This window comes from Paramisgurnus dabryanus, chromosome 3 (genome assembly GCF_030506205.2).
Source record: "Paramisgurnus dabryanus chromosome 3, PD_genome_1.1, whole genome shotgun sequence".
In the NCBI taxonomy this organism is placed as follows: domain Eukaryota; kingdom Metazoa; phylum Chordata; class Actinopteri; order Cypriniformes; family Cobitidae; genus Paramisgurnus; species Paramisgurnus dabryanus.
The window spans coordinates 8,019,802-8,085,113 of record NC_133339.1 but is presented as its reverse complement, the minus strand read 5'-3'; the positions used below and the strand labels follow the sequence as shown (position 1 = coordinate 8,085,113).

At 37.7% G+C, this 65,312-nt stretch overlaps 4 protein-coding genes and 1 long non-coding RNA gene across 5 annotated transcripts; 1 reads left to right on the top strand and 4 right to left on the bottom strand.

Moving 5' to 3' along the window:
- Positions 1-7,412: 7,412 nt before the first annotated feature.
- LOC135734231 (cytochrome P450 2K1-like) lies at positions 7,413-15,015 on the bottom strand. The gene is made up of 9 exons (XM_065253151.2): positions 14,799-15,015; positions 12,828-12,990; positions 11,377-11,526; positions 11,127-11,287; positions 9,611-9,790; positions 9,360-9,501; positions 9,076-9,260; positions 8,755-8,896; positions 7,413-7,935 (listed from the first exon to the last, which is right to left on the bottom strand). Exons 1-9 carry the CDS (start codon positions 14,994-14,996, stop codon positions 7,727-7,729), a joined length of 1,530 nt encoding a protein of 509 aa, XP_065109223.1. The 5' UTR covers positions 14,997-15,015; the 3' UTR covers positions 7,413-7,726.
- Positions 15,016-20,214: 5,199 nt separating this feature from the next.
- LOC135733844 (uncharacterized) lies at positions 20,215-24,152 on the top strand. Its single transcript, XR_010527038.2, has 5 exons — positions 20,215-20,850; positions 21,052-21,136; positions 21,547-21,621; positions 23,070-23,126; positions 23,248-24,152. It is a non-coding gene; the product is annotated as an uncharacterized lncRNA (long non-coding RNA).
- A 2,867-nt stretch (positions 24,153-27,019) lies between these two features.
- Positions 27,020-38,472, bottom strand: LOC135734232 (cytochrome P450 2K1-like). The gene is made up of 9 exons (XM_065253152.2): positions 38,229-38,472; positions 33,750-33,912; positions 31,520-31,669; positions 31,270-31,430; positions 30,384-30,563; positions 28,638-28,779; positions 28,376-28,560; positions 28,057-28,198; positions 27,020-27,959 (listed from the first exon to the last, which is right to left on the bottom strand). The coding sequence occupies exons 1-9, from the start codon at positions 38,424-38,426 to the stop codon at positions 27,754-27,756; spliced, it is 1,527 nt and encodes a 508-aa protein (XP_065109224.1). The 5' UTR covers positions 38,427-38,472; the 3' UTR covers positions 27,020-27,753.
- A 4,358-nt stretch (positions 38,473-42,830) lies between these two features.
- On the bottom strand, positions 42,831-49,132 carry LOC135734234 (cytochrome P450 2K1-like). Its single transcript, XM_065253153.2, has 9 exons — positions 48,283-49,132; positions 47,055-47,217; positions 45,732-45,881; positions 45,482-45,642; positions 44,665-44,844; positions 44,420-44,561; positions 44,149-44,333; positions 43,830-43,971; positions 42,831-43,736 (listed from the first exon to the last, which is right to left on the bottom strand). Exons 1-9 carry the CDS (start codon positions 48,478-48,480, stop codon positions 43,531-43,533), a joined length of 1,527 nt encoding a protein of 508 aa, XP_065109225.1. The 5' UTR covers positions 48,481-49,132; the 3' UTR covers positions 42,831-43,530.
- Positions 49,133-50,141: 1,009 nt separating this feature from the next.
- On the bottom strand, positions 50,142-64,117 carry LOC135734224 (cytochrome P450 2K1-like). Its single transcript, XM_065253144.2, has 9 exons — positions 63,860-64,117; positions 61,637-61,799; positions 56,686-56,835; positions 56,436-56,596; positions 52,378-52,557; positions 52,127-52,268; positions 51,856-52,040; positions 51,502-51,643; positions 50,142-51,411 (listed from the first exon to the last, which is right to left on the bottom strand). The coding sequence occupies exons 1-9, from the start codon at positions 64,055-64,057 to the stop codon at positions 51,203-51,205; spliced, it is 1,530 nt and encodes a 509-aa protein (XP_065109216.1). The 5' UTR covers positions 64,058-64,117; the 3' UTR covers positions 50,142-51,202.
- Positions 64,118-65,312: the final 1,195 nt, after the last annotated feature.

The window sequence follows — 65,312 nt, the reverse complement described above, 5'->3', positions numbered from 1 at the left end:
CTAACAATTTTTGGTTCCCAAAACGTTCCCCTAACGTTAGTTTTTGGTTCTCAAAACGTTCCCCTAACGTTAGTTTTTGGTTCCCATAACGATATTTTCCAAGGTTTTTGGTTAGCCAGGAAAGTTTTCTTTACAGAAATAGAACGTTATTTTCAGGTTATTTTAACGTTTTCCTAACGTTAGGAAAACGCTACAATAACGTTAGGAAAACGTTACAATAACGTTAGGAAAACGTTACAATAACGTTAGGAAAACGTTAAAATAACCTAAAAATAACGTTCTATTTCTGTAAAGAAAAATTTCCTGGCTAACCAAAAACAAACCTTGGAAAATTACGTTATGGGAACCAAAAACTAACGTTAGGAAAACGTTAAAATAACCTAAAAATAACGTTCTATTTCTGTAAAGAAAACTTTCCTGGCTAACCAAAAACAAACCTTGGAAAATGCACAGTTGACATGGAGTGAAAAATTATCTCACCAGGGCGCGAGTGCGCGTTGCCGCGCCTCCATGCACGCACTGGCAGAGCGCGCAGAGCTCAAGACTCCAGCCTCAGTGAAGAAGTGAAGGCTTACAAAAGTACGGCACGTCTATTAGTACATCCCATGCTGTGTTTTTATCTATCATATCTATCTAAAATAAGTAAAACACATTTCCATATAAGGAGGAATAAAATAATTTATTTAATACAAAATCTATAGTAATTAAATTATGCTATTACTGGAAAAAATGTCTATTAATATATTATACCATTATATAACACAGGTTAGTTTATATAAAAATACATCAACACATCACATATTATGTATAACATTCTATTTTATCAAATATATAAATAACCAGGGACTTCAACACAATAAAGAAGACTTAAAACAGATATTTATTGAAAATATATAAACATTTAATTCACTTTAGTTTAACAGACCTTACAGCAGCCGCCTCTCCATTATTAAGTAACAACAATCAGCATCTCTCTCTCACTTTTTACAATAATCAAAAGCTTCTAACTTCATATTCTCTTCATGGAAATAATTAAAATATATTTTCGTTTTCACATATTTAAGCTACTAATGAAGAAACAAAAAATAAAACGCTAGAATGTTATACTCTGAAGTTAAAACGCAATGACAAATAAATCAGTCACTTTAGGTTAAAAGATCTTACCACAGTTAGTCGGCTATCCGTTTTTACAACAATAAAAAGTTTCTAACATTATATTCTCCTCAAATTCTCCTCAAATCGATTGGAAATCACTCGCATGTATATTTCTTCTCACATATTTAAGTTATTAAATCAAGAAAGAGACAAAAGAACCGCTAAAATAATGTTAGTCTCTGAGGTAAAAACGAAAGGACCGTTATTTTTTAAATTAACGACTTTTCCTGAGCACAAGATAAAGCGGGTACTCCTGAAGAAGGCGGTAAGCTCGTGCAGACAAGCATGCGCATATTAGACGTGCACACTAAAGGAATAATGGGTTTAATTATGAATTCACTTCATTTCCTAAAAAAAAAACATAACCAAAAAATAACCATTAGAGAACGTTATGTATAAGTTATTTTTAGGTTATTTTATGGTTCCAGAAAATAACCAAAAAATAACAAAAAAATAACGTTCTGTATAAGTTATTTTTAGGTTATTTTAAAAATAACCACCCTGCAACGTTATGGGAACGTTATTTTATGGTTCCAAAAAAATAACCAAAATATAACCAAAAAATAACGTTCTGTATAAGTTATTTTTAGGTTATTTTCAAAATAACCACCCTGCAACGTTATGGGAACGTTATTTTATGGTTCCAAAAAAATAACCAAAAAATAACGTTCTGTATAAGTTATTTTTAGGTTATTTTAAAAATAACCACCCTGCAACGTTATGGGAACGTTATTTTATGGTTCCAAAAAAATTACCAAAAAATAACGTTCTGTATAAGTTATTTTTAGGTTATGTAAAAATAACCACCCTACAACGTTATGGGAACGTTATTTTATTGTTGCAAAAATTAAAACCTAAAAATAACGTTCCCAGAACGTTATTTTTTGGTTCCCAAAAAAAAAAAAAAAACCAAAATATAACCAAAAACTAACGTTAGGGGAACGTTCTGTGTTTGCTGGGACTCTCATTTCCCAGCTCTCCTACAGTTTAACATTTGATTCTTACCGTTTTGGAATCCATTCAGCTAATCTCCGGGTCTGGCGCTAGCACTTTTAACATACAGTTTCATACAGAATAGCCTATTTAATATTTATATAGACCACCGATCTATAAAAAGTATGCTATGGTAAGACACGTATATTACAGTTTTTCTCAATTGCTAAAACACAATTTCTGAAACCTTGCTCCTTTTTCTGAAAACATTAAACACAAAACCTCATCTTCAAACACTATTTGCAAAACCTCTGACTTCTCTTGCTAAATGAAACTTTTGCCCCAAAACAGTTTTACCTGTGTGTAAAATCAAACACTGCTCTCAAAACAGTTTTACCTTTGTTCAAAATCAAACACTGCTCTCAATTCATAAACAAAGTGATCAAAATGATATACACTATCAAACAGTGAGTAAACACTACAAAAAATTGTAATTTTTTACATATTTACAGTGTAACTCTCATTGTTTTGGACAAATTTGATACAATCAAGCAGATGATTATGTACAAATGTTTTCAGTTTGCATTTTCAATTAAATTTTCATGAAAATACATTATTCTGGTTTCTGTTGAATAGTCTTACACCTCAAAACATTTAGGAATTAGTTCATCGTGCATAGCATGAAATTGTTGACCATATGTGTCATAATCTGTTACTGTAAGCATGAAGCATGTTTTCTGGGGGGGGGGGGGGGGCTGGGGTTGTAAATGTGAACTGAATCGATAAATTCCTGTCAAGGGAATCCTGGAAATTTGGAGTAATTTTTTGAAATTTTTTATTTTTACTGTATTTTTTTTCAAAATCACAATTTGTGTTATTTGTTTACAGAAAAAAAGGTGAACATGTAAATTCCACAGTTTGAATAAAAAAATACTGACACATATAATTGTGTACACTTGGTATATTGACAACATGGCAACATTTTGACTGTCTTGCAACTATCTTTACAGCACTTGTCTTTATTTTAATGTAGTAAGGCTATGAACTCAAGTATGTATTTAACTTTATTTGGGAGTTTTAATGCACTTGATAATTTTATAACAGAGAATCAACGTTAAACAGAGAGTGAGGAATGCGGATATGCCATTTCACTTAACACTTTGTCTCCTCCATAGTGATTATCATTTACACAATACCATATAACAGTTATTTATTTATTTAAATTTCAAATATACAGTATTGTGCAAAAGTCTTAGACCACCATGCCACAATTAGATTTGTTGTTTTTGCAATGTTATAGTGATCATATTTAATTGTTTCTCAGTCTCTTTAATAGAATACATCCAGAAAATAAAGGAAATGTGTATAGTAACTGTATAAAAAAACTTAAGTATCAAGTTTTTAGGGTAAACTCCTCTTCCACTTAAGCAATAGCAGGAAACTGCAGGATCTCTTAAAGCTAAATAAAATTAAATTTAAAGAAATTAGTCTTTTTACTTCATTTTGCTCAAAAATGCTCAAGAGAGGTCACACAAAACACAGAAGATGCTTAAAGAAGACATTTAGTCCTGCAAATTTTAAATGTCTGTACATATTTCCTTCATTTTCTGTTTGTATCTTAATAAAATATTAAAAAATAAATATGGAAGGACATTAAAACTTCTAAAAGTCTAGTGGTGGTGGCCTAAGACTTTTGCACAGTACTGTAGCTTATAGGCAATGGGGGGGCTGGGGGGGTCCCGGACCTCCTATAATTCTTGAGGGAGCCCCCATAATGCACAAAAATATAAATAATGGGGTCCCCTGTTTTATATTGAAATTAAAATACTACATCAATTTAAAATTCTCAGGTTGCGCTGTCACAAAGCTATACTGTCCATTATTCGCAATAAACTAATTCAAATGATTTCTGTATGAAATAAATATAAACTCGCAAGTGCACATTTTTTTTTATTATTATTATTTTCACCTCAGTGGCGGTAGTACGTGTATATTGTAGGACCTAATATTATAGAGTGGATTTCAAAATCATTAAACTGAGTGGGACTTTGACATTTTTTACAAAACATGAATTGAGTGAGATCAGAAATGCCATAGGACAGACTATGACCTTAAGTCTTTTCTCAGACCCAACTTTATGTGGACTCTGTCTTGACTCGGACTAGACCTTCTCTGGTCTCGGTCTTGACTAGGACTCGCATGAGCTGGTCTCGAATACAACACTGGTTTCACTGTATACCAGGGGCCTCACTCAAATTGGCTTGGGGCCATTTCTGAGATTGACATTTTATCGGAGGGCCGCAGAGCTATTTTAAGGTTAAAAAGTACAATATTTCTGTAAATAGACAGTTAAAATTCTATTATTTAATGTATACTAAAAGCAGTGGTTTTATCTTTTAAATATACATTATTTTATATAAGTAAATCATTTCTTAACCTTCTCTTTAATAACTAAGGCCTATTAAAACCTTGCACTAAACTAACAAATAACATTTCTGTATACATTTATAAACTAATATAAAAAATTACCATCAGTAAGTGTTTGTGTTTTGATTTATTTTGGATTGTTTACAGTCATAGTATAGACTTTATTATGCTCCATCTTTGTTATTCCACAGTTTTAATGAATTTGCTATTATATGTGGAAAAATATGAATAAGTGAAAGTGATCCTTAAACTTCTGAATGGGTAGTCAATGTTACATAAGCTAGTTAAACAGAAAAACATTATAATACTGCTAGGTGTAATTGCATAGCAAGCTACATAATATTATATTATACTTCATTATATATAGCAGTATACATACTTTTATCCTCTGTATGTTTCTCCTCATCTTTCCTCTTTTAACCTGTGCACTTTGATGGCAATTTTTCTTATCTGTAGTTTATGTGTTGCATTACATCTACGGCTCTCCCTCATATTATGCGGTGTCTCCATTAAAAGCTGTGACTTGTTGATGTGAGCCCCACCGCAGCTCTTCTCTGAGTAACAGCTGATATTCACCCGGAAATAACAAATCTTCTCAGGACAAACACTACAAAGCCCCGACCAGATTAACTGATAGCATGGTGACAATGATATGATTGACGCGAGGTCCAGATGAGGAATTAAAGTCCGATCACGCATTTCGTTATCCTCGCAATCACAGAGCGCACGCGGCTCATGGCTGCGTAGCAACGCGTGACGTCACGCCACGGAGCGCAACTTCCGCTCCCGAGCACTTTAGAAAGTAAGAAATGCTTTGACCCGTTTTAACACGCGTTGTAAGACGCGACATGTGAACGAACCCTTAAACGTTTAAATTAAAAATGAAATGAATATGAAACAAAGTGAATAAAAATCTTTCTGCGGGCCAGATTATGTTATATTGTTGAAAGGTGCCGCGGGCCGCAGAGAGGGGGAGGGCGGGCCGCAAATGGCCCGCGGGCCGGGAGTTTGAGACCACTGCTGTATACAGATGAATAGCCTATAACATTTGTGCAAGGCCGCCTTAATGCACGGGCTTACCTGGGCTGAAGCCCAGGGGCCTCCCAAGTTCAGGGGCCTCCCAAGTTCAGGGGCCTCCCAAGTTCAGGGGCCTCCCAAGTTCACGTTTATATTGTTTTGTAACTTGTCAGGTTATCTGTCAATCACTCTAACTGCACGTTACATGGCTGCTGATTGGTCCGTGGTAACTTACCTTGAAATAAAATATCAGACGTAACAGATTTTTTTTTTCTATTCCGTGTAATGTAATTAAGTGCGCGTTGTCAACTTGGCATTCCTGCATGTTAGACTGAGTGTGACAGAGAAACAGGAAAGAATCCACCAACAAATGAAAGAGTAATTTCTGAAATTTCATAATAAGCACTGCAGGTCTCTCTCTCTTTCGCGCGCGCGCCCGCTCTCTCTCTGTGCTCGTGCAGCTGTCTTGAGCAAGGCCGCCTTAATGCACGGGCTTACCTGGGCTGAAGCCCAGGGGCCCCCCAAGTTCAGGGGCCTCCCAAGTTCAGGGGCCTCCCAAGTTCAGGGGCCTCCCAAGTTCACGTTTATATTGTTTTGTAACTTGTCAGGTTATCTGTCAATCACTCTAACTGCACGTTACATGGCTGCTGATTGGTCCGTGGTAACTTACCTTGAAATAAAATATCAGACGTAACAGATTTTTTTTTTCTATTCCGCGTAATGTAATTAAGTGCGCGTTGTCAACTTGGCATTCCTGCATGTTAGACTGAGTGTGACAGAGAAACAGGAAAGAATCCACCAACAAATGAAAGAGTAATTTCTGAAATTTCATAATAAGCGCTGCAGGTCTCTCTCTCTTTCGCGCGCGCGCCCGCTCTCTCTCTGTGCTCGTGCAGCTGTCTTGAGTCTCTGGCATGCAGAAGTCTCTCCAACTGTGCGCAAGATACTGTGCTGCCAAATAAAGAAAGGAGTTCCCGAACATATTAATGCTGTTCGTTGTTATAAAGTTTAAGTTTACTCGCGTTTATATCAGTGACGCGTGCGCAGCCGGAGCGATGTAGTTTGACGCGATGTTAGTTCACAGTACACATCTGTTGGTTTAGAAAGACGACGCAACGGTACATGTGCAAGTCAAAGCGCGACAAGACCATCTCAAATGATCATCCCCTGATAGCACCATTCATATTTATAATCTCCTTATCTAAAGATCTTATATACAGGTATCCCTGTCTGATTTGTGCATATTCATACGTGTTAGTTTTACATGCGTAGTATGCATAAATACTAAATACAATGCATACTATATCTTCAATAGCCTACAAAATAAATAACTGATTAAAAAACAAGATATGTACAACAATACATACAACAATGTATTGAAAGAAACTAATGCATTTTGTGATGTAGATTACCTAGATATTACACTTATTTTTTTTTAAATGAGACTATAAATTGAGGGTATGGGGGGCCTCCAAAACATCTCAGCCCCAGGGCCTCACATTGGGTTAAGGCGGCCCTGCATTTGTGTACATTTTCTTATCTAATTTCTAATAAACGATTGATTATTTTCCCATCATAAAACAAAACTAGACAAACACCACAAACACAAGGTTTTGCGTGCCATTGTGTTTAAGGAAAAAGTGCATTCCAAAAGCTCCAAACTTTAATATTTGTCCTATGTCTATTTTTCGAAAGAACATAATATGACCAAAGTGAAGTCTATTTTTTTATGTATGCTTTCATGGTTGTTAAGAACTTTTATCGCTGGAGATGAACCACGAGTTTTTACAGTGGATGAAAATCATGAATTCATGTACAAGTTGTGACTTAAATCACTATTTCTAAGAAAAAAAATTGCCCATGTCATTTCAAGCCTTTATTATATTCAATTCATATATTAAAAGTTACAGAAGCAATTTAATGTCCGACCCTGACAACAGACTGCAATACAGCAAAGCTATGCAGATCCGCCAAGCAGTCTATTGCTATCCGGGGTCGAATTACGCAAAAATCCAGGCTAAATACATTTCACATGTTGCCGTTTATATCAATGAATAGCTTTTCATAACGGTCAAGTTCATACACAAAGAATAATGCCATTTCAATGTACAATAAAAGTCAATGAGATAATATAATAGTCTTTATGTTTTACAATCATGAGGTATACTTTTAACTAGTTATTCTGCTATTTTATTTATAATTTGAGGTTGTGTTTTTCTGCCCTACTGACTGCACACAGTTTGTGAGCTGAAGGATTCAATATGAGACCCACAACTGGTGTGAGATCCAATTCATCTTCAGAGACTCCAGGTGGAGGATTGAAGTGAAAACACTGAAGAAGAGAAGTGAAGAACAGAAAGAGCTCCATCCTGGCCAAACCCTCTCCTAAACAAATCCTGCGTCCTGAGAGAAATGAAGGGAATGTGTTTGTAATGACATACTAGAGTATGTACAGCCTGCACTATATTTGCATTATGTGCACCGTTTTCGGTATTAATGGGTATACTAAATTTTCCAACAATACTGCATGTTTCAGTTTTAAGCAATGCAGTGTTCGAAATGAGGGGGGCTGGGGGGGGTCCCGGACCTCCTTTAATTCTTGAGGGAGCCCCCATAATGCACAAAAATATAAATAATGGGGTCCCCTGTTTTATATTGAAATTAAAATACTACATCAATTTAAAATTCTCAGGTTGCGCTGTCACAAAGCTATACTGTCCATTATTCGCAATAAACTAATTCAAATGATTTCTGTATGAAATAAATATAAACTCGCAAGTGCACATTTTTTTTTATTATTATTATTTTCACCTCAGTGGTGGTAAGAATCTTGAGTAATCTTTAAGGTTAGGTTTTTTTATTCTTCTCAAACTATTATTTCATAACAGTGGCGAGGCTACCCACTCAGATTGACGGCTGGTCCACCCAGTCAAAATGGACACAAAATATTTTACTGGGAAAGCAGAAGAAATCATGCACAACTAATAATAAATGATAGTCTCTGTAATACTAATCGCTCAAATAAAATGAGGGGGGCTTGGCTGGGGGTGGGGCTTAGCTAGGGGACCCTAATAAGCTTTGACTTAAATCGAATACTGAGGCAATGCACTTGAGCTGAGCTTACATTTAGATTTTTTTAAATATAGTATAGATATTGCTAGCATTCCAGTACAGACACAAGACGTATATACTAGCTGCTATTAACACTGTAAAGTTTATTACCTGCAGAGAAGGGCATGAAGGCGTCACGTTTGATCAGCTGACCGTTCTCATTGAGGAAGTGTTCAGGATTGAAAGTGTTGGGCGTCTCCCACTCGCTCTCATCTCTCAAAACAGACGTCAGCAGTGGCAGAACACACGTCCCCTAGATTTCAGAAAAAAACACAGACTACATTAGTGTGATAAATACTGGGGGTTTTGGAGCCTTAATTTTGGCTGGATACAAAAACAAATAGATTTTTTAAAGATAAACTAATGACAGATAAGTTAAGCTGGACAGCACACTATAAAGTGTGAATAATATACAATACGAATAAGACGTACCTTCTTGATGAGATATCCATTGAAGTTCACATCACAGCTGGTTTTATGTGGCAGATTCAAGGGCACTAAATTCGCCAGTCTCTGGATTTCATGGATGACAGCGTCTGTGTAAGGTAAATTCTTCCTTTCCTCTTTAACCGCTTCACGTCCGCCAAGCACCCTGTCAATTTCCTCATGAACCCGATCTATGACCCAGAAGATCACACAGAAAACTTTCAAACCAATGAGACATTTTATATAAAACATACATCTTTCCTCACTTTTGTAAAGAAAACAGCTATGACCTTGTATGTGAGGATATTTGGCCATGAGCAGTAAACCCCAGCGTAGCGTTGTGCCGGTGGTGTCAGTACCGGCAGCAAACAGGTTGGCCACAGTCATGAGCAGGTTCAGATCATTAAATTGCGAATCATTTTCTCCAGATTTCTGTTAAAATCACAAAAAAACATGCTTTAATATTATTTTGAGTGAAAATTAGTTTTAAACATACATATATTAACTTAGACGTTTGGTATATAAATCCATGATATTCTACCTCTAAGCTTTGTTTTTGGATGAAGAAGGCATCAACTAATCCTCTGCAGTCGAGAGGGTTAAAGGTCTCCCGTAAGCGATCCACCAGCATCTGCATATCAGCATGGTTGCTCTCCACACGTTCCATTAGCAGTCTCCATGTCTTCAGCCACGGCCTAAGCACTGGAAACACGTTGTAGATCTGCAGGTCGAGCAACACGATAAAGTACAACATAAACATCAGGAGATCAGACTGGCTTTTCACAATTCTGCATTGTTGTAAAATTTACAGAACAATTATGCAAATTTTGCAATTATGCAGCTTTATAGTAAATACATGTTACGACAGACATACAGAATTTGTTTTAAAGGTGTAATGTGTTTTAGCCGAATCTAGCATAGAGATTGCGAATTGCAACCAACTACACAGACCAAAAGGTAAGAAGTTAATTTAATTGCTATATTTGTGAAAAAATACAATTTAATTTAAATGAAAACGTCACTCCTCTCTTTGTCAAGTTACACTGGCTTCCTATAGCAGCTCGCATCAAATTTAAAGCTTTAAAACCACCATTTGGTCAGTACACCCTTACCTTCACTTGCTTATACAGCCTAAGTAGTAATCCAGATTTGCTAATCTGTAAAAGTGTATCTGGAATAGGGTGACCCAATCCAATTTTGCTATGAAAAACCAGGACAAAAGTGAGATGGTTTAATCCTGGATTGCAAAACATTACCAAATCTGGATCAAGAGGGGCATTCCCCTAAATAGAAAACAAAGCACTCAACTTTAAACAAAGCAAGTAACACTTTCATTCCCAATCCTGGAGTTTCACCAAGCCTTAATCGCATTAACATACTGTCTCACCCACTGCCTCAACCAGCCATTTCATTATCATAGAAATGGGTTCAAACCATAGGCTTGACATTTACTATTGACTCAGACCCTTGGCTGAAACATAATCAAATGGCCATTATGCACCAAAGTTACCTGGACAGTTTCTTTCATAATAAGATGATACGGGGACTTACACTTACTTGATCATTTAGAGGAAATTGTTAATTGGTTTCGCTCTCAAACATATTGAACACATACTGTTGTGTGAAAAAGTGTTGGGCTCCTTACTGATATTTTATTTTTTTGCATGTTCATCAAACTTTAATGTGTCAGACAGCATTTTTTCCACACAGGGCCATGTGGGTTTGGATTTTGTTTTCCATTCATAATAAAAACCTTCATTTAAAAACTGCATGTTGTGTTAGCTTTGAATAATATTAATAATTAACATTAATGTGTGACAAACATGCAAAAAAATCAGGAAGGGGCCAACACCTTTTCACACTACTGTGTGTACTATAAGAAGACGACAATGACTTAAAATACAGCGACTTTCATGTAAGGGGACCCTATGTAAACAAAAACTACTTTTTTAAGAAGTGATCATATAAATACCACAAACATCTTAACTTTCTAAACAATCTTGACCCTCATACAAAGGCTAAGAGTGTTGCCTATAGGAAAACTTAAAAATGGGAACCTGTATGGCAGCAGAGCCGGTCAGGAGGACGTTATGGTTTGCCCCGTCGACTATTTCTTTAAACGTTGGGTCGTCATATTCAAAACGATTTCCATATACAATAGCTGAGATGATGTTGGAAACGGCATAATTTATGGACTGGGATGTATCAAAAGGATTTCCTGCAAGAGATACAGAAACGAAGATCAGATTTTGTTAAACATCAGCACTCAAATTCATATTTATGAACCATACGCTGTAGTCGATATACCTTTAAAGTTCTCAAACACTTCCCGCAGATATCGCGTCTCCTGAATAATTTTTTCTTCGATCAGTTTTTTTCCCATCCCAAAATCTCGAAGAGTTGAGAGGGCAAATCTTCTCATGGTTTTCCACCTATCACCATTCGTAAAGATGACTCCTGCAGGAAAACAGCGTCTCTTATTTTGTGTTTTATGACATTTTCATACTGTTTGTTAATCTGGTATCTGTAAGAGCTTTTATAAAAGTTCAACTTACACTGTAAAAAAATCTGTAGAAATTAAAATGTTATTGCAGCTGGGTTGCCGGTAATTTACCGTAGATTTAAATTTATGTTATTTACTGGCAAGAGTTTGTTCAAAGTTAAATAAATTTTAAATATTAACAAGTCTTTATCTTTACAGAATAAAACTATACAATAACAGCCTCATGCAAAGCATTCTGGGAACCAGAAATCATCATAAACCTTTTTCAGATTTTTGCTTCAGATTATGTTTCTCGGAATGTATTGCTTGATGCTGTTTTTTAGTTTTACTCTGTAAAGACAAAGATTTAATGTTTAATGTTCATTTAACTTTGAACAAAATGTTGCCAGTAAATAACATAAATTTAAATCTACGGTAAATTACCGGCAACTAGTGCTGCACAATTAATCGCATCGCAATCGCGATGTCAGTCTGTGCGATTATATGACAGCAAAATGTTGCAATTATATTAAATAAATAAATGTGTGGACTTGTTAACACAAACTTTCTGATAACAGTTTGATGATTTTCCTTGCTTATAAAAAAAAGAAAGAAAAACTAACAAAAAAGGCAGTGCACGTGTGGCATGCACGTGTGTGGCGTGCACGTGTGTGGCGTGCATCGTCACTTGTGTGTGCGCAGCGCGGAAATACCAGAGCGAAGATGGATGCAGAGGAGATTGACAGTGATCTGTTAGCTGAAAAAAAACTCTACGTCTGTTGTATGGCGGTATTTTGGATTTAGGATTACTGACACTGAGCAGTTGCTACATCACGTGGCAATACGAAAACATTTCTAGTTTTACAAATACACATTTTAGCATTATCCCTAAACTGTGTGTGGATTTTCCTTAAAACCCATCAAGTTGACCCATGATACCATTTATCATAATCGCAATCGCACATCGCAATATTAGCATCAGTAACCGCAATGGGAAAAATTACCCAAATCGTGCAGCCCTACCGGCAACCCAGTTGCAATTTCTACTGATTTTTTTTACAGTGTACATACAACAAAGTTATACAAATTATACGGATTCAATCCTTGTCTAAAGCTTTGTTTAGCTCGTCCAATATGTTTCCAAAAGCTAGTCCATACTATATTACTCTATCTTTAGTATGCATTGCCTGCAAGTACAGACCAACAAAAAACAAACATATAAATATAATTCTTTTTTAATTAATAGTCCAGTAAAACGGTTAAAGTGATGTGTTACCGTGTCCTTTACTGATGTCTTGGAATATGGGTGTTATGTCTCTTTCCCCGAATTCGTCAGCCTGGTTCACCAGTGCTTGTTTAACCGTCTTGTATCCGGCCAAAACCACAATCTTTTTGGGTCCAAGATGAACTTTGAACACTGGCCCATATTTCTTGGATAACTGAACCGGTAAACAAGAGCAAGGAAAACACGTTATGCAAATCTTTCTGACATTATAACATTACAAAGCACTGATAAACATTTACTTTCTATAAACAATGCAAGCTATGTGTCACATGCAGAGTGCATTCAATAGTTTTGTTGTGGGAGGTAATCAGAGATCCTCAAATAATCTATATATATCATTTCATAAAAACAATCACTTACATGCTCAATTTTTGTATGAAACATGCAGAAAATAAGTTCAGATACTCAATGAATTTGTACATGAATGAGTCCTCGTATCATTTCTGTTAGCTCTGAAGCAAACCAACTCAACCGAAATGCAATACTGCTGGATATGAGAAAACATTTAGACTTTTATTTGTACATTATCAGGAAATCATGCTTGTAGCTACCGAAGTCCTATTGTAATAATTTTTAATAGTGTTCAACAAGTGCTCTAGTTTTTATTTCTTTCTGTAGAAATATACCTTTGTGTTTCATTAGGATTGTTTTAAAGTCATGCTTCATTCCACCCTGTGACAAATACAAAGAAGCAAAACTCTTTGTACTCTTTCAAACATTGCTTAAAACTATGTCATGTGATGCAATGCTAATGTTTGTTTATTCACATCTTCTAAGCACCATTCATTGTATAGTTTCTATTGTTTTGTATGTCACACAGACCCATTTAGAGGATCCGCATAGGGCACACATTATCACCTATTTAGACAGATTATTCTTTTATCTTTATTATAATTACTCACAAATTTCTTTTCACACTGTTTTTCTTTCTTTTGACCAAACATCTCACTTCACCTATACTTTGACTTTGTATCAGATGCCTTTCTTACAAAAAGAAACATCTCCCTCATATCTCATTAGCATCGTGACAACATGTGTACAGAAACACAGATTTTATATAAGTAGACGCCTCATAGACTGATGCTGACGTATCAGTGCGACCGCCATCTTGGATGGGTCCCAAATGTGCTCCCCGTGCATTTATTTCTACTTAGGAAGGTGTAACTACAATAATTCAATTTTTACCAGATTTTCACACGGTTTGGTTACACGTAAGTAATATAGTTACAATGACATAATATTATAAATCCTAAAATAACTAAAATTATTGTTCAGTCTTACTTATGAAAGGTAATCCCATGCGATCTGGTATCAATACTGCGACGGTAATTGCAACAGTAATAACATTTGTAATCATATTGATGGCTCAATCACATTGAAAAGCCTTCATGTAAACACCTTAATCAATTCGATTGAGGTCGATCGAATGCAAATTTGGTGTACTCCGAAATGTGATGGTATTATCAGGAGAAAAGTATGCATGTAAATGCGTGAATCGTGTATTTTCTCAATCTGCACAGTCGCAGAACAATTGTGCTCAAGTTCACATCTTATATTTACGTCTCACATAATTCTCGTCACAGAAACATACAATAGCAGCAACACGCATTATTAAGGCAATGGGGTCACGACAGGTGCCTAATTAGATTTGTTTGCAATGTTTGTAAACTATAGTATTGTAACCTACAATCATATTAAAGTCAGTCGTATTGACAAAATTTGATGAATATTACTTCTTTCTGCAGAAATTTAAAGTAAACTAAAGTAAACTAAAAATGAATAAATATTTTTACAAATATGCGATATCACGCTTGTTAAAACTTGCAAGACTTAAAAAAAAAATTAGCTCTATAGTTTCAATAAAAATCCCTAAGGACGCAATTGAGACACCAACCCATTCTATTGGGACTGTAATGGGAAACATCTGGACAATTAATTTGACAAATCTAAAAGTCTACTCACATTCCAGAGGCTCACATGAAGTTGTTTAAGGTCCAGAAGGTGCAGGTTTCCCACGAGTGGCAGTGGTTTGGGTCCTGGAGGTTCTTGGTCATCTTCTGGAGACCTGAAGCAGAAATAAATAACCAAAAGCAGCAGAAGAGCAGCAAATAAAGCTCCTGTGCTGGAGACATTCAGGAGAAGTGTTTCCACTAAAGCCATAGTAAAAGAGATTTACACACAGCTGTAGCGAGTCAAACTGATGAGTATTCAGGCCATTCAATGAGGGTCTACAACATGAGGGAGGAGCCAGGAAAGATTTGCAGTCTGTCCACAGTGGCCACAAAATGATTTGGATGAGGATAAACCTATGTACGGTGTACATTTTAGGACATCCTCAGATGTCAGGTGTCAGACATCAGATGAAAAGGAATCAGGTCTCGCACAGCATCGGACAAAACGGCATCAGAAGATTTTACACGTGGCCCACCCCTTCACATGACATCACTTACCGGAGATCAAAAAAGACTTATGAGGGCACTTTTGTTTCTTTAACTGTGTATTTTGTAGCCTTGGCATAAATTGTTGTTGTTCCCTTTCTTTCTAGCCTCTGTATAACAATTATTTATTTAAACACGATTTTACACATGATCACGCCTTTTCGCGTACCGCCACTATAAAGATATTGATATGTTTTTCTTTATTAATCCCTGTATAACGTGGGCACTATCCCGCCCCCTCAGATGACCATTAATGTTGAATGGGATTTTAATGATAAAATGTGCTATTTAAAAATCACATTTGGGTAGTGTTTTGTCTTCCTATATGAATAATAAGCTAAAACAGCAATATTTTAGTTAAGGATGGTATGTGAAAGCAATGAAGGCTACGAACATTCCATAATTTCAAAGTTGTATAATTGCAATGCCAATGACTAATTTCACCATGGACATTCAAAAATGGATTAAAAAGAAAGAAACTACAGCAACTGCGGACGGTCCGTGTACTTTTGCGTCCATTCATTTTTCCTTTATAAATCATGATATGAAAAATAAAATATAAACGGTTGTTGTATTTTTAAATGCAATGTTAAATTTCAAAATTTAAATTCAAACTGTATTTAGAACATCATACAAAAAAAAAAAAAAATATTGATGTATTTTCATATTTGTGTTAATGATTTTTGCACCTTTATTATAAATTTAAAACTAAAATAAAAAAACGCGATTATTAGCTATTTCACATTCAGACTTCTTTGGCAGTGATCGCAGTGCTTTGCTTCATGCATGTAAACATCATCATTCTACGGATTTTGTAAATTTCTTCAAGTTTTGTCAAATTATGTTAACACAGCAAGCAAAAACCGAGACTCTATTGTCCGGCTATGTGCAATAGGAACACACTTCTACCCTAAATAACCTTGAATTTGGTTACATGCCGCTTTTGCCAAAATAACTTGGAGAATTACTGTATTCCATCATGTAAGCAACAGGTGTTCAAGGTGTTTGCTTTAATTTCTTTTACATGTTGTAAACATACGCATAGTCTATTTTTGGGCTATTAGACTATTGTCACAACCGGCTCAAGTCATGACAAAAAAGGAGGACGCAGTGAAACCCAAAGTAATTATTAATCTTTTATTTAAAGAAGGTAATAATTAAACTGAACTTGATAAGGCTTTTTGACAATTTAAAGGGAACAAATGTATTTGAAACCACAAAAATAGCAAACCAATACTTACAAAATAAAGAAGTAACTAAACACAAATTAACCAAACGAAACCCAAGCGGATATCTCTCTCCAAACACAATCAACCCCAAACTTAAATAATGAAAGATAACGAGCCACAGGTGCAGATGATGTAGGTACAGCTCCACCCACTGGCCGGCCGTAGCGGGGAAGCAAGAGACCCGTCACACTATTAAACTTTCACTGACAATCTAAATTTTGCCTTGTTTTAGCCAAAATTGCTTGCTGGGAAGCCGGTGAATGCGGAAGACAGATACACGTTTTAACGGCTTATTTAACTTATTTATTAATTATATTAATTAACGGCTATTTTCAATGAACATGCAGTGTTGCAGTCAGAAACAATTGACTAGTTTTAGATTCAGCCTGTGCGCATCTGTCATCGCAACAAGTTATGGACACAGGTATTTAAACGCACATCAACATTCATTCACAACGAGAAATGTTCAAAGTGAACGGGAAGGACTGTGCAAAAATAGAGAGATTATGCAGTATAAAAAAAAGACCGACGTCCGTCTGAAACTGTAAAAAAAGTAGTTTGTTATTTATATTCATGATATAATTTTCACAAATCAGGCTCTAAAACAATCAAATTGGCATGAACACCGACTGCTTGTTAATTAAATAGGCGTTAAAGGTAGAACCCCTCAGTTGAAACTGAAAAACTAAGCGGAGGAAGTAGATCCCCAGTTTAAGATTAATGTTAAATATAATTGTGTTGTTTAACACTTGTATTGAAATTGTTATTTTTTCATTAAAACCTTTAAAACCCGTTTTCATTTAGTCATGGAAGTAAAAAAGCAGGCTTTTAATTGCTTTAAATGGCTATCCAATATATCATCAAAAAATAATTTACAAGTGTGTAAGAAAAGGTTTGTACTGTAAAAATACTTTGTTACGTTGTTACAAACAGGAGAAAGAATTTACAAACCGCAAAGTTTCCGCAAGGTTCAGCACTTGGACAGCGTCAGTTTTTTTAAGCATTACTTAAAAATGTTTCTCATCTCACCATATCCACAGGTATGTCACACCCAGGGGCTGGCTATGGTTTGGCTAAAGCCACGCCCCTTTTCAACTTCCACCTCGAGGAGGTCCCCAAAGCCAACCCAATGACCAGACAACAACGAGGATAAGTAAGTATAAAAACAATCTTTATTTATTTAAATATTTAAAAGAACTTGGGGGGAAATGGGGAAAGGGCAATTAAAATTAGAGTCTCTGGCTCTGCCCTCCAGGTGGGCTACGGCCAAGGCAATGACGGGAAAAAGGGGGGGGGGCATAGAAGTCAAGCTCCTGACTGGTCCCTTTTATCCGTGGCGCCCTCCTTTTTCCTTCTTGGAGGCAGAATAAAAGCAAAATGAGTGTTGACGTATTTTTCCTGTCTGCGTACCTTTTCTCTCCTCACGGGGGCTTTCCACATGTGCTTTTACTGTTCCCTGTCGTATCGTTCACTCTTCCTTTCTCTTGCTCCACAGGTGGCGGCTGGGACACAAAGGCACAGTTAATTCGACTTGGTTTGCTCTCACCTCTTCGCTGACTACAGCTCACGGTAAGTACAGGTTTCACACAGTTCGTTCTCTTGGTGCTCACTCTCTTTCTCTTTCTCCATAGGCAAACGGCTGGGACACAAAGGCACAGTTAGTTCGACTTGGTTTGCTCTCACCTCTTTGCTGGTTACAGCTCGCTGTAAGTACAGGTTTCACACAGTTCGTTCTCTTCTGGAATCCTCCTTGCGTTCCGTTTCGGTGCGGTGCGTTCTCCGTCCCTGTAATCAACAGACTTAGAAAGGGGTCCAATATAATACCCAGGCGGCGGACTTACAACAATTGGTTTCTCTCAATAGGTCAGATTGAAAAGCAGTTTTCCAGGTAACGTCGGGGACAGACCCTCACGACGAGCTCGATGGTCACAGAGGGGTGGATATGTCGCACCGTCACACCAGGCCGAGCGCTGCCCTTCTCTGGTTGCCGTTAGGCGATCGTATACCGAGCAGGGGCGCCCCTTTGTAGAGACCACGGGACGGCGGAATTCCTACACCTCACTCTCTGCAACAGTAAGCATTATGTAGGTAAAAACATCAACAGTAGTGACCCTTAGTCGTACTCACACGTACACCAACCGTCCAGTTCTTCACCGCCGTTCTTTAGAAACACCCCAAACGTCTGGACGGGAGATCGTTCCGTGGCACCGCTTCGTTATATAGGCCTGAAGCGTGTTCACAACATATATTAAGATATACTTCACTAGGACCGGCAACCTCTTCGTCTTCCTTTGACAAAGTGTACGAAGGCGGGGTTTTTTCTGACAAGACACACAGCAATACACAGCACCACGTCAAAAGTGAAAGTTTCCACAGCACAAAAACTCACCCACCACGCTCAAGTGTACACAAAGGATGCCCGGCTCCTTCCACTTTGCCCAGGTCCGATTGGTGATGGAAAATACGGCCTAGCTGATGGTCTTGTCGCTGTGCTTAGCTTCCATCGAATATTCCCTCGGCTCACCCACCACGTTATCTTAGGGGTAGGGCCGCCCTCCTTCTCCTGGAGGTATCCACTGGAAAGACAGGTTAGTATACAAAGCGTCTTCACAAAATATTATACTCACGAGTACCGTGAACTCGTTGTCTCACTGTCCTTTGCTTCTGGTCCACACAACAGGCAACATCAACCCTGCAAACAGGGCGTCTCTTCCAGCGTTTCCACAATTCACTTGCAGGTTTGTACTCACATAAACTCCGTTCTTCTCCTTGTGTTGTGTCTTTGTTTACGATATCATCCGTTCGTCTTTCAACCTTTAAGGTTCACAATATCTCTCCAACTTCACCGCTTCAGCCTGGGAAAGAGAGCCGGACCGCTACCAGCAACGTACCCGATGAGTACACCCAGCACTTCAATACAACATCAACAACCAGCCTCTAACTGTGATTTAAACTGTCCTTTTATACTGGCCTGCTCAGCGTGTCCTCCAATCATCACCGCTCCCGTTAACTAGGCACAGCTGTGTCTAATTCGCAGATTTTCCCTCCCGCAGCGTTACCGGAAGTTCCGTGTTCTTCTTACCGGAACCCAAACTTCCTTAACTTTGGTTCCGCCCCTAAAGATCGTCACCTTGTGACAGGTACAGAGTCCCCAGGTCAAAAAGACGTAGTATTTAATGTATTAAAAATATACTTAAAATACAAATAGTATGTTTATAATACATTTGTATTTCCAACATACTTATTTGAAGTGTATTAAAAATACGTTAAATTGCATTTAAACATATTTTTTAAAAGTATACTAGAAGTACACTTGTAATAAATATATACTTAAGTACATTTTTAAGAAATATGCTAAACTTAAGAATATTTTAAATGTATTTATATTAAGTGTACTAGAAGTACATTGGTAATAAATATATACTTAATTACATTTTTAAGAAATATGCTAAACTTAAGAATATTTTAAATGTATTTATATTAAGTGTACTAGAAGTACATTGGTAATAAATATATACTTAATTACATTTTTAAGAAATATGCTAAACTTAAGAATATTTTTAATGTATTTATATTAAGTGTACTAGAAGTACATTGGTAATAAATATATACTTAATTACATTTTAAAGAAATATGCTAAACTTAAGAATATTTTTAATGTATTTGTATTAAGTGTACTAGAAGTAAATTGGTAATAAATATATGCTTTATTACATTTTTAAGAAATATGCTAAACTTAAGAATATTTTTAATGTATTTATATTAAGTGTACTAAAAGTATGCTGGTAATAAATATATGCATAATTACACTTTTAAGAAATATGCTAAACACAAATGTACTTCTAGTGAAGTTTTAGTATATTTGGATAAAACATACTTTTTTCAAAACATGATTCATTAATTGTAATAAGCTAACATTGAACTTTCCTCAAGCCTTTCAACATTATATCATTCCGATTGCACAATAAGCTATTTTTTCAAAGATTTGCTTAAAATCTTACTTGTTTAATTTCAAAATCTTATTTGTTTAATTTCAAACAACACACGTGACACACGTGACTAAACCTGATTGGTTGTTGTCATAGTAACACGTCACGGTGCTATTTGAAACTTGTTCAGTTTAGTTCAGTTGTTCACGGTGCATGCGGTTGCTTGCATTAAACGTAAACTGTTAAATTAGATGGCGACTCTGCATTAAACGTATTTATTTAATTAATCGGCGATCATATTTCACCAGAGGACTAAGATAAAACAACTCGATTTAAAATATGAGCAGTTTTAGTGGATCTGACGTTGAGGGAAAAAGTATTTCGCTTTTTGTTTGGAGATGAACGAGACAACACGAGGGTAAGTGATGACAGATTTTCACATTTCTTTATTTAGTTAACTATTAAATAAGTAAAACATTACATTACATTTAACCCAGCTTCTTTATGTAACGTTATGTCTGTGTTGCGTGTGGTAATGGGAACATCTTTATTTTCTGACTAACGCTAGGCATTTCTCTTAAGCATTTCAGAAATCATTAAAACCTTTTATTTTTTTTAGCACAGCGACATAAATATGACCAACCAGATCCCAAGTAGACAGGAACAAATGAAGATATAGCGCATAGAAAGACTTATTCTTGGTGGTAAGTTTGTTGTTGCTATTTGTATAACATTAAGTTCACGTTTAAGTTTTTCTAATGTTTCTCTTGCAACGCTAACGTTAGTTTAAAATGAATGTTTGAGCTGTCTTACCTGAAAATACCATGATATGACCATATGGTTATTATAACTCCAGTAATGTTCAATGGCTAATGTTTATATCAGTTCAATCTTGACAACCTTATTGTCTTTTTGTTTATTTTTAAATGTATTTCTAATTACATATGGACACAAAAATGACATTGTAAGAAGGGATACTTTTATGAGAGATTGTAAAACTGCCGAGGCTGGGTTTGATTATATTATATTGTCTTAATATATTGTACTCGGGGTAAGTAAATCTTAAAACGAAAACAAATCATTAATCATCATTTACCTGCCTGTTGTTTTTCAGATCAACTGCTATTGACATTTTTGAATCGGGGCAAATGTGGAGTGAAGAAAAACGTTTGCAACACATCCATTCCAGGTGGCTAATTTCTGTCCTTTTGAATTATTCTTGTAAAAAACGTTTTTTTTTTATTGTAAAGCTGTAAGGGACTTGGCCTAGTCATCATTTTACCATTTGGCAGGGCACCAGACTAACTTTTTTTACTAGGCGCACAGTGGCCCCCAACTGAAAATTTTAGGGGCGCAACCAGAAAATTTAGGGGCACACACGGTAAAACAACATGCTAACCAAATATTCACATGTCTACTAATTTAGACTGTATTACTAATAAATACTTTAATTATAGATTCAGAAAGTACAATGTGCTGTTTCAGATTAGTGTCATATCCACTGATCTATATAAATGACTGGATTGCACATGACGTCACACTTGTGAAGCCACCGCGCCGCCATGTTGGTATACCCAAAAGTTCTATTTAATCAATGGACGTTATCAGATTTTAATGATAAAACATCACTTTACTCGTCTTCGTTTTTTATATCTGAAGTTACCCTGTACATTATTACAACACAAACGTCCAAAGCATGTAAATAGTTATTTACTGAAAGTTGTACATTTTGCATTTTAAACAGTTATTATACATTCATCTTTATTACAGTATCATATCAGCAGACAGACCGCAGCATATTTAGTATTAATGACAATAAACGTGCTCATTCTGAAATCTAAATAAATAATCATGCTTTGTACAGTATGTGCATGCAATAATTTGCTAGTTTTGTAATTATGTTATCTTAACTTACAAGTTACCTAAACTTATTTAGAGATATAACGCAGACCGTCACAGTGTAGCTGAATGTCAAAAAAAACTTTATTTATACCCGTGTCATTAGCAAATGCAGCAGACACACTCACTTTAACGGTTTTTTATAAATCCATTATCCTGCCCGATTAAAACATAAACATTGCAAATAACACCAGAATTAACAAATAATTAACGGACACATATCCTAAAAATTAACCTTGTGTAACTGATACGCTGTAAAGGGGGTAAATTTTGATCATGATTTTGAATGGAAGTCAATGACGCTCTCTGCCGGTTGGGTATACCAAGATGGCGGCTCGAACTCTGCGCTGGCTTCACCTCACGCAGTTACGTCAAGCGTTCTATGCGCAATCCAGTCATTTATATAGATCAGTGGTCATATCACAAAAAAAAAGGTCAAATTTGCTGGTCGCACATGTGCGACCGGATGTAAAATTCAGTGGCACACTCTCAAATTTAGGTGGCAAAATGCCACCATTTGATAGCAGTCTGGAGCCCTGTTTGGCATCATTTCTGATTTCCTTAAATCTCCTTAAACAGAGGTGAACCTTAAGTTTGCAAGACCACAATAGACAAACAATGGAAAATGATCTAGGTTCAAATAAAACACAATTATCAATGTAAAACATATCCTGTAATACACACAGGTTGCTTTATTTCATGAGCCTGTTCTAATCCTATCTTCATTCCCACTTGTAGAGTGCTCTGACAGATAAAACTGACACGCTTGATGAGGACACAGTCAAGCTTTAAAAGGTAAACTGAGAAGTTAACAAAACTTCCATACATGCATATCTATGCCAATTTATTTTAAACATGGATATCCAAATGTTCATTCATTATTGGTTAATTGGTATATTCTGTTTCCTTTTCACAGCCCGTGTGATAAAGCAGTCTTCAATTACTACGGTGTCTGAATTGCAAGAAGAAGTCACCCTCCACTTAAACATGTGACATCTAAACTGTTTTGTGTTTTAGTTCAGCTTTTTATAGGTTTATCTTAAGTTGGTTAAAGGCAGAGTGCACTATTTTTGAAAGCCAATGTTAACATTTGAAATTACCTAAACAAACATGCCTCTACCCCAATAGAATCTGGACCTTCTTTTGATAGAGCCACCACACACATACGCAACCCCGGCAAGGATGTCAGTTAGTAGACACGCCCCTTACTGCTGGTTGGCTACAAGTGTGTTTTGGTAGTCGGCCCAATTTCCTTTTCCAAAGCGTTTTTCAAACATTGTGCACTCCGTCTTTAAATTGCACTTAAAACATTTATTTTTCAGTAACTTTTTATGCAGAGAATTATATTATGATTATTATATAATCATTGCTTATGAATATTTAGTGATTGCATATTCATAGTGTACTTTTCATTAATACATTTAATGTTAATGTTGTACAATTTAAAAAATAGAAGTAGCTCTGTAATTGCATTTCTCTGATATTTGTTTTATATGTTTCTCTTTGGTCAAGAGATTATGTATGTCTCTGTGCTTGATTAATTTACTTTAGGTATTTTTGTAATGTACACAACACAATATGAAGTATATTAAATTGTTCTGTATTCAAAATCTGTGTATGTGTCTTAAAATTTAATGATTTTAATATAACATTTTAAATATTAAAAACAGCTTTATAATAAAATAGAAGTGTAATGCTAATACATTTCTATTAATGTAATGCTAGTATATTTCTAATATGCTGAAGTACTATTAAAGTGTTCTTAAAGCACAGTTAAATTAAGCTTTAAATGTATTCTAACTGTATTTTTAAGTGTATGAGAAGTGCATTTCAAATTAATTTTAAAGAAGTACACTTAAATTGCACTAAATGTATTTGAAGTTGTTCCAATTTAACACAATTTCAATATATTAAATATAATGCAAATAGATTAAAATTGACTTTAAATATATCTTGAAATGCATTTAATATATTTGAAGTGGGTTCAATATAATACATTTAATATGCATTTAGTATAGTAGCTTTTAAATATATTAAGTATGTCCCAAAAATACTATTTAAATATATTTCTTTTTCACCTGGGTCATCATATACAATAAATCCGTGAGGTAGCATTTAAAAACATTTAAAAACAGATGCATTTGTTTAAAGCAAAGCATTTATTTACTTACCAGGCTGCAGGTGAAGCAGCTCTATGTGCCTTCTAACGTCTCATAATTAGTCCTCATTTATGTCCAAGAGACTCAATAATAATCTTTTAAGTTCAATCCTTAAATCTTTCATATTTAAAAGCGTTTTTGTGCTGCTGCGCATTCATGTATCTGTTAAGCAAACCCGCGTTGTCGTCCCGTTTCGGCGCATATTACTAATGCGCTCTTCAAATAACAAAAAAACATATTGCGCCATTGACTTTTGACCAGGTTTTTGTTGGTCAATTGCGTAGTCTATTTTAGTTGCCTCAAAATAGCAACGCACCAACAATGCGCCTGAACACACCTCGTTTTCAGACCAGAACGCCCATGGGCGCAAAAGGGGGCGCAAATGCATTTGCTATTTAAACAACGCGGCGCTAAACGTGAAAATTATAATTGCGCATGTGGAAACTAGCAAAAGACACTTGCGTCGCGCATTGCGCTGCATTGCGCTGCATTGCGCTGGGTGTAAGATAGAGCCCATTATCACAAATCAACATTTATAGTTTCAAACTTTGTAGATGTTCAGTCTTGCCAGTTATAATCTACGCGTTTTAATATAGTTTAAATGAGTACAGTAAGAAAGGGGAAATATTGGGCCAGAGGACCAGAATCACATACATTTACAAATCATAATGAATAGAATATGATGTTCACGTGCATAAAGCCGCGCTCTGCGAATTCACAGCCAGAAGAAGCCTTAATGTGAAACAGCAAAACTGTGTAAGTAAAGTAAATAAATTACAAGAACCAAAATTAGCATTTTTGTAAAACTGAAAAAAAAATCTAATTATTTGCTTTTCAATTGTAAAACTCGGTTTTTGCTTGCTGTGTTAACATAATTTGACAAAACTTGAAGAAATTTACAAAATGCGTAGAATGATGATGTTTACATGCATGAAGCAAAGCACTGCGATCACTGCCAAAGAAGTCTGAATGTGACATAGCTAATAATCGCTTTTTTTAATTTTAGTTTTAAATTTATAATAAAGGTGCAAAAATCATTAACAAAAATATGAAAATACATCAATATTTTTTTTTTTTTTGGGGGGGTATGATGTTCTAGATACAGTTTGAATTTAAATTTTGAAATTTAACATTGCATTTAAAAATACAACAACCGTTTATACTTTATTTTTCATATCATGATTTATAAAGGAAAAATGAATGGACGCAAAAGTACACGGACCGCAGTTGCTGTAGTTTCTTTCTTTTTAATCCATTTTTGAATGTCCATGGTGAAATTAGTCATTGGCATTGCAATATACAACTTTGAAATTATGGAATGTTCGTAGCCTTCATGTTTGCTTTCACATACCATCCTTAACTAAAATATTGCTGTTTTAGCTTATTATTCATATAGGAAGACAAAAACTACGCAAATGTGATTTTTAAATAGCACATTTTATCATTAAAATCCCATTCAACATTAATGGTGATCTGAGGGGCGGAATAGTGCCAGATAGTGCCCCCCGTGGCGCCGGCCCTCACGTTATACAGGGATTAATAAAGAAAAACATATCAATATCTTTATAGTGGCGGTACGCGAAAAGGCGTGATCATGTGTAAAATCGTGTTTAAATAAATCATTGTTATACAGAGGCTAGAAAGAAAGGGAACAACAACAATTTATGTCAAGGCTACAATTAAATACACAGTTAAAGAAACAAAAGTGCCCTCATAAGTCTTTTTTGATCTCCGGTAAGTTTGCGATAAGTTTTCCGGTAAGTGATGTCATGTGAAGGGGTGGGCCACGTGTAAAATCTTCTGATGCCGTTTTGTCCGATGCTTTGGTGTGCCAGGCCTGACTCCTTTTCTTCTGATGTCTGATACCTGACTCTGATAACTTTTCATCTGAGAACTTTTCGTCTGACTCCGTTTTTTCTGATAGCGTTTTTTCTGAGACCTGACTTTTTTCATCTGATGTCTGATACCTGACTCTGATAACTTTTCATCTGAGAACTTTTCGTCTGACTCCGTTTTTTCTGACAGCGTTTTTTCTGAGACCTGACTCCTTTTCATCTGATGTCTGAGAAATGACTGTGCAATTTCGTAAACTTGACATCGGTTTTTCTGAGACCTGATGCCTTTTCATCTGATGTCTGACACCTGACTCTGACATCTGAGGATGTCCTAAAATGTACACCGTACTTATGGTTATTTAAAGAGAGAGAGACTAGAGACTCTATTGTTGTATCTTATTTTTTTTTACAAATATACCCGTGTGACTTATGACTGGTTTTGTGGTCCAGGGTCACGTATGTGATTCAAATGTTTGAAGATGTGTTTTCTTTTTACTGTGTGTTAATGTTTATCACATTGTTGTCTTTTTTCTCATGCCAGGTTTAATTTTGTAAGAAATATCAAGCAGGGGGCAGCACCATTTCATTTCAATCAGGTTTGATTTATTTTAAACACACATTATGAAGAAACTGTAGTGAAATGAGCAAAAGCTTTGACTAATTTGCAGTTTTCTTTTCAAAATACGAATGAAGCTGATTTGATTTCCTCTAGAAGAGTATTTTATTTCATCATTACAGAAATATCATGTTCCTGTGCTCAACTGCTAGATCATTGGGTTAGCAGCGAGAAGGTCATGGGTTTGATTCCCAGTGAACACAAATACTGATAAATGTATAGCTTAAATGCCCTGTAAGTCAGTTTGCATACAAGTATCTGTCAAATGCATTAATGATCTATATATATTTATACAGCATATACATTATTACACCAACAATTGAATATGTTTAGGCACAGAATGTACATGTGTAATGTAAAAGCTAATGGGATAATATAATAGTCTAAGAGTCTTATAATGTGATACAAGTGTCCAATGACTTCTATTCCGAAGGGCGCGATTTCAAAATATGTGTTCGATACGTCGTAAACTTATGTGCATCATGAGTCTTGTCAAAATACGTGCCTGCTGCACACACGTCAAACGGATTTATGATAAAAGAGGCGCTCAGGTTCACAAAATACTCGCAAGACACTAACGCAAACGTGTCTCTTTTATCATAAACCCTTTAGAAGCGTCTGCAGCAGGCACATATTTTTGCATGATGTGTGGTGCACATAGGTTCACATGACCCACCAAATGCATATTTTGACATGATGAGCAACACGTTTTGGTGAACTTTGCAGTAGTGTGCGCTCGAAAAAGAAGTCACTGGATGCCACTGTAAGAGTCTTTATGTTTTACAATCTTTATGAGGTGTATTTTTAACTAGTTATTTTGCCTTTTGTTTTTCTACCCTACTGACTGCACACAGTTTGTGTGGTGAGGGATTCAAGACGAAACCCACAACTGGTGTGAGATCCAATTCATCTTCAGAGACTCCAGGTGGAGGAGTGAAGTGAAAACACTGAAGAAGAGAAGTGAAGAACAGAAAGAGCTCCATCCTGGCCAAACCCTCTCCTAAACAAATCCTGCGACCTGAGAGAAAAGAAGGGAATGTGTTTGTAATAAGTGTTAAACAACATACAGTAAGTCAAATCAAATTGATTTTGATGTGAATAGTAAAGTTTATTACCTGCAGAGAAGGGCATGAAGGCGTCACGTTTGATCAGCTGACCGTTCTCATTGAGGAAGTGTTCAGGGTTAAAAGTGTTGGGCGTCTCCCACTCGCTCTCATCTTTCAAAACAGATGTCAGCAGTGGCAGAACACACGTCCCCTAGATTTCAGAAGAAACCACAGACAACATTAGTGTGATAAAGACTGGGGGTTATGGAGCCTTAATTTTGGATGGAAACAACAACAACGAGTACATTTCCTTAAAATAAACTAGAGAAAGATAAGCTGGACAACAGACTGTAAAGTGTGAATATTATACAATACGATCAAGACGGACCTTCTTGATGAGATATCCATTGAAGTTCACATCACAGCTGGTTTGATGTGGCAGATTCAAGGGCACTAAATTCGCCAGTCTCTGGATTTCATGGATCACAGCGTCTGTGTAAGGTAAATTCTTCCTGTCCTCTGTAACCGGTTCACGTCCGTCAAGCACCCTGTCAATTTCCTCATGAACCCGATCTATGACACACAAGATCACACAGAAAACGTTTCATATCTTTTCTTACTTTTGTAAATATAAAGAAAACAGCTATGACCTTGTATGTGAGGATATTTGGCCATGAGCAGTAAACTCCAGCGTAGCGTTGTGCCGGTGGTGTCAGTACCGGCAGCAAAAAGGTTGGACACAGTCATGAGCAGGTTCAGATCATTAAATTGTGAATCATTTTCTCCAGATTTCTGTTAAAATCACAAAAAAACATGCTTTATTATTATTTAGGGTGAGAATTAGTTTAAACATATGTCAAGGAGTGACTTTTATGGGCGGAACAGGAAAGGGTGAAGATGGTTCCGCCCGGACGAGTTTTATGAAACACCAGACGGTTCCGGCCAACTTCAGGCAAACAAATCACAAAACATCGTAACAGGTGTGCGAAGTAAGCGTGACGATTGGTGATTGGGCATTGGAGAGGAGAAGTGGCTCATAAAAAGGGCGTTGAAGAAGCGGAAAGGGGCAGTTGTTCGGGGAGTTCTGTTCCGCGAGTGCGCTTTGGGAGCCCGCTGGGTGGCTGTGAAAGGGGGACGGGTGAGGGGAAGCCGAAAAACTGAAAGCAAGAGTCAAGCCGAGCGTCTGGAGAAAAGGAAGCCAATGGCGGATGGAAAGTAACCTTCAAGGAAGGAGTCGAAAAGCCACGTTGATCTGGCGTTCGCGGAGAAGCGAAGCGGAGAGAGTACGGGGGCTGAAGAGACGAGTCTGAGGAGAGAGTTTTTCCGGCAGGCGCTGTGAGTGAGGCGGAGGTTTCCGGTGTGTTGGAGAGACACGTTGATGTGGATTTGCAGGCTGGGCGAGGAACAGACCGAGAATTGGGCGAAGAAAAGACGGAGCTAAGTGGTCATTAATTCATTCTGAAGTATTTGTTCTGATCTGACTGTATCTTGAAGAGAACGTGTATGTTGAGAGGACACAGGAAACGGATTGAAGGGGAGAATCGGCTGAGAAGAGGAAAGATTGGGCTTAAGGATCGTTGGTCTGGACGTTCTCATGTGGTTGTCCATTGCCCCAGTCTCTCTATTACCCAGGACTACAAATCCGGCCCAACGTTGTGATTCAGACTATATATCACTGTGAGTGTGTGGAGTGCGGTGGGTGAGTCTTTTTGACGTGTATACACTTGGACAATTGCAGTGCTGTGTTGTTGTCAGTGTTGTCAGGATCACCTCCTAGGCCGAAAGAAGAGCCCTGTGTCGGAAGAGCGGAGTGGTGGCGCTGAACGGCTGCTTTATATACACGACCGTGACCTGTGAAGCTCCTTCCCGCCTGGCGTGGTATTGTGGCTGTGGAGAGTGCCAGCCTATGCCCAGTTTGTGTGTCTGCCCATCCAGTCGCCTGGTTGCCTCCTCGTACGCCCTAAGCTAAAAGCCAATGTATTCACCTGTATACACCCCTGTACGCCCAAAATTCAGAGCCCAGTGTACATAACTGCATACCCCCTTGTACGCTCAAAGCCAAGAGCCCAATGCATTCCCCTGTATACACCCCTGTACGCCCAAAGCTAAAAGCCAATGTACTCACCTGTATGTATCCCTGTACTGCCAAGAGATAAAGGCAAGAGGACTGAACTTTTTTTAAGTATTTAAATCCCCCTAATTGTGCTTTTTTAATATTTAATAAAAATTGTTAATTTTATCTCTCTCGTCTGTCTGGTCATTGGGGTGTTTTGGGACCTCCTCGGGTTGGAAACGGAAGGAGGAGTGTGACCCGCGACAGGGGCGGTCCGCTCCCGACCTGTGACACATACGTATATTAACCTACACATTTGATAAATAAATTCATGATATTCTACCTCTAAGCTTTGTTTTTGGATGAGGAAGGCATCAACTAATCCTCTGCAGTCGAGAGGGTTAAAGGTCTCCCGTAAGCGATCCACCAGAACCTGCATTTCAGCATAGTATTTATCAGAACCTTCCATAAGCCGTCTCCAGGTCTTCAGCCACGGTCTAAGCACTGGAAACATGTTGTAGATCTGCAGGTGGAGCCACACGATAAAATACAAAATACAGTCAGACTATCTCTTAATATTTGTAAGTTAGACTGATAGGGAACACTGTACTGTGCTGTGTTTTCATATACTATAATATAAGTGCAACCAAACACAACAACCAGACATTATGATGCTGGGAAACCGTTTTGATAAACTTTCTGAGTTGCGGACACGTTAGAATTCATTTGGCATAGTGCCGTGATTTCACCAAGTAAGATGTGATCCTGGATCAACATTTTTTGTTGATCCTGGATCAACGTTATAATCAAAGATACCCCAACTTACCCTTAACTCAAACCCTAACCATTTTTAAACCCTTAAATTAGTGTGAAATAATAGTTTGAGGGGTATTTTTAAAAGCCCCTAACCCAATCCTAAATCTAACATACACCCTAATCCTAATCCTGCAATCTTATTGGTTAATGAAATTTTTATCCAGGACCAACAATGGTGTTGATCCAGGATCACATCCTACTTGGAGAAATCACGTTTACCCACGTTCGAACCACTGTAAAAGGGTCTATTCAGGAGATACTAAAAAGTTACACACTGCACCTTTAATGAAAATAAATGAAACACGATGTATTACTGAACATTTTTAAAGATGTGATCATATAAATACCACAAATTCTTAATTAAGGCTAAAAGTGTCGCCTAGAGGAAAACTTGGGAACCATAAAATGGGAACCTGTATGGCAGCAGAGCCGGTCATGAGGATGATCTGGTTTGCCCTGTCAACCATTTCGTTAAACTTTGGATCCTCATATTCAAACCGGTTTCCACAAACAATAGCTGAGATGATGTTAGAAACGGCATAATTTACTGGCTGGGTTGTATCAAAAGGACTTCCTGCGAGAGATACAGAAACGAAGATCAGATTTTGTTAAACATCAGCACTCAAATTCATATTTATGAACTGTATGCTGTAGTTGTTACACCTTGGAAGGTCTCAAACACTTCCCGCAGATATCGCGTCTCCTGAATGATTTTCTCTTCGCTCAGTTTCTTTCCCATCCCAAAGTCTCGAAGAGTTGAGACAGCAAATCTTCTCATGGTTTTCCACCTATCACCATTTGTAAAGGCAATTCCTGCAGGAAAACGTCATCTCTTAATTTGTGTTTATGACATTTTCATACTGTTTGTTGATCTGTAATCTTTCTCTGTGAGAGCTTTTAAAAAAATTCAACTTACATACAACCAAGTTATACAAATTATACAGAGTCAATCCTTGTTTAGAGTTTTGTTTTTTCTTTTCCAATTTTTTTCCAAAAGCTATTCAATAATTTAATCCCCCTTTCTTGCATTGGCTGTGCCTTAAGCTTAGGCAGCTGACTTGTTGCCTCACTGCCTCATGAGGGAATGACTTCGGAGGCATGAAGGCAGCTCTGGGAAATACATTCGGACCATTGGTCATTTTATTTTTTTTCGAACTCAGGCTCGACCAATCACATTCTCAACACACACACGCATAGAATTGTGGGACAAAACAAAGAGGGTTTTCGTTTCTCAATCGGAAGGCTGCAGCCAGTGGCACAAAAATTGGGTATGTGCTATATGCGGCGCATAAGGGCGCAGCACAATGGGGGCGCCAAAGCGATGGTATAAAAAACGTTTTTTTGTTTTTTACAAAAAAATTCTACAGCTGCTGTTGTGCGTTTTTGAATCATTTCTGTATTTCCTCAAAATTATATAACGTTTTAGATTAGAAACAGGTTAGAGTAGGCGCCCTCATAAGATGCAATAATAGAAGTTGGGATAATAATGGAATATCTCCAGCGGGCTTGCCGGCGCCGTGAACGCGCTGAGCGAGCAGGTATGTACAGTTGTCACAATACACACCCTTTTGTCGTCGAATAGAAAAAGAAAGAGGGAAAAGTAACCATCATTAACAACAAGCACACATACATAGCCTATCTCTCACGTTGTGAGCGGCATTGACAAACCCTGCGTGTGCTGTTTGATGTGATTGTTTTTAATGATAGAGAGCACGAACCATTTGATATTTGAGATTATATAAAATTTACTGGTGAGTTAAGCAGATTTCACTTGACTCTGTTGTCTATTTGACATGACAGCACATCATCATTTCAAATTCATTTAAGTTAAAAAAACTTGCTGCATACTCGTCTGGCACTGGGTAGTTGCACCCCTGGGTGCAGCCTCAGGAGGTTGAATATGAAGGATGCAAACGTCATCAAGTCTGGTTTATTTAAAGGAAAACACTACCGTTTTTTAATATTGTACCACGTTGATACCTCAACTTAGACGAATAAATACATACCTATCTTTATTCAATGCGTGCACTATATCTTTGTACAGCGCATCGTGAATATGTTAGCATTTAGCCTAGCCCCATTAATTCCTTAGGATCCAAACAGGAATGAATTAAGAAGCCACAAAACACTTTCATGTTTTCCCTATTTAAAGACTGTTACATGAGTAGTTGCACAAGTAAATATGGTGGCACAATATAAAATCTTTGTTTGGAGCCATAGGAATGAATACCATAGGAATGAGCCATGGGAATGAATAGAGCTAGGCTAAATGCTAACACTAGCCTTGAGCTGCTAACACATTCAAGAAGCGCTGTACAAAGATTAAAAATGCACACACTTTAAAAAGATAGGTATGTATTAATTCATCTAAGTTGAGGTAAGAACATAGTCAAATATTTACAAAATGGCGGTGTTTTCCTTTAAGATAACTAGGCATTAAATTTGTAAGTCATAATCTGTAAGGTCGTGCTGGCGCAGCTCAAGGCTAGTACAAACATCTTGGGTGACATGGGGTAAGTAAATTCTAAGATTTTTTTAATGAAAGTGGAATATTCCTTTAACAAATATAAAGTTAACTACTCTTCTAAGTTAATCGTAAATGATTGTAATTGTGACTTACAAATCTTATGCTCAGTTAAAAGTTTAAAAGTATTTAAAAAATCCTTGAAAGTTTTGCTCAAAAAACTGAATTTCTTCTTGACTGTACAAAGAAAGACAAATGTCTTGCATGACATGGGGGTGAGTAAATTATCGGGATTTTTTTATGAAAGTGGAGTAATCCTTTAATATTCTTAAATAAGGCGGTCTTTATGACGTATGCAGCCTACAAATGCGACCTCCATTTTTTTTTAAACTAATAGTCAATAGTAAAATGGTTAAAGTGATGTGTTACCGTGTCCTTTACTGATGTCTTGGAATATGGGTGTTATGTCTCTTTCCCCGAATTCGTCAGCCTGGTTCACCAGTGCTTGTTTAATCGTCTTGTATCCGGCCAAAACCACAATCTTTTTGGGTCCAAGATGAATTTTGAACACTGACCCATATTTCTTTGATAACTTAAAAAGAGCAAGGAAAACAGTTAAAATGTTATCAAACCTGTCCGACATTATAACATTACAAATTAAAAGCACTGATAAAAAATGTATTTTCTATAAACAATGCATTTGTTTCATGCAGAGTGCATTCAATTGTTTTGTTAAGAGATCCTCAAATAATATATATAAATAATTTTATGAAAACAATCACAACATGCTCAATTTTTATATAAACACGGCACGCAAAACAAGCAAAAAAAATAAGTACAGATTGGCTCGTGTGTCAGCTTGCAGCTCCGTTTTAGCGTTACACAGTGGTGCCATTATGGAGCTAAATTATTGCCATAAATACTATGAGAAAAGTTTGGTACTCTTCCACCACCTCGACGGCCGATGTTGCGAAGCATCGGCTGTCAGACTCTCACTAGATGTATTCTCTAAAAACCTGTGTTAGACTAGGCACCTACATTGCGTCCCCTACGTGGGGTTCCTATGTGTGACGAGAAAGAGACGCAGCGGTTAAGGTGTAAGGGCGTTAAAACAGACCTAATGGTCATCATCTCATAGCACAGCTGTCATATTTATAATATCTGTATCTAGAGCTCCGTCTCTCATATACAGGTATTTATCCTGCCTGTACGTTTGTGCATATATTCATACCTGTTCATTTTACATATTGCCTATTTTTAATGTACTGTATGCATACATTCAAATACAATGAATGCATATTATAGCTTCAATAGTCTATAAAATGAATAACTTAATAAAAAACAAGATTCTGTCTATAAAGACTTAATCTGTTGTTATCTTCTTGGCATATTTACTTTAACACTAGCTTTAACTCTACCATATTTTAAAACTGTTTTGAGCATTTAGTTAAACGCTATAGTGAATGGCAAATGTCTGCAAATGTTTATATTCCAAAAATAATATAAACTGATAAACATGTATACCGTGAAATAAAATGACTCATTCCATGAAATGGATTTTTGGTAATACCGCCCACCCCTACCACCCAGTGTAACCTCCTTAGGGGGTGGCTTCCGCAGCATTTCTAGTTCCGCCCAGGCTAGTAAGGAACTCGTAGTAACCGGCCTTTTGTAGTAAGCCCAGGTTCCGCCCCTTATGTGGAGGGCGAAAGGTTTACGGATTGCAAAAATGCATTCACTTGAGTCTTGCAAGTTTAAACAAGCGTGATATAAAGCGTAGTTCGTAGTTCATAGGTTAAGCAACACCTGTGTAACATGGATTTTGTACTAATGCTGCTGTTTCTGTCTGCACTACAATGTATTTCATACACCCATGTGCCTTTAATGTTAAATGTGACCCGTCACGGAAACCAGTGACACAAGTCGGCAGCGCAAATTTTGAGAAAATGAGAAACAAAGGTTTTTTTTCAAAATTTTTGATTTTCGTTTTATTGCAGAATCTGTTAGTTGAGATCACGTAGAAGACTCTCCATGTTTGAGATAGCAGTTTTTGTATATTTAAAAACTTCAGCTACGACACCTACGGGCAGCAGGAGAGAGTGTTAGTTCAGCATTTAAATAGTCGACATTGAGCTGTGATTGGTAAGCCGATTTTATGAATGAATGACGTGGTATTAGAGTCTTCCTGGTAGAACTTAAAGTGACACCATGTAATTTTTCAACCTTCATAATAAATTTTCAAGACCCTTGTGATAGTACATCGACTTTAAATAGGTTGAATGACATGTCTACCATAGCCTGACGGGGTCTGTATCACTTTTACTCGTATTTTAAAACTTAGGGTTTCTGGTAGTAACCAGAGCACAAAAAAAACTACAAAATTCGACTGCTTTACGGCATACGTCACTTCCTCCACACAATTTGTTTTTAACGTGAATTTTGCTGGAGGCTACTTAAGGAGTGTAGAGAGCAGTTTCTATTATGTGACTCTGTGGCACAGTCTTTAGTGTCACGGACCTATGACACGGGCGACCCGGGTTCGATTCCCCTTTAAGGCAATTTTTTATATAAACTGTTGATTCATACATAAATGCGATGTTCTTTATAAATTACGGCGATTATATTGCATATAGTTCCCTGTATTCAGATGCTGTGTTCACTTTCTTTTACTGTGTCTATGGTATTTACATTACAATCCAAGATGCTACAGCAGTCAAACTTGCTCACAGTGTAAAACCAAACCCTACTCATTCACCAATCAGATCCGAGCGTTTCTCTCTTCTCTCTTCCTCATTTGCTGCGTTCCGCTGTCACTCGCGTGACGTATTACAAAGCGGCAGACCTAAACGCATGGGTTTACTTGGATTTGGAGCGATTTTCACACAAAAAAGAGGAATAACGAGTGCCATTTCGGAAAATCCTGGTGGCGAGGGAGAGAGAGAGGATGCAACAATATTTGTTTGGAAAAAGGCAAGGAAATACGTCTGGTCGTTTCTGAATTGGAAGGCTGCAGCCTCCGGAGGTCAAACATGCAGGCTGCACACGTCATCAAGCCTGGGTTATTAAGGTAAACTGAGCATTACATTCGCAAGTCATAAGCATACTGCAACAATTTACGATTAACTATGTATAATAGTCAACTTTGTAATTGTTAATATTGTGAAATAAGAGAGTCTTGATGACGTATACAGCTTAGAAATACGACATCCGGAGGCTGCAACCTTCAGATTGAGAAATGGCTTCTGCCAGGACGAGTTCCTCATCAGAAAGTTGTAACATGACTGCGTTTCTCCCTGTTGTCTCAAAATGCTGATCGTTTAGCATTTTAAATGTTTAGTTTTTAGTTTAGTTTTAAGGTTGGCCAGTTCCTTTCCTTTGCGACAGTGCTGCGGCGCTTGTGGGCTCTAGGGGCGCTAGAAGTGAAAAACACGTGTCTAGCACCCCCTAGTGGCCAAAAAGTTTCATGGTGTCCCTTTAAGCTGACGCTTTCATGTATGGTTTCCATGTCCAGAAAGGTAATAAAAACATCATCAAAGTAGTCCATGTGACATGAGTGGGTCAGCTTGAATGTGTTGATGCATCGAAAATACATTTGGACCAAAAATAGCAAGAATTATGACTTTATTCAGCATGGTCTTCTCTTTCGGTTTTATTATGAACCGCGTGAAGTCACGTGACTGTAGTGACGCGATTAACCTGTCCCTCAGACATTTTTGCTAATTTTTTTTTTCAAACTTACAACATTCGTCTCCCCAGACTGTAAACGAACTTGGGCGCACAAAACAGAAGAAAAAAAAAGAATCTAGGGCGGAACAAATAACAGTCAGCTGCGTCGTACATCACTGGCTTGCTCGACTTTATGCTGCAGTACTTTGACGTCATCTGTCGGTCAGTTCTTGCAGCGCAGCATGAAGTCAAACACATATAAGTTACACAGAGATCGTTGAATCTTTTATATAATTGGCTACATGTTTTGTCTATCAATATTTTTCATGAAGTCATTGACGTACGTTTTCGACGACGCAGTTTGGATTATCTATTATACTACCTCCCTATTTTAAATACAAACTTTGAAGGTGGGTTCATCTGTTTAACGGAACGTAAATTACCGGAGTGTAATCTCATATACCCTTACATGTTACGATGCGAAATCTGATGTAAACAATAGACTATATCTATATTTCACGGATTATACGCATTTGTGGACAAAAATCATTGGATGATTCACACCTGAAACAGACTGGATTGGACTTGTGATCCCCACAAAGGTAAAAGTTCTGTTTATTTTTGTATGTTGTCATCCGGACTTCTGTCACAAAATACTACATATGATGCTAGAACATCTGTATCTAAAAACGGCTTCACAGGGGGTATGGCTTAGCTAAATGAGATGTAAATGAGCTCTATTGTCTCTTCAGGCAGGGAAAAGTGCTAACTCTTCTTTCTCAATTTTCTCGACACTCTCTTTCTTGAATGTGTTGTATTCAAATGGCCACAACTTCTTCAAATCTTATCAGATTTCCATGTGTTACACATCTTTGGAAACCTTAGAAACTGCACTTTCAGAATCTGTGAATAACTCAAAATGCCCCAGATCCGACTTGTGTCCCTACTTTCCGTGACTGGTCACAAAGGTCTAAAATTGCACAAGTTATTTTCCTTAGAATTTTATTCCATTCTATCTTAGGTTTTTGGCTGTAGTACAAAATCCAGGTTACGCAGTTACTTAACCTATGAACTACAAACTAGGCTTTGTATCACGCTTGTTTAAACTTGCAAGACTCAAGTGAATGCATTTTTTTTTTTCAATTTTTGGTCAGTTTACACAATTTTGAGACCCCAACGCATTTCATTGCGACTGTAAATAAAATATCTGGAAAATTAAATTAAAAAGAAAAGTCTACTCACATTCCAGAGGCTCACATGAAGTTGTTTAAGGTCCAGAATGTGCAGGTTTCCCACGAGTGGCAGTGGTTTGGGTCCTGGAGGTTCTTGGTCATCTTCTGGAGACCTGAAGCAGAAATAAATAACCAAAAGCAGCAGAAGAGCAGCGAGTAAAGCTCCTGTGCTGGAGACATTCAGGAGAAGTGTTTCCACTAAAGCCATAGTAAAATAAATTTACATACAGCTGTAGTGAGTCTTTAGACTGAACAGACCAGTATTCATGCCAGGAAATGATTTGGTCTAAAACATGGAGAAGGAGGAGTCAGGAAAGATTTACAACACAAACACAACAGCAGTAGTGTGTCAGTCAGTCCACAGTGACAACAAAAAACCTATGGTTTAGAGTTTTATTTAAAGATAGAGAAGTCCCTCCAGAAAAACGTGATTATGCAATGATTTAATGCATAATCAGCCAATTTTTTAAATATGCCACACTTTCGCAGCATAATTTGCAGATTTCCGTGCGCAAAATATGCGGGGCTTGAATAATTCCATAATCACACATATATATATATACATATATATATAAGTTCCTGCAATTTCATTGCATAAAATTGCATAAATATCCCGCATATTCCATTGCACTTTTAAGAAAACTCAAGATCAAGGATTTTTGTCCATAGGGTTTTTCTGGAAGGACTGATAGAGACTAGAAACTAATGTTGCATCTTAATATTTTTCTATTTTGATTTTAAATCAACCAACATAAGCAAACATGATGTGTGTTGAATTGACAAGGTAGTTTTCATATAAAATTGTCTCATTTTTAAATTGTGAAACAGCTTACAGTTTTTCTCAGTTACTAAACACATTTATTGAAACTATGCCTCATATTCTCAAAACAGTAAACACAATTGCATAACATCTCACCCAATACTCCAAACATCATATTTCAGATCAAAATGGAGCTCTACACTCAAAACTATTCACTCTTACGGAAAAACCACACTTTTCACTCAGACAACACACACAAGCTGTCAAAAACACACACACTACAACATAGTCTTACACACTGGTGCAATAAATTTAAAACAATATATCCAAAACTGGTAAGTTGCTTGTGGTTCTCCCCCCCAAAAACCTTTTCATGTGACCAAAAAAGACACAATCAATGTATGCATTAGCAAATTTTTTATTCTTTCATGTTCTACACAGCACAACTGTAAAAATAATTAAAAAATAATTATTCCTCCTCAACATCCCGTCTTTGTTCTGGGTCAGGCCAGTGAATCTCGTCCACATCACAGGCTATATTGGTCCTAGCCAAACAGCGAGGGTAAAATCCTCTTGCATGATCCACCCCTGGCATTGATCTACTGATATGTCTATCTGTATGGAAGGCATTTTGGTGCATTTCTTTATTCCAGTAGCATAGTCCAACAGTGGTATGCACACTAAAGTTACTGTACAGAGCAGTCTTACTGTAAGTACACCGATCTGTTTCCTCCCTGAAGATGGAGGCAGTAGTGAAGCGACTCAAATTAGGCTTTACTCGTTGCTCAGCCTCCCTCATAGTCATACCATGGACAAGGACATGGTCAGCTAGAGTGACTCGAATTTCATCTGAGACTGCTTGTCACCTTTTCCTACGTTTCCCTCCTCCTCTTTCACCACGTCCTCTTCCTCCTCCTTCACCAACTCCTCTCCCTCCTCCTCTTCCTCCTCCTCGACCTATTCCTTCATTTCTCTGTGGATCTATTGTTCCAAAGCTCAGTGAACTGATTCAGGCCTTTTAATCTATCTGTTGAAGGATCTGATTGATGTGTGTTCAATTTTGACTCTTAGTGTTTCCAGCTTGGTAATTGTTTGCTAATTGAGCCTAAGCTGTGCTGACTTGAGTGAACAGTATTGAATGCTAGTGCATTTCATATGACCAGATGGTGTAAGCACTGAGAAATGTAGGGATTTGTGTGTAGAGTCTTACAGTAACAGTTCATCAAATCTGTCTCATGTTAAAGCAGGGGAATAGTACTTATAGTTCGGCAAATTGATTGTGCTTTTTGAAAAATGGCGTTATGGTTTTGAAATTTTAGTTCAAAAGCCTGGTTATAGTGTTTTAGCAACTAACAGTGTGAACAAGTGATGTTTTTAATATGCATTAAGACAAACCATGTGCAAATTCATCTTTCAACACCACTGCCGAGTATTTTCTCTATAAAACAGAAATTTTATAAAGACAATCTCATTCTTGCGGTTTGAAATCGCCTTTGTCTCCTACATCACAAACATGTAACCAATCACCATCAACACAGTTGGACGAGTCATGGATGCTGAATAAACTTGGCGCTGAAACCATTGCAGCACAGCTGCTTCAGCCCTACTTTTGTGATACTTACCCGTGCATTGTGAATGCTTTAACCTGTCAACATCAGCGCTAAACAACATTAGTGCAGTTCACGATTGCAATGTGTGAAACCAGACTTAGAAGTTATGTGTCTGAAACTGATAAATGGCTGCATATCTGTGTCAAATCAAGTCAACCAGATTTCTGGCACCCAGAAACAGGTATTTCAACCCAGGAGTCACAGTTCCCGTCATTTTTTAGGTTTTGCGTCAGAAAAATGTCACCCAACAAGTTTTCAATGGGGTAGAGATCAGGGGATTGAGCTGGCCACTCCATAACCTCAATCCTTTTTGTCTGGAACCAAGATTTTGCGATTGGGGTTGTTGTCTTGTTTTAGGGGCATTTCCTCTTTGGCAAAGGGCAACATAATCTCTTCAAGTATTCAAACTGATCCATGTTCCCTTGTATACGATAAATAGGCCCAACACGGTAGTATAAAAAACATCCCAATACCATGATTTTTGCATCACCATGTTTAACTGTCTTTACAGTGTACTGTGTCTTGAATTCAGTACCCAGGAATCGCATGAGGTTCTGCCGATAACCACTTGACCCGAAAAGAACAATTTTACTCTCATCAGACCACAAAATGTTACACCATTTTTCTTTGGGCCAGTTGATGTGATTCTGCTCATGCCTTTTATTCAACAATGGTGCTTTATAGGGGCTTCTTGCAAAAAGCTTAGCTTCAATCAGATGTCTTCTGACTGTCAACGTACTTGCAGATAATTTCATATCATCTCTGATCTTTCTAGAGGTGATGAAAGGCTGAATCTTTGCATTCCTGACTATTCTTCAATCTGTATCAACCGTAGTTGCTTGTTTTCTTCCATGTGCTTTGGGTTTTTGTTGCCATTTTAAAGCATTTAAAAAAACTGTATATGTATGGTCTAAGTGAAGACGGGGCTAAATTGAATTTTCACATCTATGAGGCGGGGGCTAATTTGCATATTTATAGATCCACGTACTAAATGAGGCAAGGGTGAAACTTTTACATATGTTATTATATTGCCCAAAGATGAGTTATAAATCATAAAATTATCAACTACAGGGGGACATTTTTGTTTCTGTTTTAGCCTACAGATTTTATGATTCAATGTCTGACCTTCTTGATGAAGTATCCATTAAGGTGAATGTGAGGTGGTTTTGCGGGGAACACTTTTGGAGGCTATAGGAAATTTACAAAATATCTTCATGGAACATGATCTTACTTAATATCCTAAAGAGTTTTAGCATAAATAAAATAATTTTGACCCATAAAATGCATTGTTGGCTATTGCTACAAATATATCCATGCGACTTATGACTGGTGTTGTGGTCCAGGGTCACGTATGTCATTCTGGTCAAAAGTTTGAGTTGTGTTTCCTTTTTACTCTGAACTGAAAGTCATCTTGACAAGTATTATTTACATGTGCATCACACTTGTCTCTTTTCTCATACCAGGTTTGATTTAGTAACAAATGTCCAGCAGGGAGCAGCACCATCTTATTTAAAGACAACTTGATCTCATGGAAAGTCTTATAGTCACAAACAATTTGATTCACTTATTCGTGTCAATGGCACGAAATTCAGCTTTTTCATGCCTTGAGCACGAATGTCACTTGCAGAAATTTGTATAAATAGTTTTTCGTGTCCGTGGCACGACTTTCTTTTCATGTCATTTTTTTCCTATTTTAAAATCATTGTCGTTTGGGGTTGGATTTGGGATTTGGGTAGGATATACTTTTATGTATTGGTTTCTACATGTTTGTCTTTCGCTTTTAAAACTATTCTCGCCTGGAGTTGGGTTAGGATGTCTAAAAATTTAACAGAAAGTGATCCCAACCTCAAGCGACAATGGTAAGAAAATAGAAAAAAAACAATGAGGAAACAATACATAAAATGACACGAAATTCGTGCCATGCACACAACATTTTTTTTTATAGAAATTTGTTTGAGTGATGTGAAAAAGATATTTGTGCTCAAGACACAAACAAAGCTGATTTTGTGCCATGGACACAAATAAATAAATAAAAATTTCCGGGACTATAACAACTTTCTGTGAGATCAGTCTGTTTAAAGATGTTTGATTTATTTTATACACACATAATGAAGAAAAAAAGTAGTGAAATGAGCAAAAGCTGTGACTAATTTGCAGTCTTCTTTTCAAAATACGAACGAAGCTGATTCGATTTTCCTCTAGAAGAGTATTTTATTTAATCATTACAGAAATATCATGTTCCTGTGCTCAACTGCTAGATCATTGGGTTAGCAGTGAGAAGATCATGGGTTTGAATGCCAGTGAACACAAATACTGATAAATGTATAGCTTAAATGCCTTGTAAATCAGTTTGCATACAAGTATCTGTCAAATGCATACATGCAAACATGATCTACATATATTTATACAGCATATATATTTTTACACCAACAAAAAATGCAATTGAATATGTTTAGGCACAGAATGTACATGTGTGATGTAAAAGCTAATGGGATAATATAATAGTAAAAGAGTCTTATAATGTGATACAAGTGTCCAGTGGCAGCCAGTGACTTCTCCTCCGATGGGCGCAATTTCAAAATATGTGTTCGGTGCGTCATGTAAACTTTTGTGCTTCATGAGTCTTGTCAAAATACATGCCTGCTGCACACGCATCGAACGGGTTTATGATAAAAGAGACACTCAGGTTCACAAAATACTCGCAAGATACTAATGCAAAGGCGTCTCTTTTATCATAAACCCTTTAGAAGAGTCTGCAGCAAGCACGTATTTTGCATGATGTGTGGTGCACATAGGTTCACATGACGCACCAAACGCATATTTTGACATGATGAGCAACATGTTTTGACAAACTTTGCAGTCGTGTGCCCTCGAAAAAGAAGTCACTGTACGCCACTTTAAGAGTCTTTATGTTTTACAATCTTTATGAGGTATATATTTAGTTATTTTGCCTTTTGTTTTTCTACCCTACTGACTGCACACAGTTTGTGTGGCGAGGGGTTCAAGACAAGACCCACAACTGGTGTGAGATCCAATTCATCTTCAGAGACTCCAGGTGGAGGAGTGAAGTGAAAACACTGAAGAAGAGAAGTGAAGAACAGAAAGAGCTCCATCCTGGCCAAACCCTCTCCTAAACAAATCCTGCGTCCTGAGAGAAAAGAAGGGAATGCATTTGTAATAAGTGTTAAACAACAGTAAGTCAAATCAAATTGATTTTGATGTGAATAGTAAAGTTTATTACCTGCAGAGAAGGGCATGAAGGCATCACGTTTGATCAGCTGACCGTTCTCATTGAGGAAGTGTTCAGGGTTGAAAGTGTCGGGCGTCTCCCACTCGCTCTCATCTCTCAAAACAGACGTCAGCAGTGGCAGAACACACGTCCCCTAGATTTCAGAATAAAACACAGACAACATTAGTGTGATAAATACTGGGGGTTTTGGAGCCTTAATTTTAGCTGGATACAACCACAACGAGTACATTTCCTTAAAATAAACTAGTGAAAGATAAGCTGGACAACAGACTGTAAAGTGTGAATATTATACAATACGAGCAAGACGGACCTTCTTGATGAGATATCCATTGAAGTTCACATCACAGCTGGTTTTATGTGGCACATTTAAGGGCACTAAATTCGCCAGTCTCTGGATTTCATGGATCACAGCGTCTGTGTAAGGTAAATTCTTCCTGTCCTCTGTAACCGGTTCACGTCCATCAAGCACCCTGTCAATTTCCTCATGAACCCGATCTATGACCCAGAAGATCAAACAGAAAACTTTTCATATCTTTACTTACTTTTGTAAATATAAAGAGAACAGTTTGACCTGCTATGACCTTGTATGTGAGGATATTTGGCCATGAGCAGTAAACCCCAGCGTAGCGTTGTGCCGGTGGTGTCAGAACCGGCAGAAAACAGGTCGGACACAGTCATGAGCAGGTTCAGATCATTAAATTGTGAATCATTTTCTCCAGATTTCTGTTAAAATCACCAAAAAACATGCTTTATTATTATTTAGGGTGAGAATTAGTTTTAAACATACGTACCCACACATTTTATAAATAAATTCATGATATTCTACCTCTAAGCTTTGTTTTTGGATAAAGAAGGCATCAACTAATCCTCTGCAGTCAAAAGGGTTAAAGGTCTCCCGTAAGCGATCCACCAGCACCTGTATTTCAGCATGGTATTTATCCACACATTCCATTAGCAGTCTCCAGGTCTTCAGCCACGGCCTAAGCACTGGAAACATGTTGTAGATCTGCAGGTGGAGCCACACGATCAAGTAAAACATACAGTCAGACTATCTCTTACCAGGGAACACTGTACTGTGCCGTGTTTTCATACACTATATATATATATATTTATATTAGTGCAATCAAACGCAACAACCAGACGTTATGATGCTGGTAAACTGCATCATATCTGAGTGCCGTGATTTCACCAAGTAAGATGTGATCCTGGATCAACGTTTTAATCAAAGATACCCCAACTTACCCTTAACTCAAACCCTAACCATTTTTAAACCCTTAAATTAGTGCGAAGTAATAGTTTGAGGGGTATTTTTAAAAGCCCCTAACCCAATAAATCCTAAATCTAACATACATCCCAATCCTAATCCTGCAATCTTACTGGTTAATGAAAATGTTGATCCAGGACCAACAATGGTGTTGATGCAGGATCACATCCTACTTGGTGAAATCACGTTCACCCACGTTAGAACCACTGTAAAGGGTCCATTCAGGAGATCCTAAAAAGTTACACACTGCACCTTTAATGAAAATAAATGAAACACAATGTATTACTGAACATTTTTAAAGATGTGATCATATAAATACCACAAACATCTTAATTAAGGCTAAAAGTGTCGCCTAGAGGAAAACTTGGGAATCTTAAACCTGTATGGCAGCAGAGCCGGTCATGAGGATGAACTGGTTTGCCCTGTCAACCATTTCGTTAAACTTTGGATCCTCATAATCGAACCGATTTCCATAAACAATAGCTGAAATGATGTTAGAAGCTGCATAATTTACTGGCTGGGTTGTATCAAAAGGATTTCCTGCAAGAGATACAGAAACGAAGATCAGATGTTATTAAACCTCAACACTCAAATTGGCATTTATGAACTGTACGCTGTAGTTGTTACACCTTGGAAGGTCTCAAACACTTTCCGCAGATATCGCGTCTCCTGAATAATTTTCTCTTCACTCAGTTTCTTTCCCATCCCAAAGTCTCGAAGAGTTGAGAGAGCAAATCTTCTCATGGTTTTCCACCTATCACCATTTGTAAGGCCGATTCCTGGAAAAAAACATACTGTTTGTTGATCTGTCATTTTTCTCTGTGAGAGCTTTTATAAAAATTCAACTTACATACAACCAAGTTATACAAATTACACAAAGTCAATCCTTGTTTAGAGCTTTGTTTTTCTTTTCCAATTTGTTTCCAAAAGCTAGTTTATAATTGTATCCCTCTTTCTTGCATTGGCTGCGTCCTTAAGTTTAGGCAGCTGACTTCGGAGGCATGAGGGCAGCTCTGGGAAATACATTCAGGCCATTGGCCATTTTATTTGTTTTCGAACTCAGGGTCGACCAATCCCATTCTCAACGCACACATATGCATAGAATTGTGGGACAAAACAATGAGGGTTTTCGTTTCTCAATCGGAAGGCTGCTGCCAGTGGCGCAAAAAGTGGGTATGTGCTACAGTATATGCGGTGCATAAGGGCGCAGCACCATGGGGGCGCCAAAGCGATGGTATAAAAAAGCGTTTTTTGTTTCCTACAAAAAATTTTCTACAGCTGCTGTTGTGCGTTTTTGAATCATTTCTGTATTTCCTCAAAATTATATAATGTTTTAGATTACAAACAGGCTATAGTAGGCGCCATCATAAGATTCAATAATAGAAGTTTGGATAATAATGGAATATCTTGTCACAGTACGGACACTGTGGCCATCGAATAGAAATAGAAAGAGGGAAAAGGAGATGGAAGCATGAAGTAAAGCGTGTTTGTGGACATTAACTGTCATTGACAACAAGCAAACATACATACATAGTAAGCGGCATTGACAAACCCTGCGTGTGCTGTTGATGTGATTGTTTTTAATGATAGAGAGCACGAACCATTTGAAATTTGAGATTAAATAAAATTTACTGCTGAGTTAAGCAGATTTCATTTGACTTTGTTGTCTATTTGACGCGACAGCACATCATCATTTCAAATTCATTTAAGTTACAAAATGAATGCTCTTGTTATGTTTAATATAAAGTTTACATTGCTTTGTAAAAATTATGAAATTATCTTCATACGTAGGCTACTTAATTCATAATGAGAATGTATTAACACAAGCTTTTTTAATCTGTTATAATATAAAACACTATAAACAATAATTTAGTCTATATGTAAACATTTGCCCAAATAAACAACAGTCCGATTAGTTAATAGTCAATAGTAAAACAGTTGTGATGTGTTACCGTGTCCTTTATTGATGTCTTGGAATATGGGTGTTATGTCTCTTTCCCCGAATTCGTCAGCCTGGTTCACCAGTGCTTGTTTAACCGTCTTGTATCCGGCCAAAACCACAATCTTTTTGGGTCCAAGATGAATTTTGAACACTGACCCATATTTCTTTGATAACTTAACAAGAGCAAGGAAAACAGTAAAAATGTTACAAACCTGTCCCACATTATAACATTACAAATTCAAAGCACTGATAAAGGATTTATTTTCTATAAACAATGCAGGCTATGTTTTTCATGCAGACTGCATTCAATAGTTTTGTTCAGAGATCCTCAAATAATATATATAAATAATTTCATGAAAACAGTCACAACATGCTCAATTTTTATATAAAAACATGCAAAACAAGCAAAAAAAAGTACAGATCGGCTCCTGTGTCAGCTTGCAGCTCCGTTTTAGCGCTACACAGTGGTGCCATTGTGGAGCTAAATTATTGCCATAAATACTATGAGAAAAGTTTGGTACAGCTGTCATATTTATAATATCTATATCTAGAGCTCGTCTCTCATATACAGGTATTTATCCTGCCTGTAGGTTTGTGCATATATTCATACCTGTTAATTTTACATATTGCCTTTTTTTAATATACTGAGGCTAGTTCGCTTCCCAGTTTGCCTAGTTCACTACCGTGGGTTAAGGAACTCATAGTGACCGGCCTTTTGTAGTAAGCCCAGGTTCAGCCCCTTATGTGGAGGTCGGAAGGTTTATGGAATGCAAAAAATGCATTCACTTGAGTCTTGCAAGTTTAAACAAGCGTGATGTTTAAAATTGCACAAATTATTTCCTTAGCATTTTATTCCATTCTATCTCATGTTTTTAGCTGTCAATACCTGTCAATACTTGAAAAAACATTTCACTTATACCCATGTGGTGAGACACAACATAAGACAAGAATTGAAAAAAATGCTAAGGAAAATAATTTGTGCAATTTTAGACATTTAACATTAAAGGCACATTGGAGTATGAAATATTTACATTGTAGTGCGGACAGAAAAAGCAGCAGTAGTACAAAATCCATGTTACACAGGTGTTGCTTAACCTATGAACTACGAACTAGGCTTTGTATCACGCTTGTTTAAACTTGCAAGACTCAAGTGAATGCATTTTTTGCATTTTTTGGTAGGTTTACACAATTGTGATGGGAAACATCTAGAAAATTACATTGTAGAAAAGTCTACTCACATCCCAGAGGCTCACATGAAGTTGTTTGAGGTCCAGAAGGTGCAGGTTTCCCACAAGTGGCAGTGGTTTGGGTCCTGGAGGTTCTTGGTCATCTTCTGGAGACCTAAAGCAGAAATAAAGAACCAAAAGCAGAAGAAGAGCAGCGAGTAAAGCTCCTGTGCTAGAGACATTCAGGAGAAGTGTTTCCACAAAAGCCATAGTAAAAGAGATTAACACACAGCTGTAGTGAGTCTTTAGACTGAACAGACCAGTATTCAGGTCAGGAAATGGTTTGGTCTAAAACATGGAGAAGGAGGAGCCAGGAAAGATTTGCAACACAAACACAACAGCAGTAGTGTGTCAGTCAGTCCACAGTGACCACAAAAAAACTATGATTTAGAGTTTTATTTAAAGATAGAGCAGTCCCTCCAGAAAAACGCGATTATACGATCACATAATTTAACGCATAATCAGCCAAAGTCCGCATATTTATTGCGGGGGACACATTTTTTGAAATACACCGCACTTTGGCAGCATAAATTGCAGATTTCCGTGCGATCTTAGAAGAAAGTTGAAAAATGTTGCATTTACCTCACACAAGCACAACCATGTCCCCTGTTACCATGGGAACATTATAAAGTGATGTGATTGTCATCATTGAAAAGCTGCAAAAGTTGAAAACAATTTTTGCAAGTTCCCGCAGTTTTTGGAAGTTCCCGCAATTTTGGCAAATTCCCGCAATTTTTGCAAGTTCCCGCAATTTCAGCGCATGAAATTGCATAAATATCCTGCATATTCCATCGCATTTATTTCAGAAAACGTGCCGCAAGATCAAGGATTTTGCCCACAACGTTTTTTCTGGAAGGACTGATAGAGACTAGAAACCAATGTTGCATCTTGACAAGGTAGTTTTCATATAAAATTGGCTCATTTATAAATTGTGAAACAGCTTAAGTTCCCTAATGTGTGGTGATGGATTCAGTGTGAAGCCCACAGCAGGAGCAAAAACCAATTCATCTTCAGATACTCCAGGAGGAGGAGTGAATCGAAAACAGTGAAGAAGAGAAGTGAAGTCTTTCATTTCACCATTCTCTTTTATGTGTATATTTTCTAATTTATTCAGTATGTTCATAAAATCTCCTTTCATCCTATTAATCAATATCTCATCAACTAATAAATCCACTCCTATAATGACATCATCCTTCAGGAAGAGACATCATATTTGGTGGGGAAAACATCAGATAGTTTTAGCAATGCATTTTATGCTATCTGTGAAAATTGTCTTTTTCTCAATCAAAAACTAAACGCTCCCATCTTCTGTGAAAAGATTTTATATCAGTATAATAAAAAAAGTATTTTCTTAAAGTTCCCATGTGGTTTAAATCAAGTTTTTATAGTTGTTTATATGTCTATTACCTTGTTCACGCTGTCAGTCCAAGTCCGATTTTGGTGCATATCCAATTACATTTAGAAGGTGTGAACCATAAGGGAAATGTGTGAAACCAGACTTAGAAGTTATGTGTCTGAAACTGCTGAATGTCCATATACAGTTGTGTTCAAAATAATAGCAGTGTACTAATAAAAGTAAATAAAGTGCAAACATTTTATTTAAAAAAAAAACATTTTATTTCCATATTTAATTTTTTTGAAAAAATTAAACATTCAATTACAAATCAAAGCAATAACATAATTTACATGTCTGTCTTGTTCTTTAAAAGGGAAGCAAAGAAAATTTATATTAAGCTGTTCAAAAATTAGCATTTTTTCTGTAGACACTTAACTGTGAATACATTTCTTAAGATCTAACTTCACTTTAAACTATTGAATTATTAATATTTAGTTGCATAACCATTGTTGTTAAGAACTGCTGCACATCTGTGTCAAATCAAGTCAACCAACTTCTGGCACCCAGAAACAGGTATTTTAACCCAGGATCCACAGTTCCTTGTCAATTTTTCACCCCACAAGTTTTTAATGGGTTAGAAATCAGGGGATTGAGCTGGCCACTCCATAACCTCAATCCTCTTTGTCTGGAACCAAGATTTTGCATCTTGTTTGTGTGTTTGGGGTTGTTGTCTTGTTGAAATACCCATTTTAGGGGCATTTCCTCTTCGGCAAAGGGCAACATAATCTCTTCAAGTATTCTGATGTATTCAAACTGATCCATGGTCCCTTATATAAGAGAAATAGGCCCAACATGGTAGTAGAAAAACATCCCAATACCATGATTTTTGCACCACATGTAGTTCTAAACTTAGGTTTGGGAGGAGCCTAAACATTCAGGCCTGTCAGTCATCATCATCATGGGCGTATATAAGGCAGCCTTCAGGCCTCCGCGTCCAGCTGCAATTTCGACAACAGCAAGCCAAGTTTTACCATTAATCATTAAAGCAACACCAAAGAGTTTTTTTTACCTTAAAAACCAAATGCATAATTGATCTGCATATATTTATACAGCATATATATTTTTACACCAACTTGAAATACAATTAAATTTGTTTAGACGGGGAATGTACATGTATCATGTAAAAGCTAATGAGATAATATAATAGTCTAAGGGTCTTATAATGAATGAATAATAATGTGATACAAGTGTCCAGTGGTAGCCGGTGGCTTCTCTTCCGATTGGTGCAATTTCAAATTATGTAGATTGTGTTTCTTGTCTAAATAAGTCCCTGCTGCACAAACGTCAAAAGGGTTTATGAGAAAGAGACACTCATGTTTACAAAATACTTGCAAGGCACTAACTTAACACTAAACTCTGATTACTCTGAAATTAAATGCGTATCTGGCAATCATAAACCCCTTTGAAGTGTCGGCAGCAAGCTCATGACGGGCTAAATACAGACGGGCTAAAAAAGAAGTCACTGGACCCAATGTAAGAGTCTTTATGTTTTACAATCATCAGGTATATACTGATTTAGTTACTCTGCTATTTTATTTATAACTTGAGGTTGTGTTTTTCTGCCCTATTGACTGCACACAGTTTGTGTGGTGAAGGGGGAACAACGAGACCCACAACTGGTGTGAGATCCAATTCATCTTCAGAAACTCCAGGTGGAGGAGTGAAGTGAAAACACTGAAGAAGAGAAGTGAAGAACAGAAAGAGCTCCATCCTGGCCAAACCCTCTCCTAAACAAATTCTGCGTCCTGAGAGAAAAGAAGGGAATGCGTTTGTAATGACATAATTGTTAAACAATAAGTCAAATTGATTTTGATGTGAATAGTAAAGTTTATTACCTGCAGAGAAGGGCATGAAGGCGTCACGTTTGATCAGCTGACCGTTCTCATTGAGGAAGTGTTCAGGGTTAAAAGTGTCGGGCGTCTTCCACTCGCTATCATCTCTCAAAACAGACGTCAGCAGTGGCAGAACACACGTCCCCTAGATTTCAGAAAAAAACATAGACAACATTAGTGTGCTAAATACTGGGGTCTATATTGGGTTTTGGTCTATACCCCTAATTTGTCCAAAAGCAACTGAAAAACAAATGGCAGTCGGTAAACTTAGAAAAACTAATAACAGATACTTTGGATAAGATGAGCTGGACAACAGACTGTAAAGTTTGAATATTATACAATACGAGCAAGACGGACCTTCTTGATGAGATATCCATTGAAGTTCACATCACAGCTGGTCATATGGGGCAGACTCATGGGCAATACATTCGCCATTCTCTGGATTTCATGAATCACAGCGTCTGTGTAAGGTAAATTCTTCCTGTCCTCTGTAACCGGTTCACGTCCGCCAAGCACCCTGTCAATTTCCTCATGAACGCGATCTGTGACCCAGAAGATCACACAGAAAACGTTTCATATCTTTTCTTACTTTTGTAAATATAAAGAGAACAGTTTGACCTGCTATAACCTTGTATGTGAGGATATTTGGCCATGAGCAGTAAACACCAGCGTAGCGTTGTGCCGGTGGTGATAGTGCCGCCAGCCAACACGTTGGACAAAATCATGAGCAGGTTCAGATCGTTAAACTGCGAATCTTTTTCTCCAGATTTCTGTTAAAATCACAAAAAAACATGCTTAATTATTATTTAGTGTGAGAATTAGTTTTAAACAAACATATATTAACTCAAACAATTGGTATATAAATGTATGATATTCTACCTCTGAGCTTTGTTTTTGGATGAGGAAGGCATCGACTAATCCTCTGCAGTCAAAAGGGTTTAAAGTCTCCCGCAAGCGATCCACTTGCACCTGTATTTCAGCATGGTATTTCTCCCCACTTTCCACTAGCAGTCTCCAGGTCTTCAGCAACGGCCTAAGCACTGGAAACACGTTGTAGATCTGCAGGTGGAGCCACACAATAAAGTACAACATAAACATCAGGACATAAGCATGGCTTTTCAAAATTCTGCATTTTTGTAAAATTTACAGAACAATTATGCAAATTTGTTGCAGCTTTACAGTAAATACATGTTACTACAGACAGTAGAGACATACAGAATTTGTTTTAAAGGTGTAATGTGTTTTTAGCCGCATCTACTGGTGAAATTGCGAATTGCAACCAACCTCAATTTCAAAACGCAAAGACAAGCTAACGTAGCATATAGGCTGTTTCTCAATTCCAAGAACGAAAAAAACGAATGTGACCTCAAATGTTGTGGGTGGGCTACATTCGACTGGCACCCAGACTAGCATTAATGCAGAGCTTTAGCAAGCAGCAAGTGCGCTTCATGGCACAGAGAGACCAACAGCCATAGCAAACAGCCACCAGTAGAAGATCATGCCTCGAACGTAAAGCACACTTCCTGCTTTGGATTGAATGCTAATAGTGTTGTAAATAACGTCCAGTTTCTTGCAAAAAACTGATTCATTTAGTTCACAAGACGTCAATATGTCACCAGGAGTTATGGGGGATTTCTTTTGTATTGGATATATCTGCATTTAAGCTCTCAAAGTGCGGATCCGTTAACTTGCTTGACGGAGCACTGGCGTTTCTGCAAAATATCTTCTTTATTGTTCTACTGAGGAAAAAAACATCAGATGGCGTAAGTGTTAGTCAAACTTGATTTTGAAAGTGTGCTACCGTATTCTATATTACAGTTCGTTAAATAATTTTTTGTTTGTTGTTCTTTTATTTAAATAGCCTAACCTTTATGTTGTCTAGGTCTGTGTTGAAAAAAATTTGATTCGCCGATTCTGAATCGATTTTCATATTAATCTCTAAAGATCGATCCGTAACTCAGAGGATCGATTTAATAATTAATAACTTAAACTTGTCGCGTAATTGAAATCACGCATGAGTGGAAGGACATTAAAACAACGAACATGGCGGTCAGTAACGTTGAGCAAGTGCAGGGGCGTCACCAGCCGATTTTGCCGGGGCTTTAGCCACGAATGTGTTGAGTCAAGCCCAGTGACTCCGTCATGACCTGGGCTCATTTCAGTCAGTTCACACGCCACACCTTGTATTTCTCACGCTGAGAAGTAAGAGATAAATTGTCCTGCTATATACAATTAATGGACGAGGCGTAGGCATACGCAGGGCAGTTCTGTCGAGTTCGGCTGCTTCGAGTTTTTTAAGTGTGCTCAACTTTACGCAGCACCGTAAGAACTTAACAAGCAGATGAAATCAGAGTGCCACAAGAAATCTTGCTTTACACTGATGTCATCCACTTGTCGTTTCTTGTAGTGCCTTATGAAGTCGTACACACATATTAATGCAGCCTATCAGATAATCAGGAAGAAATGATAAGTATTTTCTGGTTAAATGATATTATTCCGCTGCAAGCATGTTCGTTACTAACATGGATTACACGGTGTGGAAGTTGGATGAGACAGATCTAATGAATGCGGTAGATATAACCCATTTTTAAGCATTTTGATTTACGATTCCTGGACGAAATCATTGCCTTTGATCAAGACACTGAGAGCTAAAAATGGGGAATAAAACCAAATTCCGCTGAGCCTCATTTAAGATGCATTTAAGCATATATGCGCACGTGTGCATCGTGAATGTGCCGCCAAAAACTGCAAATCTGGAAAAATAGGAGTTTGGGAACTTACAGCAAAGCACAGATTACAACAGGTTTACTTGAGACAAAGCAAGCATTCACGGAGGTAAAGTTAATATTTTACATTATAGTGATGAAGCTGGTAGTGACGATTCTCTCAGACCAATAAGTGATCTACAGTGTTTTCGTGTCACATTTTGGTATTAGCTCTGGTCACTTGGAACCCCAATTGAGGTGTTACTAAAAAAAGTATTAGGTACTACGTACTGCCCCCAGTGGAAAAGCCTCAAAAAGTAAGCTGACCCGACCCAAATCGTGGGGAACTTTACAATGGAAAAGCGCCTTTATTAAAAGTATTGCTCTAAACAGACACATGTGTTTTGTATCACTGCAGTGTCTGTTCTCGGAGCATGCATGAGGCACGTCACTTCTGGCTACCAGTTAAATATCACATACAATTTAAAATATTACTAATCACCTACAAAGCTTTAAATGGCCTAGCACCCTCGTATATTAAAGAATTACTACCAGAATACAATCCACCACATACACTGCGATCACAAAATTCTGGCCACTTAATTATCCCTAGAATATCAAAAGTGTCTAAAGGGGGTAGATCCTTCTCATACTTAGCCCCTAAGCTCTGGAATGATTTACCAAATAATGTTCAAGTAGCAGACACAGTCGAACAAAGCACTCACATACCTCATATAGGTAATATACTTATGCCGCAATAGGTAGCCTGTCTGGATTTGAAAGGATTTTAAACCACAATACTGTATGACACTTGCATTACATGCGAACGGCCCCTACACTAATAGAATTCTGTTTTTCTCTCCATGTCTTGTCCTCGACCCCGAGGACAATGAGACAAACAGACCCAGTTCCTGCTTCTGTGAAGGTCATCACACCACTGATCTACTGGCTGTCCTTCAACGTGATGCCCAGCTGATACGCGACCAACGACCACCGGCTGAACCAGTTTAATCCGCTTAACCGCTTTCTATCCCTACTGTGTTTATATATATAAATATATATTAATCACTCACAAGGGTTTTTGTCCTTCAAGGAGTTTTCCCAGAGGGGTTTTTCTCCTAGGGGGGTTTTCATCCCCGGGAGAGTCAGCCTACTTTGGCTTAACTTAGCACTTTACTGTATACGTTACATTATTACTATGCTCGCTTGTGCAGTTTATTCTTAGCCGCTGTATTATACTTCTTATATTATCTATTGATTATTCTGTGTTCTCCCCTACATCTACTCATATAAAGCTGCTTTGAAACAATTAACACTTGTGAAAAGCGCTATATAAATAAAATTTAATTGAACTTGTTACAACTGAGGTATGCAGCAAAGCATTTGTGAAGCCACAACACCCACAACCTTGGGGCCGATGTGCTACAACAGCAGAAGACTCCACCGGGTACCACTCATCTCCACTACAAATATTAAAAAGAGACTACAATTTGCACAAGCTCACCAAAAATGCACGGCCTACCTGAGCATTGTTTCTGACCATGTCCCTCCCTTTATGACCACCATGTACCCATCCTCTGATGGCTACTTCCAGCAGGATAATGCACCATGTCACAAAGCTTGAATCATTTCAAATTGGTTTCTTGAACATGACAATAAGTTGACTATACTAAAATGGCCCCCACAGTTACCAGATCTCAACCCAATAGAGCATCTTTGGGATGTGGTGGGATGGGAGCTTTTTGCCCTGGATGTGCATACCACAAATCTACGTCAACTGCAATATGCTATCCTATCAATATGGACCAACATTTCTAAAGAATGCTTTCAGCACCTTGTTGAATCAATGCACACAGAATTAAGGCAGTTCTGAAGGCGAAAGGGGGTCAAACACAGTATTAGTATGGTGTTCCTAATAGTTTTTTTTATATTATATTAGTGCAACCAAACGCAACAACCAGACATTTTGATGCTGGGAAACCGTTTTGATAAACTTTTTGAGTTGCCGACATGTTAGAACCTCTTGGGAACAACTCCACCTCCATTGCTAAAATGTGTGCGCAGGCTATTTGACCACGTGGGCTGTAAAAGGGTCCATTATTCAGGAGATCCTAAAAAGTTACACATTGCACCTTTAATGAAAATAAATGAAACACAAGCTATTACTGCACATTTTTAAAGATGTGATCATATAAATACCACAAACATCTTAATTAAGGCTAAAATGGGAACCTGTATGGAAGCAGAGCCCAACATGAGGATTAACTGGTTTACACTGTCAACCATTTTGTTAAACTTTGGGTCCTCATATTCAAACCGATTTCCAAAAACAATAGCTGAGATGATGTTAGAAACGGCATAATGTACTGGCTGGGTTGTATCAAAAGGATTTCCTGCAAGAGATACAGAAACAAATATCAGATTTTGTTATACATCAGCACTCAAATTGGCATTTATGAACTGTACACTGTAGTTGTTATACCTTGGGAGGTCTCAAAAACTTCACGCAGATATCGCGTTTCCTGAATAATTTTCTCTTCGCTCAGTTTCTTTCCCATCCCAAAGTCTCGAAGAGTTGAGAGAGCAAATTTTCTCAGGGTTTTCCACCTATCACCATTTGTTAACTTGATTCCTTCAGAAAAAGAGCTTCTCTTAATTTGTGTTTATGACATTTACATACTGTTTGTTTGATATGTAATCTTTTACTCTGTAATAGCTTTTATAAGAGTTAAACTTACAACCAAGGTAAACAAATGATACTGATTCAATCTTTGTTTAAAGCTTTGTTTAGCTCATCCAATTTGTTTCCAAAAGCTAGTCCATACTTTAATCCCTCTATCAATAGTATGCATTGGCTGCATCTGAAGGCTTAGGCAGCTGACTTGTTGCCTCATGAGGCAACAGGTGTGTTTGAGTTCATGCGGCGCTGCGCTGACCAATCGGTGAGGTTTGCTGCTTGCAATTAAGGGAGGAGTTGAAGATGGAGCCGTCAAGTCGTGACGTGTGCACCGTGTTTCCTTTTTGAATTGAGAATGAATTAGATGGTGAATTTGTCGAAAAACAAATCTTTTAATTAAAATTGCAACCAGAGCCCTTTATATTGAATATATTAGTTGCTGTTTATACTATGGAACCGCTTTTCGTCTGCTGACTGACAAAGTCACCGATTGGTCCCTCCAGGCCGGGGATGCCCCAGGTACCACGGAACCGTTATTTGTCCACTGACTGACTACATAACCATTCATTCCCTTAGGGACACCAGAGCAGGTGCGCCTGTCCCCAGGGGTCCGCCGGTGTTCCACTCAAACGTATTTGGGGTTTCTGGGCATGTCCACCAACTGTGTAGTTTTGTCCATTGAATTAACTTAGAGTGGGATATTGCAGTATCCCACCCCCAGTTTATTTGACAGTCTCGAGAATGAGGTTTCGTGGACAAGATTTAAGCAGTTCCAAACCAATTTTCCTGTAATCAGCAGGCTCACCTGAGCCGGCTGGCCATCCTCTGTGAGAAATTCAAACTGTCCACGAACGTTTAATATTTTACACTGCAATAAATTGTACAAGGATGTGCCTTATCTCAGTTCTGGAATGGTCTGGGAGGCTGCAAATGGTGCCCCTGTCCAAGTCTCGACATCGTAGCTACAATGATGAAGATTCTAGAAAGTAGAAATTTACGTCTGAAATAAATTTTTTTCAAAGGTTTTTTATCCTTAGGGTTTTTTCCTTCCAAAAAATAAAGTTTCTCCAATAATCTTGAAACTCTGAATTCTGATAGAGCGCAGTTGTACTTAGGCAGGAGGCAGGGCTGAGATACAGCAAGTCCTTGTACAATTTATTCCATTTATAAAATACCCACTACATGGAAATTTTTGTTTTGACCCCAGGGTGTGTACACAGGACTCAGGGGGCCCTCCCGACTGCCACTGCACATTTAAAACTACTTAAAAACTGAGCTGTCCTCAGGTGTGGCCTCAGGTTGCTTCAACCAATTTATAACACTTGCCCTCGTACCTGATACCAATGATCCCCTTTACAGTTAATTTGGGATAATCTTAAATGTTTGTTCATGGACGTCCATCAATATGCTATTCTGCCTTCTTACAGTGTATTTAGCATAGTCCACGAACCTTGTTAGCCTCCTGTTTATTAATTTGACATTGGGAGTGTCCCAGGAGCAGGGGGAAAGATTTTTTGGTACTTACCTAACAGCACATAGAGTACTTAAATTTGTTCAAAACACGTGTCCACGAATATACTACACGTGGTCCACAAAATAGATTGCTGGTGGTCATTCCGTGTATGACAGGAAGTTTCCAAATGTAATTTATTCGATGGACCACGTGTATGCTTTTCATGGAAATTGTGTTACAGTATGACTACCTGCCCTTAAAATTGCCGTTTTGGACAAAACTTGACGTATTTCACCCAGCACACCCTATCGAGCACTCTCATGTTGATTAAAGGTAAAAATTGATAAAAGTTGCTCAAAACACGTGTGTCCAAGAACATAATATACGTGGTCCACAAAATTGATTGTGGGTGGACAGGTTTTTGATGACACTTGCACCCTTTCTGTACAGCCCCCGATTGTCCGTGTGGTTTGAAATTGCACACAGAGTTGCAACACATGCCCCTGGCCCACACACCCAAAGGGATAAGACCTAGGACTGAGATAAATATTTGTTATGATTTTTAATGTAGAGCTATGCTTGCCCATTCACTTGAATGACAAACACTCAGAACAGGCCTGATTTCATCCTAAAATCCATCCACATGTAAAAAATTTAAAATGCATTCAGAGCAACCAAACCCCGGGTCCCGGTTTGGGGGCCAACAATGTTACTACCAGCAAAGTTTTGGACATTCCTATCCCTGTTTTCTGGGTGAAAAAAGGGGGATCCAATGCACTCTTCATATATCAAAAGGTAAAAAGCCTTTATTTAAATATGGCTATAACATTAAAAACATATAACAGGGCAGTAACCCACGCGTAGCGGCACAGATAGCCTTCTTCAGGGTATACTGATCAAACAAACAATTTTCACTTAAAAAGTCAGCTAATCACAAACACCTGAATGACATCACAAAGGTAATGAATTCCCATATGTAAACAATACAAGAAAAGACCACTAGATGGCAATTACACTAGAGTTAGGACACCAATAAATAGAACTCTTTTAAAAAGAAAAGAAAAAACAAACAACAAAATAACAATTACAAAAAGGGACTAAAGTCAATTTCATCATTTAGTCCTGGGTATGTCATAGCCTGCAAATTATATATATAAAAAGTTTCTCTTTGTAGTAGTACTCTTAATCTATCACCACCCCTAATGTTCTTTTTAATTGTTTAAACCATCTGGGTTGCTATTATGTGCACTGTAAAAGTGTTTGGCCACTGGGTAGTCAAAATTTGCCATTTTAATAGCATTCTTATGTTCTGAAATTCTGTCTTTGAGATGCCTCTTTGTTCGGCCTGTTTTCTGGGTGTTTCACATGCAATTTATTTAATGCTTTTTGCTACTGGTTTCATGGTCTGCCTAAAAAAAGGGGTCAGAAAGAGCCCACAACCTAGGGGCCTCAACTGTTGATACTCGGGGCCCCCAGGACAAGTTGTCAAAGTTTAGATGTCGTCTGTGTTCGGGAAGTGCCCAAAAAAATAAAATGAAATATACCTGAAAAATATAGATTTGACCCTGAAGTGTTTCTGAGACTTTGATCAATGTTTTGACCCACCGACCCCGAACGAGACAGTAGGAGCGCGGAGCCCCGCCTGACCCGGGGGCCCGTGACAGACCCTTTGTGATCCTTGTGGGCAAACTGTCCCTTCCGGGGCCTTGGCATTCGCAGTCGTCCCAACTGCAATTGATTCGGCTATCAAAACAAATGACAGGAGGATGCGTTTGGCTGTTTGACCCCGGAACGACACCGGAAGGCCCCGAAACTCTTGCCTGCTCGAGCGGGGCCCCGGGAGTTGCCAACATCGGCCCCCCCTCGATCGGACCTATGGCATCCTTTTTTGGATGGGAAGGGACTTGGAAGCCGGCCCATAGGGGGCACTTTTGCAATAAATAGTGTTTCATTGGAAAAATAGTGGGTTTGGGGGCCTGGGGGCGTAGCTAGGACCCTCGCCCTGGGTGCCAATTCGGCATAATAATGTTTAGGAGAACAGATAGTGGGTTGGTGGCCCTGTGGCCGTAGCCAGGATCACCCACGCCCTGGAAGTCAATCCGGCATAATAGTGTCTAGAAGGACAGGTAGAAGGTCAGTGGTACGTGGGGGCGTGTCGGGGGAGGTCACCATGTTAAACACCCAATGGGACGAGTAGCTGACGGCAGGAATGTGCTCCCCCAGGGGTGACTCCCCTGGGCTGAACCCAATGCATATAATGCACAGGATGCACTTTTATAGGCTCGGCGTCACGCACCATGGCCCCGACACAATGAGATTAATCGGCTGTGGACGACTAACGAGTTGGTGGAAGTGGGTGGGGGGACCGAGGGTCTCCGTGGAACGAGGGCGCCCCCGGTGGTGTCCTCACGGGGCATATGGGGGGAGTCAAAAAAGGGGGTGACTTACCCCGGGTAAGCTCCTAGTGTCATCTCATAGGTTATCCTACTGACAGGAGGGATCCAAATTGGTAGTACAATCCATTGCACCGACTATGCGTCCTATGTCAATCTTTTTAAATGAAAATTCCAACGATTTCAAACTCAACCAGGTACCTACCAGCGAGGGAGCCTAGTGAAAGAGCGCCACAGCACACGCCACTTCTTGCCCCTCTGCTGTAGCCAGTATAGCCACGGCCAGCCCCGGAGTTTCAAGGTTCCCCTGTCAGGGAGGCTCCACAACCATCTTTGTCAGCATTGGGGGCTCAAAACCTTCAACCACTGCTTGACGTTAATCAGGGTGGCCAAGCTGTGCCACAGCCGATGGCATTGGAGAGCCGACCGGTTCAAGCAAGGGCTCGCCCTGTATATCTAAAGGACTTTATAACAGGCTATCACGTATAGGTTTTTAGCCATTTCTCCTCAACTATAATGTTGAAACACAATTTTTGTGAATTGTGTGATGTTAGATCCAGGTCAGCGTATTAAGGGCTGGGTTTTCTGAAGTACTGGTTTGACAATGCAAACAATTCTTGATTTTGGCTTTGCAGCTGGAGGTCGGAGGCTATTGGGTCCGTGAGGCCCGTTTAAAACCCTGGCTCGCACAGGCCCAATATTGCAAAAGCAGCTATTGTCTCAGGAGTCTCAGGAGACAGGAAGTAAGCCAAACATTGGATTCAGACGTGCCTTGATACCTTCATGCATTGGAATTAAATAACATTGAAATGTTTTTCTCAAATTACAGAGCAACAAAAAACAAACTAATAGTAATAAATTAAAATAATTTGTTTAACTGATGGTCAACATTAAAACGGTGATGTGTTACCATGTAAGTTATTGATGTCTTGGAATATGGGTGTTATGTCTCTTTCCCCAAATTCGTCAGCCTGGTTCACCAGTGCTTGTTTAACCGTCTTGTATCCGGCCAAAACCACAATCTTTTTGGGTCCAAGATGAACTTTGAACACTGACCCATATTTCTTGGATAACTGAACCGGTAAACAAGAGCAAGGAAAAAGTTTAAATGTTAAGTGACATCCATCTATTCTCCAAACCTGTCATTATAACATTACAAATTAGAAGCACTGATTTAAAAAAAAAATTGTTGGGGGAAGAAAACAAAACATAACGTGTACATTTTCAGACAAGGTGCAAATCAATATGTAAAAGTCTTCAACATGTGCTCTAGTTTTTTTATTAGTATTGCTATTATTAGTCATGATTCACTCCACCCTGTGACAGATACAAAAGAAGCAAAACACTTTGTACCCGTTTAAACATGATCCCGATTACACAATAATTCAAGTTACACAGGTATACAGGTGTTGCTTAAAACTATATCATGTGAATCTATTTAGAGAAAACAGCAAAATGCTATGCTAATGTTTGTTTATTCATCTTCTAAGCATTCATTCAAAGTATTGTTTGTCAGACATCCCCATTAAGAGGTTCTGCACATGGCACACATTATCACCTATTCAGACTGGTTATGGGCATCCAATGCACAAACAGCTGGTTTGCCAAACTGCCATTAAACATAAAAAAGAAGACTGTTATTCCCCTCAGTGGCTCCTATCGCTGTTTGGAATAAAAATTTATTAAATATTCTCTCTGCAAAAATATGAAGTAAACATATACAAATGAATCAATATTTTTTTTCCAAATATCCACACCTTGAATTAAAAGTTCAGATGGACGTTGTTTTGTTGAGTGCTTTCTTAATAAATCGCACTCTATTCAGCTCAGCTGCTTTCGAATGGAGTGGCATTTAACCATGCTATAATGGCACCATATAGTGGATTATTATTTATGTACCCTAAGAATATGATTTAGAATGTTCAGTGATGTCACAGATCTTGCCAGCCAGATTCAAACTGCTTTTGGGCGTTGGTTGGTGCTGAGCCAGAGACGGACATGCTCAGCCAACTTCACATTACCCCATTAGACAAATATTCCTAACTGCTTGCATTAGTATGTAAAAATAAATATTATGGAATATTGTGATAAATATGTGTGTTCATCAGAAAAAAAAATTCATACAGGTGAGGATGAAAAAATGATGGCAGAATTTTCATTTTGGGTGAACTATCGCTTTAATAAAGCTAAATATAAACCTTAAATTTACTTCAAATAGCAGAGCTCAACATAAATATGGATTAATCTTTATAACGAAGTTACAGAAGTTAGTCAGTCAGGAGCAGTGAGTGATTTTCTTTTCTTCTTTTCTTTTGATATTTAATTAACTTTGATGACAGACTTCATGAGGTTAGGCTTATTATAAGATTTATATTGATATATATTGAATATATAAGATATATATATTGTTTACTGTGAAAATCACTACAACATCTATGCATAGGAGAATTTTAAGCCAAAAAGACGCAAAAATAAAGTTGTTTAAGCTCTGGCTGTGCATGCGCGCTATTGGTGGGTATGATGCGCGTTGCGCTTTCAAGTTCTAGGTGGAAATCCAGTCCAACTAATAATCATACAGTAGCCTATGAAGATCACTTTAAGGATAAAAACATTGTGTTGGGTTTTGTTGCAAAAAGAAATGCAAATATTAGACTTTATTCTGTCCACAAGACAATTACTTAACACACATTCCAGCCTATATACGCTGAAATCATGTAGTATTAGCAATGTACAATTTCACTTACATCATTTAAAAGTAGACTTTCCAAGCATTATGTAGATATTTATGTGTTTTACTTTTGTTTGTTTGACAAGTATTAATAAAGGAAAAATGAAATAAAATGAATAGCATACGGCAAAGCATAATCTGTTATTGTTATTGTGGCGGCGGTGTGTCACGTGACAATCATGACGCACCGCTATGAACAGTTAAAATATTTTTAACTTACATGTAAAAGGGTTGATTTAAAAATATATATATATTCAATAGCCCTAGTTTAGTAAAAAAAATTGAGACTGTATAAAAAATGATTCAGCATCCATTTTCAGCACACAATTAAGACACCTATCCATCCTACTGGGACTGTAATAGGAAACATTTGGAAAATGAATAAAAATATAAAATCCTTCTCACATTCCAGAGGCTCACATGAAGTTGGTTAAGGTCCAGAATGTGCAGGTTTCCCACAAGTGGCAGTGGTTTGGGTCCTGGAGGTTCTTGGTCATCTTCTGGAGACCTGAAGCAGAAATAAATAACCAAAAGCAGCAGAAGAGCAGCGAGTAAAGCTCCTGTGCTGGAGACATTCAGGAGAAGTGTGTCCACTAAAGCCATAGTAAAAGAGATTTACACACAGCTGTAGTGAGTCTTCAGACTGAACAGATAAGAATTCAGCGCAGGAAATTATTTGGTCCAAAACATGGAGGAGGAGCCAGGAAAGAATTGCAGCACAAACTCAACAGCAGTAGGCTGTCAGTCGGTCCACAGTGGCCACAAAATTGTTTGGATAAGAAAAAAACATATGCATTATGGTTTAGAGTATTATTTTAATCAAGCAACATAAGCAAAAATGATGTGTGTTGAGTTGACAAGGTTGTTTGCATATAAAAATTTGCACATTTTTTGATTGTGAAACAGTAACAGTTAATGATATGATAATGATATTCTTTGCATGGCAGGGTCATAATTGCAATAGCAGGCTTGTGCACAATTCAGAATTTCAGAATTGGCCTCAATTCAATCCATGAATTCATGGCAAATTCAATTTAAGGAAATTCCACAGTCACACAACAGAAACAATCTTACATACATTGAAAGTTACTTTGGAAAACTGTTTTGCAACCATTTTAAAAACTTTGTTAAAGTAAAGCATTATGGGAAGTGAAGTCATGTTCTATCGTGTTCCATAAAATTACAATTACAAAAAAATCAAACTTAATTATTTGTTATGTGACGAGAGTTTTTAACATTAACTGCTTGGGGAAAACATATCTGACCTATACTAAAAGCTTCATTTTTAACACTTCACTTACTGTATTGACACACTACTTGAATTTCTATTGAATTACAATTCTGCTTCCTTTAATTCAAATTCGAATTTTAACTCTACACCCTGTTTTTGACATCAGTTCAAATTCAAGAATTGAATTGGAATTCACGAGGCATTCTCAATTAAATTCTGAATTGTGCACAAGCCTGCACAATAGACACTGAGGGGGACATCTCCTCCCCAATAATCAAAACTTGATATTTTTAATATACATACATAGAGCCCTGAACAAATCTCTGTACTTCATGGATCACAGCATCTGTGTAATGCAATTTTTCGCCAACCAATCTGTCTGTCAATCTTCTCCTGTACCTTGGCTTTTGCCAGGAAAGCAAAGTTTACAAGCAGCGAGACCATATAGCATTAATGAAATCTGTATACTGATGGTTATTGTGAGGTTTCTCATCATTATTTATTGCAGAGTCACAATTTATTTTGTAAAGTGAAAGCTGTGACTAATCTTGAAAATGTATTCTAATCAGAATATTAATTAAACTGATTTGATTTGGAACAGCATTGAGTTAGCGGTAAAAAGATCAT

Bases quoted from the DNA above. Each gene is read 5' to 3' on its own strand.
- LOC135734234 (XM_065253153.2), bottom strand. From the start codon at position 48,480: ATGGCTTTTGTGGAAACACTTCTCCTGAATGTCTCTAGCACAGGAGCT. The intron at 43,972-44,148 runs GTCCGTCTTGCT...TCTGAAATCTAG, and splicing joins ATGGATATCTCATCAAGAAG to GGGACGTGTGTTCTGCCACT. The intron at 43,737-43,829 runs GTAATAAACTTT...CTTTTCTCTCAG, and splicing joins CTTCATGCCCTTCTCTGCAG to GACGCAGGATTTGTTTAGGA.
- LOC135734232 (XM_065253152.2), bottom strand. From the start codon at position 38,426: ATGGCTTTAGTGGAAACACTTCTCCTGAATGTCTCCAGCACAGGAGCT. The intron at 30,564-31,269 runs GTTCCCATTTTA...CTCCACCTGCAG, and splicing joins CCGGCTCTGCTGCCATACAG to ATCTACAACATGTTTCCAGT. The intron at 28,199-28,375 runs GTCCGTCTTGAT...TCTGAAATCTAG, and splicing joins ATGGATATCTCATCAAGAAG to GGGACGTGTGTTCTGCCACT.
- LOC135734224 (XM_065253144.2), bottom strand. From the start codon at position 64,057: ATGGCTTTAGTGGACACACTTCTCCTGAATGTCTCCAGCACAGGAGCT. The intron at 56,597-56,685 runs GTATAACAACTA...TATCTCTTGCAG, and splicing joins AGTTTTTGAGACCTCCCAAG to GAAATCCTTTTGATACAACC. The intron at 52,558-56,435 runs GTTCCCATTTTA...CTCCACCTGCAG, and splicing joins TGGGCTCTGCTTCCATACAG to ATCTACAACGTGTTTCCAGT.
- LOC135734231 (XM_065253151.2), bottom strand. From the start codon at position 14,996: ATGGCTTTAGTGGAAACACTTCTCCTGAATGTCTCCAGCACAGGAGCT. The intron at 11,288-11,376 runs GTATATCGACTA...TATCTCTTGCAG, and splicing joins AGTGTTTGAGAACTTTAAAG to GAAATCCTTTTGATACATCC. The intron at 8,897-9,075 runs GTACGTCTTATT...TCTGAAATCTAG, and splicing joins ATGGATATCTCATCAAGAAG to GGGACGTGTGTTCTGCCACT.